The 72,089-nt window shown below is 39.4% G+C and overlaps 5 protein-coding genes across 5 annotated transcripts; 2 read left to right on the top strand and 3 right to left on the bottom strand.

The window, feature by feature from the left end:
• Nucleotides 1-16,390: 16,390 nt before the first annotated feature.
• Nucleotides 16,391-17,419, bottom strand: LOC124177641 (tigger transposable element-derived protein 6-like). Its single transcript, XM_046560228.1, has 2 exons — nt 17,017-17,419; nt 16,391-16,452 (listed from the first exon to the last, which is right to left on the bottom strand). Exons 1-2 carry the CDS (start codon nt 17,417-17,419, stop codon nt 16,391-16,393), a joined length of 465 nt encoding a protein of 154 aa, XP_046416184.1.
• Nucleotides 17,420-29,397: 11,978 nt separating this feature from the next.
• Nucleotides 29,398-33,813, bottom strand: LOC124178695 (L-threonine ammonia-lyase-like). Its single transcript, XM_046562255.1, has 6 exons — nt 33,738-33,813; nt 32,054-32,173; nt 31,590-31,948; nt 31,348-31,510; nt 30,729-31,021; nt 29,398-30,181 (listed from the first exon to the last, which is right to left on the bottom strand). The coding sequence occupies exons 1-6, from the start codon at nt 33,771-33,773 to the stop codon at nt 29,815-29,817; spliced, it is 1,338 nt and encodes a 445-aa protein (XP_046418211.1). The 5' UTR covers nt 33,774-33,813; the 3' UTR covers nt 29,398-29,814.
• A 3,521-nt stretch (nt 33,814-37,334) lies between these two features.
• LOC124177638 (L-threonine ammonia-lyase-like) lies at nt 37,335-41,005 on the top strand. The gene is made up of 6 exons (XM_046560207.1): nt 37,335-37,445; nt 38,231-38,350; nt 38,456-38,814; nt 38,894-39,056; nt 39,383-39,675; nt 40,223-41,005. Exons 1-6 carry the CDS (start codon nt 37,335-37,337, stop codon nt 40,587-40,589), a joined length of 1,413 nt encoding a protein of 470 aa, XP_046416163.1. The 3' UTR covers nt 40,590-41,005.
• An 11,979-nt stretch (nt 41,006-52,984) lies between these two features.
• Nucleotides 52,985-54,437, top strand: LOC124177637 (tigger transposable element-derived protein 6-like). Its single transcript, XM_046560206.1, has 2 exons — nt 52,985-53,387; nt 54,376-54,437. The coding sequence occupies exons 1-2, from the start codon at nt 52,985-52,987 to the stop codon at nt 54,435-54,437; spliced, it is 465 nt and encodes a 154-aa protein (XP_046416162.1).
• Nucleotides 54,438-57,622: 3,185 nt separating this feature from the next.
• On the bottom strand, nt 57,623-63,496 carry LOC124177636 (zinc finger BED domain-containing protein 4-like). The gene is made up of 6 exons (XM_046560205.1): nt 63,449-63,496; nt 60,959-61,370; nt 60,666-60,844; nt 60,077-60,269; nt 59,611-59,910; nt 57,623-57,657 (listed from the first exon to the last, which is right to left on the bottom strand). Exons 1-6 carry the CDS (start codon nt 63,494-63,496, stop codon nt 57,623-57,625), a joined length of 1,167 nt encoding a protein of 388 aa, XP_046416161.1.
• Nucleotides 63,497-72,089: the final 8,593 nt, after the last annotated feature.

Here is a 72,089-nt window from a genome sequence, read left to right as displayed (position 1 = left end):
TACGTATCAAAAATCTCCTGCCGTACAAATAATGGTGAAAATGTACTACGGTCTTAACAACAGCTAAAAGCTCTCTACGAGTGACACAATAATTCCTCTCGGTTTTACTCAAAACTCTGCTGAAATAGCTTATCACTCTCTCTTGACCTCCCTGAATTTGTGACAGAACCCCGCCTATTCCTGAAAGAGATGCATCCGTATCTAAAATAAAAGGAATTTCGACCTCTGGATAAGCTAAAATCGGCGAAGAAATAAGATTTTCTTTTAATTTCTTAAAAGCTTCTCCGCATTCCGGGGTCCAGTCAAAAGGAATCTTGATTCCGGTCAAATGATGGAGAGGTTTAGCTATACTAGCGAAACCTTTTACAAATCTTCTGTAATACGTACAAAGGCCTAAAAAGCTTTGAATTTGTTCTTTATTCTTAGGTGTCGGCCAAGAAGAAACCTTCTCTATTTTGGATGGGTCGGTCTTCACACCTTGTGCTGAAACGATATGTCCGAGGAAGCCTACTTCTTTCTGGAACAGATGACATTTTTTCGGGCTCATTTTCAGACCTGCTTGCTTCAGCCTAGCGAAAACTTGTCCGAGATTTTGAACTTCTTCAAAGTTCTTGCCAAAAACGATTATATCGTCTAAACAAACGAGGCATATTTTGCCAGTGAGCCCATGGACAACAGCCTCCATCATCCGTTCAAAGGTAGCCGGGGCATTACTCAAACCAAACGGCATAACCTTGAACTGCCATAATCCTCCTAAACCCGTAACAAAAGCTGTTTTTTCTTTATCTAGAGGATCCATTTCGACCTGCCAGTATCCGCTCTGAAGATCTATGGTGCTGAACCAAGTTGCACCAGCTATCAGGTCGAGTGTCTCGTCGATTCTGGGTAGAGGGTAAGAATCTTTCTTCGTTATATCGTTCAGCTTCCTGTAATCGATACAAAATCGTTTGGATCCGTCCTTTTTGTTGACAAGGACGATTGGTGAGGCCCAGGGACTAGACGATGGTTCAATCACATCGTTCGTTAGCATGTCTTCCACAAGCTTCTTCACCTCTTCTCGGGCGTTAAGAGCGAGTCTTCGAGGAGCTTGTTTAATTGGTGAACTCTCTCCGACGTCGATCTTGTGCTTGACAGAAGTACATCGGCCCTTATCACCACTATCTTTGGCGAAAGAATCTATAAATTCTAGCAAGAGATTCAAACGATTCTACCTGAGCTGAATTCAACGAAATCGAAGATTTCTCAACAAGGCCCTGTAAATGTGAAGGGAAATGTTGTTGCAAATCATCCTCTGAAAGTTCCATTTCCCGAATTCTAGGAGGAGTCCAATAAATTCCATTTCTATTTGTACAAAGAGTTATTTCGCGATTGTTTGAAGCTAGTGAATTTCTCTTAGTCGAGATAACACAGTTATGAGCTGTAAGAAAGTCTATTCCCAAAATACCTTCATCCTCTATATCTGCTATGAAAACCTTATGTGGAGCGTCGATACACCCAAGAAGGTTAATTTGAACAGTAACCTGTCTCAAGACTGGGATCGTCTCTCCGGTGGCTGTTCGCAGGGATGAAAAGGGAACAATCCGGTCGTCGGATTCAAAGAGATCCGATCGAACTACGGTTACTTCTGCGCCCGTGTCCATTACACATAGACAATCGACGCCATATACAGTACCGCGCGCGTAAAGACCAGACTGTCGTAGACTTCTAATTAAAAACCGTTTTCGAAGAGGGCTTTCACTCCTGACAATCTGCGATGATTTTCGCCCCGACAAATCATCTGAAATCAGTTTTTTAGGCGAGTTCCCGTTGAAGAACTCGACTGAGGATTTGCTTCCCCTATTTCTATATTCTTCTTACGCCAGTTATAAGAGTTTTGATTCGAGCCTTGCATCGGTTCTCCACTAATTCTTTCAATTATAAAACAATGATTGGTGTCATGGCCTGTTTTTTTACAAAATATACAAGTCAAGCCGGTTTGACTCGTCATGAGCGCGTTCTTAATTACACGCTTGTTTTTCTGGTTTTGAAAAGAACCTTGATTTCTTGGTTTAAAATTACTATTGTTATTTTTATTTCTATAATTTTGAGGTTTTGGCTCCTCCGAGTGTTCAAAACTTCATCTTTCTGAGGTGTTTTCGGACACCCTAATCCGACGGAGCTTGCTCAACCCAAAATATTGTCTCCTCATTGCCTCCACCTCGAGGGCTTTGGCCGTTGCCTCCCGCAGGGAAGTGAGGCCCGACGTTCCAACGGCCATTTTAATCTCTGGATCATTAATCGCATTCAAGAAAGCTTGCATTGCTAATAAATTACGAGACGGCTCGTGATCTGGCAAAGCTATACGAGAAAGCCGTTCGATATCTTGACTCAGAGACGCGTGGTCTTCGTCTCGTTCTTGTCTTCTTGTTTGTAATTGTGCCGTGTACAGTTTCGTCAAGTGGTCATTTCCATATCTCAATTTGAGTGCAGAACCAAGTTTCTCATAATCGGAAATTTCTTCCTCAGACAATGCCGTTAAAACATTCAAAGCCGGCGTTCGAAGACAAGAGGCAAGACTGTGGGCCCTCATGGCGGAGTCCCACTGGTTATGTTTAACAATCGTTTTAAACTGACGTTCATAATCTGACTATGGAATCTTTCCGTCAAAAATTGGCGGTTTTGAAGGACAAAAGGGTTTCTCGTTAGTTTGAGAAGCAACCCCAGGAAATCTTGTATTATTCAATTGACTTAAATGGGAATAACGAGGTTGAACCTGAGTCAAAGACTCGGAAAAACCAGCCTCATTATCAACTGTTGTTCTACCAATTGGGGATTCATCTATTCCCCTAATAAAAGGCACAGATCTTGAGTCTCGTACATCCTGGAACCGTCCTGAATGTTGGACCTGCCAAACAGCGGGATTGGGTACAGGAGAGGGAAGCGGAGTAACGACTCTGGAACCTCGAGGGGTGACAGTCGGTTCTCCTGAGCCGTTCACCTGATCAACAGCCTGAAGAGCTGCCACAGTCGTCCGGAACAGAAGTTGCGCGAACAGCCTGAAGAGCTGCCACAGTCGTCCGGAACAGAAGTTGCGCGAACATCATCCGGCGCGCCTTCGTCCAACAGACGAATTCTTACGCCCCCGACATTGCCCTACGCCCTTTGCCGCCATCTTCGAGGTGCAGCGGGCATAGACGAGAGATAGGCCGCCGTAGAGTGGTAGTTGCGGTTTCAATCGTGACCACCCTTACAAGGCCATCCGAACCCGGGTGGAGTTTGGTTATTCTTCCTAGAGGCTACTTCTAGTCTCGTTCAAATACACTTTTATTCGTTCTCTGATTTATGACGCTTTACAATCTGGCGCACACACTGTTGAGTGAGTGTTCTTGTACTCGAATTGGTGCCCCGGGTCAGGATCGAACTGACGGCCTTGAGATTATAAGACTCAGGGGCATACAATATCGAAGTTTGACGCGAATATCAGAGCTCAGGTTATCATAGAATGTTATAAGGCAGATCAGAAGTCTGAAGAGGATAAGGCACAAAAGCGGGAGACAAATATTGACGAAACGCTAAATAACAACAATAATAATTATTGCAAGACGAAGGAGAGGGGTAACACAGCTCGCGATTCAATAAAAAGTCTCGAATCAAAAGTTCCCGCAACTCCCGCGCCGACGCATCCGAGTATTCAAGCTCTGACTGCCGCATGCAGTGAAAAAATACTAAACAGGGATTACTTGCTACATGGAGGTGGGAAGCAGTTTGTAGCACCACCAGAAAACGCCTTGCCTGTTGAGCCATCCACATCGCAGGAACCGCTTGATCCTGAAATTGAAAGCGATTTGGAAAGTGAGAAGCCAAGAATAACTTCGTACAGTCAGAAAATGAAGGGCTTAAAAGACTTGTTACTAACCGAGAAGTTGAACACGCATGCAATATCGTTGCAACTAACCGCCCAAAGCCAGGTACAAATTGGTAAAAAAGGTCGAGGTAGCGACGAAGGTGTTAGTCAACGTCCAAAAAAGACGCGCAGGGAGTAGCATTGGCATACATGTTTTGTATGATTGAATATTAAGATACAGTATCTTATATCTTCCTAAGAAATCTCTCAATAACAATGATAATAGAAGCAATTGATCCATTCTTAACTATCAATTATTACAGTAAAATTTATTGATAAATTAGCATCAACGCGGTTGCAAATTCAAATATCACGTTGATCATACGAAACTCATTTTTTGTTCGGATCAATGATTAATTTGACTAATTTGTTCATACCAATAATGGCCGCGACCTGACTTCATTTTGGGTCGTTTGACCAGAGTTCTTCTCTAACTTCAATCGGGATGAGATGAGTTAGTGAGAGAGTGAATAAATAAATAACACGATTTTGCGGGAAAGACAAGACGCTTGCTTCGGCATGAAAACCCTCACGGTGCAGACGGAAAAGCCGAAGCAAGACAAGTGTTTATTAAGGGGTATGGCCACTGTAAATTTTTTGAAAAATCGATTTTTTTTTTTATTGGCTTAAAAAATAGTTTAAACCCTCTAGAATAAGGAAAAAAAGGTCCCGTACGAGAAAAATTTTTTTTGGCCCCCAAATCATCTTCAAGCGGAAAAATTGTCTTAGATATCGCGATGGATATCGCTGTTTGCACATTCAATGGCGGCCTTACGAACGTCTTGCAAATATTCAAGATATACATACAAGATATTCACATACAACAGCACAAGAAAACAAATTTGAACCAACTGGTGATGAGAGGAATTAACTACATCAGAGTCAGGGCGGCTAGGTGGTCTAGTGGAGTAAGGCTCCGGTATAGCATCGCTAGATACCAGGTTCGATTCCTGGCTCCGTCGTTAATTTTTCGAATTTACCAGTTTTTCAAATTTATATCTTCAAATATTCAAGATGTTGGAGGTGGAAATTGGTGTACAGTTATATAATTTCTGCATCGAAGCCGACGCCAAACGCATTACGCACGCGGAGACATCTCTGAGCGACGCGGAAAAAAGTGCGCGTGCGCCCAAAAATCCACCAGGAAAGACGAAGAAGACGAAAATTTAGCCATCGAAGGACAAATGTATGGTGCTGGGATTGCAGACTAACGGTAAAAATTTTTTTTACCTCCTTTTTTTCATTTTTTCCAATAAAAAACTATTCGCAAAACTTTAAACGCGTTTTTCTCGAAACACGGTTTTTCAAAATGGCACGCAGCATCACTCGAACAATTTTCATTTTTTTTACTTGAAATTTTGACCAGATGTGAACATTAACATTATCTTGAGAATATCGATCGGGATTTTCAATAACTTTATTTACTGATTTTTTATTAACAAAAAACTAGCCGTTTTTTCGTCAAAAATCAATTTTTTTTTTCAAACGCACGCCAAATCCACAAAAATTGATAATTTTTAAAATCCGATCGACATTCTCTAGCTATAACCTTCTCGATTGATGGTTTTTTTTTTGTTCTAGATTCAAAAGTGCACCAGTGGTGCTGCGTGCCGCGGAGCCCTGCAAGCAAAACATGCCCCGGGAAGATAGCTGTGGAACCGCCATTTTGTTTTTTTTTTGCTGTAAAAAAATTTGATAATAAAGTTTAATGTATGCCCGATAACACCCTTAAAAGTTTTTTTTCAATTACTTTCAATTTTGGAAGCAAAAAATTCGTGAAAAAACCTTTTTTTTTGGACCGTTACAGTGGCGTTACCCCTTAACTGCAAATCAGATCATCATAAAACAGGATAATACAGTCGCTGGTGCGTTCCTTGTCAACTAGATTGAATGATCATTCAATGATCTTAAGCCAACTGATCTAAGTCTCCATGAGAAACCGTGCTCCGCAACTTCCACGCACTCGTGGAAGCAGGGAATGCGGAGCGTCATTGTTAGAATGGTTGGGAAAAAACGAGACTCCAATAATTCTATTGGTATATTTATTATATAGAAATACGTTGAGTTAATATTCGAATATTCGGGACAACACCAGACATTCGTGGCGCTTTGTCTGCGATCTTGTTTTCGACTCTCTTCGACTCTGTGTACAGAAAAACGACACTCTTGCTTCTCACACACTCACTCGGTATTAGAATACATACGTGTAGGTCAGATTCGGTTTCCTCAATGTCAGTATACATTACAGAGTGTAGATATATGTGTGTACAATATAAATGTATAGTACATACATCAACAGTCATGGTGGCCCAATGCCGTTCTTTCAGCGGTCCCGACGTCTCGGGAACCAACGCTGAAGTGCAATGACACTCGCCCGGGAGACGGGCACCCCCGGCCCAACCGGAGGGTGAACCACGTCTCCCCCGACTGTGTTAAACGGATAAATCTTAAAACTACGCGAAACGAAATAATCGACGCGCGTGTCCAAGGCAAACCTAACACGTCCTACCTCTTCGAGCGCTCGAGACTAACTAACTTGCGCTGCGCCCTCACCGGCCAAGCGAACGTACGTAACTGCCGATTCGACTATCGGCCCACGAATTTCTGGCGTGGACAATAAGTACGTAATTTGAATTACTGTAACGTTGAACTACTTGTCATGTGGAATAAGAAAGTAAATCTACTGTTGTGACTCTTTAGTCACCTAATAAGTGGTAAATAAGTACAACATACGAATATAACGAAACTCAAGTATTTGCTGTGATAAATTTACAAACTAATATAATAATAATACAGTTGCGCGAACAAGTACGTCATTGGATTAGGGATGTGAAAAAATAATCGACTATGGAAATAATCGATTATGGAAATAATCGATTAAAATCGATTTTTATACTCGATTTTAATATTCCAAATAATCGATTAATAATCGATTACTAATCGATTCATTTTATAATAAAAAATCAATCATAGTCGATTTTCATCTGCCACCCCCCGACATTAGGCCTGGTCTTTTATAACCCGGAGCGCAAACTATGAAAGAATATCATCTCCACGGAGATAATATTACATTAACGCCATCTGTGCGTTTACGATGACGGCTCTTCTGTGCTTTTGAAACATTACTTCATCAATTTGGCTAATCAAACATTCACTAGATGGAGTTAGGCAACGATTGTACTAGTTATTTTACCAACATTCGGCTGATGTGTCATTCATTATTCGTTATTGAAGCACCATTTTTCAAACGACAATTGAGAAAGTTTTTCATGACAAAAAAAAAATTAGTGTTTCTAAAAATCTTGTTTTCAACAATGTCAACAACCAAAAAAGCGACATGTTGACAATAATTTTGGCAATGCTGAATGTAAATATTGCCCTAAAATTTCAAATACGTGTAGTAATACAACCAATTTGAAGCAACACATGGAAAGGAAACACTCTGGTATCATAAGTAGTATTGAAAATAAAGAGGTAAGTACCTACTATTTTCTGCTTTGAACCATCCAAATGGAAAATCAGGGCACTATTTAAGATGCCCGAGCAATATGAATACACATGTTTATGTGAATAAACAATTGGCAGGAAGAATCAATTGCAGCTTTGTCTGCTAATTGTAAGCCATCGACATCTACATATTCTGAAGACTCTCATGATTATGATGCCGACCACTTCCGCATCTCAAATTGAAGATCCTGTAGGGCCTTCATCTCCTAAACGACATAAAATGGGCATAGAATCATCATTCTCAAAAATATTAGAATTTGGATCAGGGGGTTCAAAAATCAAACGGATCCAGACGCTGTAGAACTATTGATATAACGCGAGAATTATTCCTTTCAGCGTGGTCGAAGAGGGGTTTGGAAGATTCATTAACTTGCTTGCACCATTATTCATTTAATTGGGACCGAATGATTGTATTCATACAGTGCGAAATTATATGTCGGAATCTCTTGGACGGTTAGAGTCGATTATCATTATCACACAAAATAGATACTAGGGATGGTAAAATCGATTCCGATTCTACCCGAGAATCGATTCTGTGGTCAAAAAACTCGATTCTTTAGATTCGATTCCCAGTTATCAGAATCGATCTAGAATCGATTCTTAGCGATCGATTCTATAATTTATTTTAAAACCGGAGTAATGACACTATAGCATCAATATTGAATGAAAAATGGTCCAAAGTATATATCATTATGAAAATATTTTAAATTTAGCGCTCTCTGTGCGCTCGCATCGTTTTCTGACCCTCCTAATTTTTTTTTTTTTTTTTTTTTTTTTTTTTTTTTTAACCAATCATCTTACAAATATGTATGTTTTTATGACATATATAGTTCATTTTCTTTTTATTTTCACATGGAGATAGCGCCTTCTATATTAAGATAGATATATGCAAATTAGTTGTAATATGTAAAATGGCGCCTAGTCCGGTATGGATTTATTTTACAAAAATTGATAAGGGGAATAACGTAAAGTGCAATGAATGTAATAAAAATTTAACTTATAAAAATAGTACGTCGGCTCTAATTAAACATTTAAAAAAAGTTCATAACATTGAACTACCTAATTCGTCGAATGAATCAAAAAAAATAAAAATATCTGAACAAGACAGTGACAGTGATACAAGCTCGGTTTTCCAATCTAAAAAGGTAATTCTAAATGTTTTTTATTATTTTTTGTCTTCTTTTCCATCACGAATAAAATTTTGCATCTACTTATTGATAATTTACTTTAAATTATTTATAGGTTAATTTGAGTGGTATATCAAATGAGCTAGTCCGAAGTACTTCCTCATCATCTTCAGGTTTGGATCTTAATGAAAAACCTATTTATGAAGGTCCTCTTAACCGATGCTTGAACAATGCAATTTCATTTTCAGGTAATGAATTTATTTATATACAAACTATTCTTATAAACAACTGAGTTTTGACTTAATATAAATTTTAAGTTCATGAATATGAATATGCATGTGTATGTTTGTATGTGCATTCACAGAAGGTGGGTACAGAAATAATGACGTCACAAATGCAGTAATGTACATGATTGCTGTCGATAATCTCCCTTTGTGTACACCGGAAAAACCAGGCTTCAGAATGTTCGTTCAAAAATTACAGCCACTTTATAAACCGCCCTGTGAGCCCACAATAACAAAACGAATGACAGCGAATTATGAAGAGCTTAAAATTAAAGTGAAAACTGAACTCCGAGAAGCCGATTCAGTTTGCTTAACAACTGATATTTGGACGCACAAAAATACGATGCGTAGCTATCTTGGACTAACTGTTCATTATCTAAAAGGTAAATTTAGGTGATTATGTGCTAATTGATATTGATTTTTAAAAATGATTTTGTTTGGCTTATACGTGTATAAATTAAAATATCATTTTAGTTATAATATTAATATTATTATACTAACCAATTGAAAATTAATTTTCGAATAGTAATATAGTATAACTTATAAAATAATTTTATTTATTTATTTCTATTATATTTATATTTTTTTTTTTTTTGTTCAAAAGCATACGAAATGAAATCGTATGAGCTTGGTGCCGCCTATTATCTACAGGATAGGAAAACTATTGCTATTCTTCGGATGAAGTTAAGAGACATTTGCAATGAGTGTGATATTCATGACGATAAAATAAGTACAGTCGTTTCTGATGGCGGAGCAAACATCAAAGGTGCTATCAAAGAAGAATTCGGAGAGTCTAAACATATTTCATGCTTCGGTCACGCCATAAATAATATTGTTCAAAAACTAATAGAAGTTGATACATATAAGCGCGCGTCTGAATTAAGTGATGATAATATTCATCATTTACTCGATGATGAAAGTGATACTGAGGAGTTTTTTTGTGAAGATTCCCAAAATTCGTCAGTGAGAAATCTTACAATAAAAGTTAAGAAGATCGTCAAGTTTTTCCGCTGCAGTGAAATTGCGTCTCGTGAGCTAGAAATTTTGCAAGAGCAGTCTGGGTGTAAGTCAGCGTTAAAATTAGTTCAAGAAGTCAGGACCCGGTGGAATTCATGTTATGAAATGGTAGAACGGTTTATTAATCTGGCTGAACATGTCAATTGTGCACTTTTGAAAGTTCATCGAGACAAAAGTTCAAGGTCGAAACCTCCTGAAATTTTAACAGCCGAAGAGCTTGATGCTCTGATTGAAATACGAGACATCTTTAAGCCGTTATGGCATGTAACTCACGAAGTCAGCGCTGACAAGGAAGTGACATTAAGTAAATGTATCCCATTAATTACTGGATTGAAGAGAGGAAGTAAATTTTTCTTCACCTTTTAATGCGTCGTTATTTAAAAGCCATGTTTTCAATATTAAAATTTATTTTGTATAAATTTCTGTAACTCGCTCAATATTTGTTAGTAATACCCTGTTAATTTCATAATTTGCACATTCATAACTTATGTTATTTACGGTTAGAATAGTTTAATTAGCGACATTGAAATTTAAACTGAGAATCAAATATAGCAATGTTTTATTTCATCTAAAAATGTATTATTACTTCATTATAAAAATCTAATTTTAATAGTACGTTTATCGTGAATTTTTAGATTATTCTACAAGTAAGTTGGAAAATTTTTAACCGCCATTATAACAAAGTGCTACGATTAAAATTCTCTATCAACAAGTTTTATATTTTTTTTCTTTCAGGGAACCGACAGACTTTGTCCTGTGACATCAATTGGAATACAAATGAAGAAAAACCTAGTCGCTGAAATAAAACAAAAGTTCTCAAATATAGAGTCGGTAAAAGTGTATTCGATTGCTACTCTTTTAGATCCACGATATAAAAAAATAGTTTTTCAAAGTATTCAAAATTCAGCAGGCGCTGTGACTACTGTGGGTATGTTTCCAACATAATGCGTTTCAATACTTAAATTTGCAGAAAAACAAATCAATGTGCTTTATTGGGATTCTTCAATCGGATTTCCTCCAATTTAATATTTGAAACAAATTTTGTTTTCATTTGTATATGAATTTAATATGGTATTGGAATTTTGTCTGTATAGGTGAAATTTTGAAAAAAGGAATCAAGTCATCGAAAACTCTTGCGATTACCTGCGAAAATAATCTCACAGATCATCAACTATCTTCAGGTGCTAATGATCTGTGGGATTTTTTAGACGACGCTGTGCAACACAACGTACAAGTCGCTGACAGCGATGAAGCAGGCGGTCTGCCTATCGAACTTAGGCAGTTTTTGAATCGGTCTACAGTAGACCGAAAAACTAATCCAAACCCGATTGCAACTTGGCAATCGTACGAATCTCATTAACCCCATTTATCCCCTATTGCTAGAAAATATTTAAGTATTGTTGCAACATCAACTCCGTGTGAGCGGTTATTTTCACACTCAGGTTTGATTGCTAATCAGCTGAGAAATAGATTGTCACCGAATCATTTGAATGTGTTGATTTTCTTGAGATCTATCGAAAAAAATGTATGGTTTTCTAAATAATATTTTTAATTAATTATTTGAGAAAAATACTAGTCTTATTAATGTTTTCAAATGTTACTTTTTTAGTAAAATATAATATTTTATAATTTTACATTTTATTGTACCTTTAACCTTATTTTACAAGTTTAGTTTATAAAAAAAATTTATAAAATTTAAATTATGAAAAATAAAACTCTTACTCAGAATCGATTCTCAAAAAGAATCGAAGCTTGACATTAATTAATCGATTCAAAGAATAGAAATCTCCGATAATTGAATCGGAAACGAGAATCGATTCTTCAGCTCATGTTTCTGTCCCTAATAGATAATCATCTGTCGACGAAGATGACAGTGCCAAACTTGCCCGCGGACCGGCGTGCGAAATGACCTTCCGCAGCTCGTCCGACCCGCGGTCTGGTGCAGTGGGATATATACCTGGCCGGCGTCGCTGGAGTTACGAGAGACGCGCGCCCCTAGCGCGCGCGTGCGGTACTTGGACAGTGCTCGGGGTACGGCGCGCGGCGACAAGATAGCGGCAGCGGAGGTCTGACGCTGAGACGTGAGGTGTTTCGGAGTGAGTTCCGAGTCGCTTCGATCTTTCTCTCGATAGTTCCGGGATAATCAAACACAGCTCAGGCCAGAAATATACTGAGAGAATACTCCTCTTGGATAAATATAGTGGCGCGGCTCGGTGGCAGATTCAAACAACACATGGACGTGCGAGTGCGGTCAGCTGTGCGATTTATGTATTAATTCAATTAAAACGTACTCTCCGAAATAAACAAGAAATGGGTGATACGAGGCACCATTGTGTTGTGGATTGCAAAAATATCCAATCGAAAAATCCAGAGTTAACTTTTTATTCGTTTCCGAGACGAAATTGGGAAATCAGCAAGAGAAATGAGTGGATAAAGGCTGTCAGAAGAATGTCAGTAATATTATAACAATTTGATACAAGGAATTAACGTATTGAAAATTTGCAAACGTCAGATTTCCTGTAATCTTTTATTTTTATAATACACCAGTAGTCCGGTCAAATTAGACCAAAAAATGGGGATGAGGTTACAAAAATTCACACTCGGCTGAAAATTGATAGGATTGTTCAAAACACTATTATACATGAAATATGAAAAGTCCTCATCGATCCGACGCCTGGAAAAGAATTTACTCGGGTTCAAATGTCACAAAATCGGGTTTTTCGCGATTTTCAGCAAAACGGTATGTTTCATCATAAAATTAGCCCCGACAAAAATTGTAGATCAGATAATTATCTATAAAAAATGTCTAAATACTTGCTTCCTAAGAGCCACTGTTTTTGAGATATAACGATTCAAAAAGTTGAAGGAGTTGTAACCGTTATAATATGTATAAGTACACCACGTATATACATCACTGAAACTGTAATGCAAGTAAAAATATCGTTCTATCGCTTAGTGTAACTTACACATAAAATATTATCAATATGAGAATTTCGGGCAAAAAGAAACCCTGTCCCTCATTTTATACGCCTGTGTAACCTTGAGCAACATCTGCCTCCCATTCAACTTATGAGGGATTTTTTATGGTTAACATCAGTTATAAAAATATTAGTGAGAGAACATTTTTATTTATTGGCGTTTTGACACAGAAACCGGCAAAATGGGTTTACAAGGTGACGAAAAAATAAGAAAAAAGAAACCATTCACACATCACTCACACCAAAAAACTTAAAATACGCCTACCAGCCTGTGATTTTTCGATTAGAAAGGCAAAAATAAGGTTATACTTGTGACTCTAAATACAAAAGGCAAATGATTCTGAGTTAGATGAAATATGGGTACAGGAAAAGATACTGAAAGGCTAGAAAAAGGAAAGTAGAAAATGACGTTATGTGTGACTCGATACAATGTTAAAAACTTATCTTGTTGGTGGTCTAATGGCCTGAGTAACGAACTGTGACACAAAACGACTACTAATTCGTTACTATCGACGTTGGCTCTCGCTGCGTTCCGCGTAGCGACGATCGGAGAATGATAACGAATATTATGGTGTTCTGGTCAGATGACATTCCATCAGGATTCGACGTGCTCACTGGTCAGTGTGCTAGCAGTTACATTTATACGATTTGATTCGACGAAGGAATTTGAATTAAAAAACAAAGTAAAATGAAGGCGGTCTACGAGGTATTAGGTGTGCGACTCATTGCCGTGGCGTCTTCTCGCAGAGTCTCTTTGCCGCGAACGGATATCCCGTGAGTTTGACTAGTATTGCTATATTTGTGAAGTATTAGTGACCAGGAGGTAGATTAAAGAATGAGGAAGGTTTAGTCAAAATTCGGTCAGGTAATTAGATATATTTAATTGTTGGGCAAACGAACATGTTTGCGTTTGCAACGTTTCAGCCGGGCCCTGCCGACCATCATCAGGCTATAATAATTACAAAATGTTTCAAAAGACAATTCTAATTAGAACAGAAATTCCATTTTTTAAATGTTGTGACGTCTGTCCAATATAACTTTTGCTACAGTCTCCACATAGTATTTTATACAAACAAGTGATTTCATCTAAATTAGGAGTTACAGATCGTAAGTGAAAAAAAAGAGGATATTTAGTAGTATTATTAATTCTAAACGTAATTTCGATGCCTTCAATTTTCAAATCTTTTTTAATTTGGCTAGATAGATTTTCACTATAGGGTATAGAGATGGTGTTCATAATTTTGTCATTATCATTAGGTTGATTGTTAGAGTCTATATTCAAATCAATAGAATTGTACATTTTTTCAACTCCATACTTTTTAATATCAATGATGAAATTTGAAGGATAGCCATTTGGAATAAGAGTTGTTTCCACGAGTTTTGAGTTTTTTTTATTTTTTTTTTTTGAGAAATTGAGGGTTTGAAATTTTAAGACAACGATCAAAAAAAGCTAAGGCGACAGATTTTTTATGTTTCATAGGATGATTTGAACGATAATGAATGTATATATCCATAGAAATCCACTTGAATCTTACTGTCAAATGACTTCCAAAGTAAATCAAACAAAAGAATTTTTAAAACATCATAATCACTTAGTCGTCACTGATGCTGACAAAGGCAATATAACAGTCGTCATGGACAAGATGGATTTTGAACAAAAATGCAAACATATTCTTAATGATTCCAACACACACACTCTTATCTCTCGTGATCCCACCAATAAGATACAAAAACAAGTCAATGATATGATAAACCTGTGGCACCAGAAAAAATTTGTAGATTCAAACTCGGCAAAAAATCTCAAAACCTACAACTCTCTGCCTCCTAAGACATATTTTCTACCAAAAATACACAATATCAATGTACCTCTGAGACCAATTGTATGCAACATCAATTCACCTACGTACAAAATCTCCAGATTCTGCTCTAGTGTACTCTCTAACATCACAGGTAAATCCAACTATCACATCAAGGACACTTGGTCCTTTGTAAACAAAATCAGAAATACACTAATCCCTAGAGAACACCTATTAATCTCCTTAGATGTCAAATCACTGTTTACTAATATTTAGCAATTTCTATGATCAGTAAAAATTGGCCCAAATTAAAATCACACACTAACATCAACAAAAAAGATTTTCTTGTAGCTACAAAACTTTGTTTCAACTCTTGCTACTTCGCCTACCAAGAAAAATTTTACCAACAAATTTTTGGTGTAGCCATGGGCTCACCAATTAGCCCAGTGGTAGCAAATTTAGTACTTGAACATTTTAAACAAAAAATTATCTCACAGCTCCCCTTTAGTCTCCCTTTCTACTACCGTTATGTAGACGATATTATAACTTGTGTGAGAAAAGAAAACTTACAATTCCGTCTAAATAAATTTAACAATTTTCACCCTCACATACAGTTTGCAATTGAGTTGGAAAAAGATGGTGAAATCAGTTTTCTTGACACCTTGGTGATTAATCAAAATGATACTGTAATCCAAGATTGGCATCACAAACAAACTTGGTCTGGTAGATACATTTATTATCGTTCAGATCATCCTATGGAATATAAAGAATCTGTCGCCATGGCTTTGTTCGATCGTTGTCTTAAAATTTCAAACCCTCAATTTCTCAAAAAAAAAAAAAAAAAACTTGAAACTCGTGGAAACAACTCTTATTTCAAATGGCTATGCTTCAAATTTTAATTTCGTCAATGATATTAAAAAGTATGGAGTTGAAATAATGTACAATTCTATTGATTTGAATATAGACTCTAACAATCAACCTAATGATAATGACAAATTCAAGAACACCATCTCTATACCCTATATTGAAAATCTATCTAGCCAAATTAAAAAAGTTTTGAAAATTAAAGGCATCGAAATTACGTTTAGAATTAATAATACTACTAAATATCCTCTTTTTTCTCACTTAAGATCTGTAACTCCTAATTTAGATGAAATCAATTGCGTGTATAAAATACCATGTCGAGACTGTATCAAAAGATATATTGGACAGACGTCACAACATTTAAAAAATAGAATTTCTGGCCATCGGTCAAATATTAAATGCCATGAAACTGACAGATGCGCTCTAGCAGAACACACCTTGAGTCTTGGACATCATTTTGATTTTGATAACTCCTCAACCTTAGCTACAGAACCTACTTGGTATAAACGTAATATTAAGAAAATGATCCATATCTTTAAGAACAAAAGTAACTCTGTCAACAAGCGCACAGATATCCAACATCTCAGCCATCTGTACTCTAACATTCTCTAGTTTTCAAAATTGGCGCCCTTATTACGTTGTATCAGTCTCAAATCCATTTTGCTCCTACATAGATCAATATCACACCTCATTACCATAGATTCTTAATCGATATCCGCTAATTTTCACTTCCGTCAAAAATGCTGAACTAAAAACACCCAAGCAGGCACAGGTCGTCAAATTTTGTGAGTAATCCGTCCATATCTTGTTAGATCTCTTTTTATTTCAATTCTTACACAATTATTAACCTCTTTCATCGTCAAATTTCATTCATGTAACCTATATTTTATACTATCGTTGCTAACCGCAATTTTCACACTTAATCTGAAAATTGTCAGTTAAACATGTGACAATATATACAGTGAAACCTGGTTGATTGAGATTTCAAGGGACCATACATTTTACACCATTTGAAGAGGTTTTCATTTATCAAGTTTTCCAATTAGACAGGTTTGAAATACTAGTTATCTCATTTACAGAGGCCCCCGCTCATAGAGGTCGAAATTTACCGTTATTCCAAATATAAAGGTGGAAATATTAATTGTAAATAAGTATGAGTATTTTTGATGTTTTGAGTTATATAATTAAATAGATTTTTTATATGAATAATAAATGAAACTGAGTGTAAGAATTTATTTATTCATTATAAAAAATAAATATATGTAGTACAGTACAGTAAAGTTTATGACTTCAAGTAATCGGTTATATTGGTTTGTATTTGATGGCTAGTTGCTAAAACCTGTTTCTCGATGGCATAAATTTGATCAAAAATTCTTTGATCGTCAATATGTGACATCTCAAAATACTTATGCAAAGTCTCCAAAGCTTCCATTGCCTCACGCTTTGGAATGTTTACTGAAGTTTCTTCATAAACTTCTTCTATTTCTGCTTCAGTCTCCAAAGAAGAATACGTAGAAACGATTTCGTCATCAGTAAGATCTTCTGAAATTATTACATCATCGTCCATAGAAACGAAATCCTGAAAACTCGGCTGCTGGTCATTTTCGTTGTTCCTACAGGTGAAAATTAGTTTGTTCCATTCTGGAAATCTTGCAATGGTCTCTACCTCTTCTTGTAGGTTCTCAGGTTCAGATACATTCGTCACTTTGAATCCAGCTTTTTTGTAACCATTACTTATTGTGGTTTTGCTAACTGAAAACCAAGCTTTTCTTGCAAAACCCATGGCCTGTAGTATGTTGATTTCAGGGCTTTTATCATCTTTTATAGACTTTAGAACATATTGCACAACTTTCTTTCTGTAGTACACTTTGAAGTTGTTGATAATACCCTGATCCATGGGCTGCAATTTACTTGTTGTATTAGCGGGTAAATACAATAATTTAACGTACTCCAATTTTGGCATATTGTTGTGAGCTGTGCAATTGTCGACAAACATCACTATCTTTCGTTTTTGGGCCCTCATATCGGCGTTCACTTTTTTTAACCAATCTACAAATAAATCTGAAGTCATCCAGGCCTTTTTATTATTTTGATAATTAACAGGCAACGTCTTGATATTCTTGAAGCATCTTGGGCTCTTAGATTTTCCAATTAAGAGAAGTGGCAGTTTTTCATTTCCGGACATATTTGCACACACAAGTACAGTAACCCGATCTTTACTCAATTTGCCACCATGGCAAGGCTGACCTTTGAACGTAAACGTTTTATCCGGTAGACACTTGTAGAATAAGCCTGCTTCATCGGCGTTGAATACGTCATCGGGAGCATAATGGTGTAATAAAACTGGAAGGTTTTTAATCCACTCACTACATTCATTGTTGTCCACAGAATTGCTCTCACCACAAATATTTTCAAATGCTATATCGTTTCTTTTCTTAAACCCCTCTAACCATCCATTACTGCCAGAAAAATTGATATGGAGCTTACTTGCAAATTCTTGAGCTTTTTCTTTAATCATTGGTCCGCTTATTGGAATGTTATCATTCCGTACCTGCTTCATCCACGTCGAAAGACATTTTTCGAGTTCAGGATGCTCTGCTGATCTTATTCGTTTAAGCTTCCCTTTTCCATCAATATACTGAGACCGAATATTCTCGTTGTTTTTAATAATTCTACACAAGGTCGATTTTGGTACATTATACTCCGCACACAGTTTATCGCGCGACTTTCCACAATCATAGTCTGATAGAAGCTTTAATATTTCAGATACTGTTAATGTGTTATGCTTACGTTTGGACATTTTGTACACTTTTATTCTTATGTTTGCACGTCAAAACTTGAAATAGTACTGACAAAAGAGCATGTACGTGCGAACGATGCGAAAGAAATTCAAATGTTTGTAAACAAACGTGTCTAAGTCTGTCTCAACCTGATAAAATGTCTCGCTTATACAGGGAATTAAGCTGCAGAGTCCCATTTATAGAGGTAAATATCGAAAGAATTCTAGAAATCGAATCTCATTTAACCAGGTTCGTAAAGTTCCATTAACAGAGGGAATTCGACAAAAAAGTGCCGGGACCTCTTAATTATTTAATATTATATTGTAATTATTATAGCCTGATGATGGTCGGCAGGGCCCGGCCGAAACGTCGCAAACGCAAACATGTTCGTTTGCCCAACAATTAAATATATCTATTTACCTGACCGGATTTTGACTAAACCTTCTTTATTCTTCAGTGTTGCTATATTGGAACGCTTATCTGACACTAGTTGTTATATGGTAAGACAGAGAGACCGGTGTTCGGCCGCTTCCGTAAGTGTCGCCTCGTGTATCTCGTTACAAACTTCAGCAACATCTTCATCTTCTGATATTTTATTTGATCAATCTATGACAATTTCTACCAGTCAACAGAAATTTCTTGCAAATATTGAAACAGCAATAGAGCAATTCAATTCAACAAATACAACTATTGTTATAAGTGAAGATGTAGACTTACTCCTATTACTCACTGCTCGAAGTCCAATCGATAAAACTATTTTTTCATTTAAACCTGGAAAAGCTCAACATCAATCGGTAATATATTCATCAAAATGTTTATCTGCTTTTGCAAAGTGCCAAAATCATGCACTATTTTTACATGCAATAACTGGCTGTGATACGACATCCCCATTTTTCAGGAGGGGTAAAACAACTGTTTGTAAAATGTTTGAAAAACAAGATTTAGTTCAATGTGCTGAAGTTTTTAAAAAGAGTAATTCAACGCCACAAGAAGTTATCACCAACGGAATTCGCTTTCTTCTCTGTATGTATGAAGCTCCTAAAAAAATTACGTGCTTAGATAAGTTCCGATATGCATGTTTCGTTAAAAATATTTGAAATAAAAATCAAGTGCAGTTAGCTTGTCTTTCTTCAACCTCAGCGGCTGCTGATCAACATCTTTTTCGGGTATATTACCAAGTTCAAGCGTGGCTTGGTTATCAGCTAGACCCAAAAGACTGGGGTTAGAAGTTGGTCGACAATTCATTAGAGCCGGTTCAAACTTTACTCCCACCTGCGTCAGAAAAACTGCTAAACACAATTTTTTGCATCTGTAAAAAGGGATGTAGTGCTGAATGTGGTTGCAAAAAAGTTGGACTGTTTTGTTCTGTAGCATGTACAAATTGTCAAGGCCGGTCATGCTCCAATGTTGAATCACCAACAATTGAAGTTTCATTTGATGCTAACGAAGAGACATGCGATGTATCATTATTGGGGCAATTTACTTGCACCCAGGATGAAGAATATAAACAAGGAGAAGAACAAGGAGAAGAGGTTGCAGAAGTTTCAGATAATTATGATTCCGATAGATAAATTTCCATATTTTTTTTTTTTTATTTACACCCCTTTTATCATTTTCGACCCATGCCAATATCTTTAATTATTTAATAGTTTCAAATTGAACTGAATCACAACAGATCAGTGGAATAGGCCTACCGGGGAAACCACATTAAAAAAACCGCGCATATAATGACGATCACAACTCTTTCAACTTTTTGAATCGTCATATTCCTGAAACGGTGGCTCTTAGGAAACAAGCATTCCAAGATTTTTTATAGATAATTATCTGATCTACAATTTTTGACTGGGCTAATTTTATGATAAAACTTACCGTTTTGCTGAAAATCGCGAAAAACCCGTTTTTGTGACCTTTGACCCCAAGTAAATTTTTTTCCAGGTGTTGGATCGATGAGAACTGTTCACATTTCATTGATGATGGTGCTTTGACCAATCCTACCGATTTTCAGCCGAGTGTGAATTTTTGTAACCTTGGATGTCGAAATTGACCGGACTACAAATAACAAGCCGTGGCAGCCGAATAAGAACACTCGGAGAGAACATAAGGATCGAGAAATTACACACAAAAATGTACACAAACATACATACACAAACAGAAGCTACAAATCAAAACATGCAATACTCAATATTCATTACTGCGTTAACGATGTGAGATGTTTTTAAGTAATATATACGCAGCAAAACCAGCATGAATAAAAATCGAATCAAATATGCTGAATTTTAATCGTGTTTAATTTGAAATCTCGCATCAACATTTTTAGAGAATCACGTGCAAGTCATCTTTCATTTCATTGTTTTGCATCTATAAATATTATTAGTTCAAAATTTCATGCTTATCCTTAAAGATGAAATAGTCTCCACCAATAATATATTATTAGTTTCACATTCTATACCCATTCTTAATAATGAAAGAAAATATGTCATTTCTTAATGTTGTTATAAACCGAAAGAAAAAAATGTAGTTCTCTCAATCTAATTTCAATAACCAATATAATTATTCCTTTATTATTTATATTTTTTTGATAAGGAGATACATCTCCATTTTCCATTTCTGTTTTGCACGTATAGACGCAAAGTTCCTGAAAATATATTTTTTTTTTACATTAATATTGAACTATTCATTGATCTCATAAGACTTCCGTTTCCGTTTTGAATGTGAGTGGCAGGTGTGCGAAAGAGTGTAAGTGAAATGGCGAGAATTTAGCAGGATAGCAAAGGTAAGGAGAAAAGGAAATAGGGCAGAGAAGGAGCGGGGAAAACATAGACGGGAGGTCGAGTGAAGGGAATAGGGAGGCAGGAATAGAAAGGAAGGGCAGTTGAAAAAGAAAGAAGAGGGAGAGTTTTGAGGTTAGGCAGAAAGAGCCGGCGGACGGCAACCATTCGGATAAGATAAGCATAGGCGGTGACATCTAGGGAGTAAGAAGGGGGATAGAGTAGAGACAGGTAGGCGGCGGATAGATAAGGTAGGGAGTGGTGACGGAGAGGAAGAATATGAGTAACGCGGGTGGCCAAAAAGAAGGGGCGAACAGGGAAGAGGAGGAGAATGAGAAAGGTAGGCCGGGGGCAGTAGCAGCGTTAGGGAGGGATAGGAGGCATAGCCTGGGATCGACGGCGACGGTGCTAGACTTATGGAAGAGAAAACGGAAGGAGGAAGGGGAAAAAGGGAAGGAGGATGTAGACGAGATGAAGGAAAGAGAAAGAGTATTTGGGAAAAGCAGGAAAGTGCACCGGTCGCCGGAGGGTAAGACAGTGGAGGAAGGGAAGGCAGAGAAAGGGGGTATACAGGATATGCTAAGGTTGATTTGGGAAGAGCTAAAGATAGGTCTAGAGGAGGTCAAAGGGCAGGGAAGGGAGATCAGGGAAGAAATGGAAAAGATTAAAGGCGAAATGACTAGAAGGGATGAGCAGTGGGAAGTAGAGAGGGGGGAGATGAAGGAAATGATAAGGGATCTAGGTAAAAGACTAGAAGAGGTAGAAGAGCGGAGAGGGGGGGAGATGGAAAGGGTAAAGGAGAGGCTGATAGAATTAGAAAAGAAGAGTGCAGAAGGCGAGGGGGAAAGGCAGGTACAGGGGAATGCGGAAGTGGCGCAGGTAACAATAGATAGGTTAAAAGAGATGGAGTGGGCCATAGAGAGGAAAGAAAGGGAAGAAAGAAGGGGAAATATAGTAGTGAGAGGAGCGAGACTAGAGAAGGGAAGAGAAAAGGAAGGGTTGAAAATGATTTTGCAGCTGATAGGGGTAGAGGTCGAGATAAAGGATATGTGGGAGGTAGGCGCGAAAAAGGGGGGAGAAAAGGGGATATGGATAGCGAGACTAGGAAATAGGGAGCAGAAGAGGCAGGTAATGGGAAGAAAAAGCCTCCTCAAAGGGAGGGAGGAGAGAATAGACGAGGATCTCACCTGGGCAGAGAGGAGAATGAAATGGAAGTTGAAGGAGATAGCAGCTATGGAGGAGAGAAGGGGAAACAGAGTAAGAATAGGGTATGCAAAGATCTGGATAGAAGGGAAAATGTGAAAGTGGGATGAGATAGGAGAGGTGCTTAGGGACGGTACAGGGGGAGCGCGGGAAGAGGGGTAAAGGGAGGGGAGGGGAAAAGCAGGGGAAAGCGATAGGGAAAGGTCAGCAAGAGAGGAAAGACAAGAGGGAAGTATAGAAGCACAGGGAAGGGTACGTAGGGAAAGGCAGTCGGGGAAATGGGTAGTGGAGGGGGACAGAGGCAGGTGGGGAGGGAAATAAGGAGGAGCGAGAGGGGAGTAGGCGAGACAGAAAGGGAGGTGTGGAAAGTAGCTTTCTGGAATGTGGCGGGGCTCGCGAGAAATGATGAAGATTTTTGGAGGGGGCTAGGGGAGTGGGATGTAATATTTCTAATGGAGACATGGATAGAAAAAAAGGGGTGGGAAAGGATTAGAAATAAGTTGCCAGTAGGGTATAAATGGGAGGTGCAGTATGCGGTTCGAAAAAATAGGAAGGGAAGAGCAATAGGCGGAATGCTGTCAGAGGTGAGAAGGGAGATAGTAAGTGGGGAGGGAGGGAGGGAAGAGGTAAAAGAGGGCATGATAACAAGGAAAATAAGTGTAGGGGGGGAAAAATGGGTAGTAGTAGGGATATACGTAAATGGGGATCTAAAAGAGAAGATAGGGGAATTGAAGGAGCGGGCGGAAGAGATAGAGGGAGGGGTAAAAGTGCTAGTGGGGGGTGATTTTAATGCCAGAACAGGGCAGGAGGGGGGAGGATGCTGGGGAGAAGGAGAGAAAGAGAGTAGGAGTAGGAAATCAAAGGACAGGAAAATAAACTCGGAAGGTAGGCAGCTGGTGCAATTTTTAGATGAGACAGGATGGGCAATAATGAACGGGAACACAGAGGGGGATGAGGAGGGGAAATTCACGTATGTAGGAGGGGCGGGGGTGACGGTGATAGACTACGCTATAGGAGACATCGAGGTAAGGGATAGGGTCAGAAGGATAGAGATTGGGGATAGGGTTGACTCGGATCATCACCCAGTGAAAGTGTGGTTGAGGGGGGCAGTGGCTAGGACAAGGAAGGGAAAAAGAGTAGGGGGGACTGGTAGAGGAGACTGGACGGAGGAGGGTAGGATGAGGTTTAGAACAGAGGTCAAATGGGAGGAGATAGGAGAATTGGATGTAGGTAAAGAGATAGAGATAAGAATAAGGGAGTTTAGACGAGCCTCGGATGTGGGAGGGAGGGGGAGGGAAGCGAAGAAGGGATGGTGGGATAAGGAATGTAGGCGAAAAAAAGCGCAAGTTAGGCAGAGTCTGAGGAAATGGAGAAAGGGGAAGGGGGAAGGGGACGCGTATAGAAAGGAAAGGAGGGAATATGCGAGGGAAGGAAAGAGAAAGAAAATGAGGGATTCATAAAAGAAGCAGCGGAAGCAAGGACAGAAAGCAAGGTATGGGAGATGGTTAATGGGGAAAGAAAGAAGTGGAAGAGGGTGAATGAAGAAATAGGAGATCAGGAGTGGAGGGAGTATTTCATGGGATTATTAGGCGGGGTAGAAAGCAAGGTAACAGAAGGCGGGGAGACGGTAAATAGGAAGGGGGACGGGGAAGGAAAGCTGCAGAGGGAAAGGATTAGAAAGGTGATTGGAAAGCTGAGGGATGGAAAGGCACCAGGGGGGGATGGAATAGTTAGCGAGGTATGGCGGTATGGGGGGGGGAGGAAATGGAGCAGTGGATATGGAAAACATGTAACAGAGTTTGGGTGGGGGAGGGCTGGCCAGAGGATTGGAGGGAGGGATTGATAGAGCCGATAGTTAAGAAGGGGGAGGGGAAAAGGGTAGAAGAGTATAGGGGGTTGACTTTGATGCCAACTCTATATAAGGTGTATGCGATGGCATTAGCGGATAGGCTAGAAAGAGAGTTAGAGGAAAAGGGCTTGATACCGCAAAACCAAACGGGTTTCAGAAAAGGCATGGGTACAATTGACGATATATATGTACTTAATTATTGATTCAATAGGCAGGTGGGAAAGGATAAGGGAAAGATGGTGGCGTTCTTTGTGGACTTGAAAGCGGCGTTCGATTTAGTGAACAGGAAGGTGCTGTGGGAGACTATGGAAAGGTGAGGGGTGAGGGAAGGGCTGAGGGTAAGGATAGAGGAAATTTACAAAGAAACAAAGAGTCGAGTGAGGAGCGGGGGAAAGGTAGGAGAGGCGTTCTGGACAGCGAGGGGGGTAAGGCAGGGATGTTCGCTCAGTCCGCATGTGTTCAACCTGCTGCTGGCGGACTTAGAAGAGGAAATGGGGAGAGGGAGAAGGGTTGGGGGGGTGGAGTTAGCCGGCGGCATGGTATGCACGTTAGCTTATGCGGATGATATAGTGTTACTAGCGGAAAGTGAAGAGGAAATGCAGGTAATGATTAGGAAGTTAGAAAGGTATGTGGATAGGAAAAGGCTGACGGTAAATGTAGGAAAATCAAAGATTATGAGATTTAGGAAAGGGGCGGTAGAAGGAAAAACATAGATTGGAGATGGAAAGGGAAAAAGATAGAGGAGGTGAAAGAGTTCAGCTATCTAGGGTATAGAGTCAAGTGCAATGGGGGACAGGAAGCACGGGTGAAAGAGAGAGTACGGAAAGCAGGGGTAGTAATGAGGCAGGTATGGGGAATAGGAAAAAGAAGGTTTGGGAGGGATTGGGAAAAAAGGATTTGGTTATTTGACAGGCTAGTATGGACGGTAATAGAGTATGCATCGGAGATAGGGGGGTGGAGGGAAAGGAGGGCGGTCGAGGCGGTACAGGATAGATTTTTGAGGTGGACATTAGGAGTGGATGGGAGAACACCGGGATATCTAGTAAGGGAGGAACTACAGAGGGAAAAGCTAAGGATTAGGGCAGGGAGAAGGGCATGAAATTTTGAAAGGAAGCTGGAGAGAGTGGAGGGTAGCGAGTTAGCTAGGAGATGCTGGGAAGAGATAAGGGACAAGGCAGAAGCTGGGAGGCAGGGATCGAGGTGGGAAAGAGAAAGGGAAAGTTTCTTTGCCGAAAGGGGAGCAGAGAGTAGAGAGGTAGTCGCGAGAAGGGAGAGGGGCGAAATGGAGTTTAGGGAAATAGAGGAGAGAGAGAGGGAAGAACAGAGAAAAGAGAGGCGGGAGAAAATAAGGGAATCGAGGTACAACAGATGGTACAGGCTAGTGGAAGGAGAAGGGATACCAGGATATCTGGGAAAGGGATGGGGAGAAAGCATGTGGACAAGGGTGGCAAGATTTAGATTAGGAAGCGAGATGAAGGAGGCAAGGTACTGGAAAGAAGAGGAAAAGAGAAGTTGTAGGTTGTGCGGGGGGGAGGAGGAAACATGGGAGCACGTATGGGAAAGGTGCGTAGGCTGGGATAGAAGGGAGGAAAGCTGGCAGGAAGTGGTGAGGGAGATGTTAGGTGCGGAGGGGGTGGGAGAAGTCTGGATGAGAGAATTGGAAAGGATCAGGGATGTACAAGAGAATGAAAGAGTGAGAGATGAATGGGAAATGGAAGTCGATTAGGATAAGGACGATTTAGTAAAATAGAATAAGGTAAAATAGGATAAGGTTAAGTGAAGATAAGGATAAAAAATAAGAAAAGGATGAGAGGGAAAGTAAGGGAATGGCAAGGCAATGGCACAGGGCACAGGCAATTAGAAATTAAGTAAGGATAAGGTAGGAAGTGAGAATAGGGTAAGAATAGGTTAAGAAAACATGTAAAAATATTGTAAAGGAAGAGGAAAAGGGAAGTCCTTGTAACCCCAAGGGGATCAATAAATATTACATACATACATTCATCTCATAATTAATACATACCTCTGATTTCACTTCGTACGGCGGATTATGTACTTTCGTCTGTGGTATTAGTTTCCCACGGACGATTCGTTCTCCACTAGCTTCATCATGAATTTCAACGACCTCCTGAACATGATGGCTTTGGAATAGTTTATACCCTATAAATGTTTAATTAATTGATCATCGTATTGTTAGTAATACGATAATCCTAAAAATAAATACGTAGTGAAAATTAAAATGAATTTGAAAGAATATCTCATATGTTTCGTGCATTTACTTACCTTGCGACAAATTTTCCGCGAAAGAATTCTGCATGTATGTTCTGAAATCCACATTTGATGATAGTGTGGCTCATAATATCACTTTTATTTTCGTATTGCATTAAATAACACAATAATTTGAAACGTGCCGTGATTGTACGCTTGTACGCTCTGTATTCCACCGCACGCAATACATTTCTTACCAAAAATTTTGAAATTCTTATCTCTTGAGCGATACGGCTTGCAGGTTTCACCGGATCTTCTTCGGCACACAAACATATCGCTAATTTTGTCTCATAACTCGTATTTCTGTTCGGCTGCGACACCTTCACTGTTCTTCCATCGACACTTCCTTTTTGTTCGAACCGTATTACAATTTTACGTATCGTATTATGCGATGGGATCGGGCGATTTGGGTACGATGCCGTGAAATGAGTCGATAACTCGCTGCCTCGTAACGTTGTCTCAAAATAGCCACTTTTTCTTCAACACTGAAATTACAATTCGGCATTTTTGACAGTACTAAATTGGAAAGCAGATTCAATTATTGCATACTGAAGTAAACAACGCTTCGATCGCGAATAGACGCCGTCATAATGCAAAACCACCTGTTGATTTGTGGTTGCTGTATGGTAACGACGAACAAATGAATATAGCGTTCAATCTGGACGAGTTATTGACATGTAATCGTTGCATCTTTCCGCAAATCAATCGCGAACAATACTCAATAAAAATTTTACTTCATAAAGAACAGGGTTGTACATTTTTTTATTAAAAAAGTAAATGATAAATGTATTGCGCGCGGTGGGATACAAAGCGTAGAAGCTGCAGAAACACCAAGAGCTTCTGCCTGGCGATGCAGGACGACGCCTCATATTTTGCGAACAGGTGATGAACACTTATGATCAAAATACGGGGCTTGGAGTGTGCTTCAGTGACGAGAGCACGGTGTTTTTAGTGGGAATGCCGAATAGGCAGGATACAAGAGCGTGGTCCCAACATAATCCCTATGTTTTCCTTGGAAATCGAACACAGTACCCTGTCAAGGTGAACATTTGGGTGGGTGTTGTCGACGGCCACATTATCGGGCCGTTTTTCATCGAAGGAAATCTCAATGGGGAAAGATATTTGAGTTACTCAGGGAGCAGATTATACCTGCGATCAGAGCGATTGACGGGGACGTAAGTACAATTTATTCAAGTTGTACCTAGGTAGATTATAAATAATACTATTAATGATGATGATGATAACAGTAATGAAATTATTGATAATAATGTAAGATCGTGGTCCCCCATATTGACTAAGAAGTTTATGAAAATCACGATGGCCAAAGTAATTGACAATATTTGTCGAACTGATTAAAATTATAAAATGGGCTCGATATGATTTTGCGAGGCAATTGTAGACTGCGATCTTAATTCTTTCAATTACAAATTACAATTGTAATTCGTAAATCAAATCCTATCGATTAGGCCCAACACTGGTTGCAGAGCAGTTGACAGGAAATCGAGAGGACCTGGGTTCAAATCTCAGTGCAGTTACCCGAAGCTTCGGTTTTCCAAGATTCTGACAGTAATATTAACAGTAAAATCATCATCATGATTCAATTCATCGTCAATTGAATTATTTCAACAATTACTCATTACAATTGGAAAATAAAAAGTTGAAATAATGATACGAACATCGTTCATAATAATATGAATATTATTCTTTGACTGTATTTTTCAGAGTCCAAGAGGATGGTTCCAATAGGATGGGGCGCCACCACATTTTACGCAACGAGTAAGGGAATACCTCGACCAAGAATTCCCTGATCGCTGGATCGGCAGGGGAAGTCCTACCATACAGTGGCCCGCGCGGTCCTCTGACCTCACACCACTGGATTACGGCCTACGGCCTTATTTGAGTCCTAGCTCAACCTAGAAAATAGTCGCTGCTTTTGCTCCTTGGGCCGACAGTGAGAGTTTGATGAACGCGGTGATTCGATCAATGTTCATTATTGTGAACAACCGAATTAAATTACATATTCATAGGATATTGCTAAAAAAAGTATCACTATTCGATTTGTGATTTCAAATTATTTGCACACCCTCAGCTTTTTTCTTCACACGTTTGATGTCCTAATTTATTCTTGGTCGCTCAGTTTTCAGTCTACCATAACATGTTATAAATGAAAAAAAAAAACCATTCAGAGGGATTGACCTGGGATCCTTGTTAATGTAGGAAGTAAAAAATTCAGAGCTTGACTGCCAGTTGTTCCGCCAAGCTGCGTTTCGGTATAACGACGAATTAAGCTGGCGAGATGCGCGACGAGTTTGTCGGCAGCGGTGTCGGGGCACAATCGAGCAAGCACTAATCCCAGCTTGTCACGGGCATCAGGATTTAATACATCCAATTATGATACGAAGTTCGTTCGACGTTAAATGTAGCGTGTCAGAGGATGTGCGGGTTGTTCCAAGTCGGAGCGACGAGCGCTGGCTGCGCAGCACCCAGAAGGCTCGACGTAACCAAAATCACCAAGCTTCTGGTTTCCCCGCTCCGCAGGTTGCCCCTCAGGAAATGTAACCGGTAGCTGAAACTCGTTTAATTCAATGTCCCGACCAAAAGTCGCCATGACATTTATTACGACTCAGCCAATTCTCCCCCGCCTTACTCGGGGACCCCGATCATCGTCTTCGACTTATTAAACGATCCAAGGTTGGATGGTAGCCAGCATTAATTTTCTTGCTTACCATCCACAATATCCTCTTTAAAAATCTCCCCTGAAAAAATCCCCCCTTTAAAAAATTCTCACTGCAGAATTTTATATTTTTCTCGTCAATTTAATTTAATCGGTTTTTTTATTTCTTCATTTTTTTTTTTTTTTTGTTTTTTCTGTCATAGGTGATTTTATCCTGCGGGGATTTTTATCGGAGAGATTTTCTCTAGCCACCATTTTCTTGGATCTAGGATTAAACTCAGATCCCCTGCCGAGGTTTTTTACCACAGAAAGAAACCCCCTTTTCACATTTTCAGGGAGTATAGGCTATCAATTTTTAAGTATAAAACCGCAATACTAATCAAACATTCTTTATTGACAAAACTTTTACCCAGATACCCCATGTATAATACCCAGAATCATTGATTAACAATTTTATCTTTCGTTACAGCTATGCGAACTATAGGTAGGTGTATAATATATACAGAAACGTTTGGCCCATAACCACAAGATCAGAAATAGGAATAAATAAAAGTTACACATCACAATGTTCACACAACTAAACGAGTTGCCTTCTTTTATCCACGATCAGTTAAAGTAAGCGTTGAAAATATCATCTAGAGTCAACGTCGAGAGAAATAATTCAGTTGCAACGCTAAGTCATTTTTCGATAATACACTTCCTCAATGTCGGTTCAGTCTAAGGCGATTCAAAAACTATCGATGGTTAATCTTGATTTCGGTTTGAACGCGGATTGAACGCATTTAATCTAATGCGGTAGCGTCATAACTGGTTTACAATCTAGCACCCTGTGAAGGATTGATCGTCACCGTTTGAAAATTTGGAACTGTTGCCAAAAACAACCCTCCTGTAGTTCTTGTAGAGCATTTCCTGTAGCTGTCGGGCGTGATGGGCGTCCCTGGTCTCGCATACGACCTTGACCTCGACGCTGAATATGTCCGACATGATCCAGGCCCGCTCGTGCATGATGTCTTTTATGGACACCCCGATGTCGGCGACCATCTTGCAGAGCTCGGAGATCCCTCCTGGACGGTCGGACACCGTCACTGTGAACTTGAGGAGGCGACCCTCGGCGGCAAGTCCGCGCTCCAGGCACCTACCCAGAATCGTCGTATCTATGTTGCCACCGCAGAGGGGGAGGACCACTCTAAAACAGATTTTAACCGGTGTAGGCGAGGCGGCAACGCCCTCGAAGAGGTGCGGGCTAAGGGATGGCCCGTTTAACGGTTAATTAACTTTTACGATTATACTTCGTTTCGGGTCGTTACGTAACGACGCCCGGAAACGACGACGGAATGACGCGCGAACTCTGGATGGAACGACTGACGAAGAACCACCACCCCCATGCTTCGTTGTTTCTCAAGGATCGCTACTCCTTGCCGTATACCTACCATCTTCCTGCGGAATCGCGTATCAGAAAACGGGAAAACCGGAGTCCCAGGAAAAAAGGTCTTACAGGTACTGTCAGGAACGTTATGCGTTCGAACTACAAGAAATCACATTCCAAGAGCTCGTAAAATCGTACAAAATTGTTTCATGAGTTACGAAACTACTAAGTTGGTGTGGCATTTGAAACGATGGCGATCGGAACATCGTTCAGCTCTTCGTTGGAGGAACTGAGCCGTTACTTTCCTAATGAGCTGCTTGAGAGATGTTGGAATCTTTGGTTGCGAACTCAAATGGTGTCACCTCACCTTTTTCCTTTCAGTTCGTCGAGCTGTCCTGCGAGAATGGCGGCCAATCCCGTAGCTCCGGCACCCTCGACTATGCACTTCTCATTTTCGACCAACTTCAAGATCGCTATGGCGATCCACTCCTCCTTGACGACGACTAGCTTGTCAATCAGCGGATCGGCAGTAACGAAGGCGTTGTAGCCAACCATAGGAACGGCCAGACCATCGGCTAGAGTCGATTCGATTGGTGTGTAAGTTGGACGACCGGCTGCCCGGGCTGCCGTGAAACTTGCGCACCTGTGGGACTCGACGCCCTGGGAAAAATCGGTGAAAAGTGAAAATACGGTTCTGAGAGGCCTTTTGGAGAGAAAGAATTATACAGTTTCATTAATTTTTAACTTTTTTTTCTCTTTTTAACGTGTCACTCGAAAAATTTGCCGTAAAACCCAGAGAAAGTAGAAAAATATTTAGAAGTCACAATATTTTCCTACTTCCACCGGTTTCTTTTAGTATTTATTACATATATTTCGAGTGGCTCATCATAAAAAAAAAAAAAAAAAATGTCAAATAAGGAACTGCTCTGTTATACAGTATTTTAGGATACGTTGGAATTAATGCTTCTGATTCTTCCGATTCTTACTATAACTTTCACATGCGGATGCAGGGTTTTTATCGCCAGTGCAACACCGGCGATGAGACCTCCTCCTCCGACGGGAACGACAACGGCATCGATATCTGGAACCTGCTCCACGACCTCCAATCCCAATGTTCCTTGACCGGCCATGATGTGCGGATGATCGTAGCTGGAGGAGGGAAAGACCGCATATCACACTTGTGACAGTGGACATAGACGCCAAACTGAGTCGGGAATATTGTTCCTACCCGTTGATGTAGACGAGGCCCTTTTCCTTGCCGATCTGCATGGCGTTCTGCTTGGCCTCACCCATGTCCGAACCCTGGACGACGACCGTTGCGCCGTGCTGTTTGCACGCCGCGATTTTCATGATCGGCGCCACAGCCGGCATCACGACTGTCACCGGTATTCCAAGTTTTGCCCCATGGTAGCAAAGTGCCAAGGCATGGTTGCCCAGGGAGGCCGATATCACTCCGTTACGTTTCTGCTCGTCGGAGAGCATCAGCAAAGCGTAGAGAGCGCCTCGCTCCTTGAAGCTTCCCGTGGTTTGCAGGAAGTCCTTCTTCAGGTACAGCTCCATGCCCATGGAATCCGACAGCCGGGATCTCTGTTCGACGGAGGTTTCGGGTGAGTGTCATGAAAAATGATGTTTGTGCAATTGGAAGCGAATCGAAGACTTCCGATTGCTCGATATACAGTGATATTTACATACCGCACATGGTGTGTTGATTATCCCCGACTTGATTTTGAACGCGGCTGAGGTCACGTCTTCGCAGGTAATTTTTTGCGGATTTCCTTCGACGCAGTAAGGGTCAAAGACTGACTCATCTCCCTGTAAAATCAAATCGTTGTACGTATATGCGGGCGTGAAACCATTGAGCTACTGCGATAAGGCCAAGCAATATTCAGGTACTAATTCTTCAGTTCCTTGATTTTACATAAATACTCCTGCTGTGCGATATCTCCCTATTATGATAGGATACGGAACGTCGATAGTCTTTTGTCACCGCACATATTGACTCAATGACTCAACGCTCGTTACTGATAACGCGCGTATATTGGGTCAAAGGTTCATGCTGAGTCAAAATACCGTTAATCGGTACTTACACCCGTCTCTCTTTGCTTAAAGTCTACGATTCACGTTGTCGGTCTTCAAGATCAACTCTGTGATAAATGTTGCTATGATAAATTCGCAGAATCGGTTAATGTCGTCAACCTTGGAATATGGATGTGAATCACAAAAAGTATCGAATGCCTGAACGTTAGTCATTGAAACAGTTACAGGACTGTCGTTATTATTCAATGTAATTTAATTTTTTTTTGTTTACAATACTTTGTGAAATGTGAATCTCAGTGTTATACTTTTTAACTGTGTTAAACTTTCGTGAAACCGATAAATCGAAAACCCATTATTGGTAATGTTAATTCGCGTTCGAAGATGTGACAACCGATCAAAGTGCATTGTTCAAAACGAGTGCGTGACGGATGAAATTATTTACTTCAATTTTTCCCAAGGTACGGAACTTGAACATAAAATTCAATCCTCAATTATCCCGTGTAACACCCTCGCCCTACAGTAGAGTTTCATGAAGATTATAAGGGAATTAGATAACTTACCGTAGAAATCGAGGAGACGGAAATGTTGCTAGTGCTCGAGTAACTCTTGTTAACTCCATTTGAAGCAAACAAGTTGAGAGGATGACTTGGAAGCTTATTCAAATCCCTCATCTCGCACCTTGTTTTCAATCTTCGTAGGTAAACTTTAATTACGTTATTCAACAACTAATAACCTGAACTTCAGACGAGATACTGCGCGGGATACGTGTTCTATGGAAAATTGCCTCCGACGAATATAATCGCGAACCTTGTGACCTTAAGCTCGAGTCTCCTCTTGTCGAGCAACTTTACTACTGCTGCACTTACGAATGGGGGCGGGTTACTTGCCCCACTCGGCAACAGCACGTGCTGTGTCACGTGGCGGTCACTTATCGTCGTCGGCTGTTTCTCGGACGGAACATTTTCATTATATATACACGTATACATAGCCTCGACACGCCTCACCGACGCAGCATCGACTTTGACCTTGTCAACCATTATTTCGCAACACGGTTTACTGTCAGCACTTTTTTCGAAAATCCGCCACAAAATGCTCGGGCTCAACGCGTGTTTTTTTTCAACTACAGTGAAAAGTCGCGACTTGATCGAACGGAGACGAGATTGCCAGTAATTATGATAACGATTGATCGTAAATATGTAAGCAAACACGTGGATGGAGATAAATTCGCTGAGAAGAATTATTTGTGGAATAATAAGCGAGCACGGGAAATTCCCATTACACTAAACGCTGTTTGCAAACCGTTAGAAATCGTCTGATTATAAGGGTCAAGTCCACTTACCGCATTAGCCTGGCGCCAAATTTTTCTGTGCTTCATTCTTATACAGTGGTCAGAGTAAAATTGAAACAGTCACTCTCGCCGGACCTCAGTCAGTGACTCAATGAAAAAACGCAATCCAACCAACGACTACGAATCAATGACCTCGCTCTCCGATATCTAGCCAGAAAAAACTGGAAAGAAACCACATTGCACTATTCTGTAAGTCTCGCTGTAATGATTAGTTGAAATTCGGTCATCGCACATGTATAGGTGATCCAGCTTTGACCCCATCCAAATGTGTAGATCTTAAATCTATCTTAAATATAAGCTCAAGCGGCTCTTACTTGATCATCGAATATTCACCTACTAATTGTTTCGTGCTGACATTTTACAGCGACAAATCTGTAATACCGTAAAGATTTGCTGGTTTTCAAGAGGGTGAATAAATTTCATTGCCAGAATGCACATTCTGGATCGAATTTGACTATAATCATTGCTGCATCATTGTGTGAATCATAATACTCGGTAAATTTCCGTAAGGGGGGAAACCGGTTTATGAGGTCGAAATTTTGCTGTTTTTCATGATTTTTTTTAACCAGAAAGGAATAATTTCAAAATGTTCAAACCTGGAGGATATTTTATTTATGTTTTCAAGTACACTTTGAAATTTTTTCAAATGATTTCCGCCGGAAATAGTGGAGTTACCGCGTGCAGTCCATGGGCGATTGCCATCCGAGCATTTGGCTTGCGTACATCCCTGACGTCGCAATTTTTATCTGTAATCGTCAGGATTTTTTTTTTTTCATTAAAAACATATTTTCCAAGAATATGAACCTAGTTTTGATCAAACAAATTGAAAATCGCATGTTTTTGAGGTGTTTGAACACAATGTCATGTTTTTATACTATATTTTTTCATCTTTCTTGCATAAAAACATATATTTTTAATAACAATATAATCCCCGAATTAGGTTCATATCACGTGGAATTGAATAAAGAATATCTACACCAAATTTCAGAACGATTGATCAATAACTTTTTGAGCTAGAATGTACGCAAGTCGAAAAAACGTCGTTTCGAGAAAAACGCGTTTGAAATAAAATGTAGCGAAAACGAGAAATTCAAGGCAATAATTAATTATAAAAAATGCTCACCGGTTAATCAGCTATTCCAGCATCATATAGCAATCCCTCTTCTTGCTCGTATGCGTCATTCTATCATTCAATAGTACAGCGGTATTGAGGCAGGTAACTGGAAAAGAAGGGTCTGGGCGACCGCTCCGTTGTAATTACCGTGCGCTTCTTCACAGAACCGACGGGCGGTCACTTAAGTGCTCATTGCATTCGAACTAATGGGAATTTTGCTTCGAAGTTTTGACCACATATTCTTGAATAGTTATACTAACGATTCATGCAATAAAAAAACAGACGATTTTTCGATCGGTCTAAACTGGGTTTCCCCCTTAACGAACCGTTCGCACACGGAAGGTCGCATCGCGAACCGTGTCGAACTCGAAGGAAAAATCACCGAAATCCTTGCGAACATGTTACTACAACACGTGTTAAATATTACTGGTGCATGTCATGATTGCCTAGGGTACTGCACGGTAATGATGGGTGGCCATTTTGAAGCCTATATCGATGGTTTTTCAGTATAAATTATCAATTATTACAGAAAATTAAATTATAATCAATTCTTCGTCCCGAAATTGACTGTTTTACAAAAAATTGTGAGAAAATATTCAATTCTCTTTTAACGTTGGTGTTATGCTTTAAGCAGAAGCAATGAGTTTTCGCAGAGTTGGACCTGTATGATTTTTGTGAAAAAATTTCTACAAATTCTCACCGTATAATACGTACGAACAATTCAAGCCTGTGGACAAAGTGGGGCTCCTAACTATTTCTTTTGTAATGCATTTTTTAATATTTTATTTTATCTATTGAAACAATTGTCACGTTACTAAAATATCGTTATTTTATTCATGATGACATTTGTATGAAATAATCTTAGAAACACATTAATGAAGTGAAATCTAAAAATCGGTGACTCAAAAGTGTTAGTTGTGCTGTACTAATGGATGAGATCCGTTCCCTTCAATGTTTCCTAATTCGAAAATAATTCGATTTCATTTCATCAATGTGTTTAGAATTTTATTTAAGACAAATTACGGCGTAAAAAAATGTTCAACTTGTTATGGACGTGATGATAGTTTCAATTGAAAGAGTAAAACAGTGAAAACTTGATGGGATTCCCCAATTTTAAATCAATTTCAGTTCATAACCAATGATCTTTGATGTTTATTATTGTTATTTTAAATTTGTCATCTTCATTAGCAATAATAATAACACTTAGAGAAAGTTTTAGTTTCGGTTACCGCTCAGTCCTTAACTACTTTCATTTTTTACCACAATCGAAAAATATAGTTCTAGGTAAAGAATAAAAAGTAGTTTTCTAGCTGTTGCCAGAAAGTCTAGTATCCGTTACTATTCTTTCTCGTTATGATCACTGTGACTATATTTTCTTGTAAATGTTGCACAAATTCAATGCTTGTGCAATAACAAATTGACGTTAAAGCCTTATTCAACGGAAAAAGTACAGTAAAGGGAACAAACTGATTTTACGTTAGTAGCGTATATATGAAAGTTCTGGACCACCCACCCCCCCCCCCCCCCCCCCCCGGCGAATCCGAGGCGGGACCCCCCCCCAGCCGCGGAGGTACCCGCCCCTCCGAATCCGCGGCGGTACCCGCCCCGTTGATCATTTTCGGGTTTTGCCGCAAGATGGCTGTTTTTATAGGATTTAACGCGCGCACACACACACAATAATTCCTGTCGAGACTTGTTTTTCGCCGAACGTCATAAGCGTAGGTATTCGGGGCAAGGGCTGTGGGCCCCGATTGTTTATACCCACACCGCCCACTACCTGCTTTTTGTTGACCGATTTCCATTACATGCTTGGAAAACTATACATTGCTACTTTACTCGCAGCATTTGCGCGGATTTTTATACTTAGGTGGGCATCCATCGTAGGCGGCGGAGGGTTCGCGGAGAGGGGGAGGGGGTGAAAACCTGTTCCAACACGCTTTTAGGCAAGATGCAGCTGCGGAAGCGGGTCACTTCAAACGAGCAATAAAACCCAAAAATTTGGAGATGGGGGGATGGGTAAAGGCTGGGCCCAGTCGTCTCTGACGCCATTTTTCCTTCCGAGATGCGCAGAACGCAGTGCGCACCGCATCTCTGACGTCATTTTTCCCTCCGATATGCGCAGAATGCAGTGCGCACCGTTCCCCAATCTTGCGATCTATCGGCCTATATGTATATATAATGAAAATGTTCCGTCCGAGAAACAGCCGACGACGATAAGTGACCGCCACGTGACACAGCACGTGCTGTTGCCGAGTGGGGCAAGTAACCCGCCCCCATTCGTAAGTGCAGCAGTAGTAAAGTTGCTCGACAAGAGGAGACTCGAGCTTAAGGTCACAAGGTTCGCGATTATATTCGTCGGAGGCAATTTTCCATAGAACACGTATCCCGCGCAGTATCTCGTCTGAAGTTCAGGTTATTAGTTGTTGAATAACGTAATTAAAGTTTACCTACGAAGATTGAAAACAAGGTGCGAGATGAGGGATTTGAATAAGCTTCCAAGTCATCCTCTCAACTTGTTTGCTTCAAATGGAGTTAACAAGAGTTACTCGAGCACTAGCAACATTTCCGTCTCCTCGATTTCTACGGTAAGTTATCTAATTCCCTTATAATCTTCATGAAACTCTACTGTAGGGCGAGGGTGTTACACGGGATAATTGAGGATTGAATTTTATGTTCAAGTTCCGTACCTTGGGAAAAATTGAAGTAAATAATTTCATCCGTCACGCACTCGTTTTGAACAATGCACTTTGATCGGTTGTCACATCTTCGAACGCGAATTAACATTACCAATAATGGGTTTTCGATTTATCGGTTTCACGAAAGTTTAACACAGTTAAAAAGTATAACACTGAGATTCACATTTCACAAAGTATTGTAAACAAAAAAAAATTAAATTACATTGAATAATAACGACAGTCCTGTAACTGTTTCAATGACTAACGTTCAGGCATTCGATACTTTTTGTGATTCACATCCATATTCCAAGGTTGACGACATTAACCGATTCTGCGAATTTATCATAGCAACATTTATCACAGAGTTGATCTTGAAGACCGACAACGTGAATCGTAGACTTTAAGCAAAGAGAGACGGGTGTAAGTACCGATTAACGGTATTTTGACTCAGCATGAACCTTTGACCCAATATACGCGCGTTATCAGTAACGAGCGTTGAGTCATTGAGTCAATATGTGCGGTGACAAAAGACTATCGACGTTCCGTATCCTATCATAATAGGGAGATATCGCACAGCAGGAGTATTTATGTAAAATCAAGGAACTGAAGAATTAGTACCTGAATATTGCTTGGCCTTATCGCAGTAGCTCAATGGTTTCACGCCCGCATATACGTACAACGATTTGATTTTACAGGGAGATGAGTCAGTCTTTGACCCTTACTGCGTCGAAGGAAATCCGCAAAAAATTACCTGCGAAGACGTGACCTCAGCCGCGTTCAAAATCAAGTCGGGGATAATCAACACACCATGTGCGGTATGTAAATATCACTGTATATCGAGCAATCGGAAGTCTTCGATTCGCTTCCAATTGCACAAACATCATTTTTCATGACACTCACCCGAAACCTCCGTCGAACAGAGATCCCGGCTGTCGGATTCCATGGGCATGGAGCTGTACCTGAAGAAGGACTTCCTGCAAACCACGGGAAGCTTCAAGGAGCGAGGCGCTCTCTACGCTTTGCTGATGCTCTCCGACGAGCAGAAACGTAACGGAGTGATATCGGCCTCCCTGGGCAACCATGCCTTGGCACTTTGCTACCATGGGGCAAAACTTGGAATACCGGTGACAGTCGTGATGCCGGCTGTGGCGCCGATCATGAAAATCGCGGCGTGCAAACAGCACGGCGCAACGGTCGTCGTCCAGGGTTCGGACATGGGTGAGGCCAAGCAGAACGCCATGCAGATCGGCAAGGAAAAGGGCCTCGTCTACATCAACGGGTAGGAACAATATTCCCGACTCAGTTTGGCGTCTATGTCCACTGTCACAAGTGTGATATGCGGTCTTTCCCTCCTCCAGCTACGATCATCCGCACATCATGGCCGGTCAAGGAACATTGGGATTGGAGGTCGTGGAGCAGGTTCCAGATATCGATGCCGTTGTCGTTCCCGTCGGAGGAGGAGGTCTCATCGCCGGTGTTGCACTGGCGATAAAAACCCTGCATCCGCATGTGAAAGTTATAGTAAGAATCGGAAGAATCAGAAGCATTAATTCCAACGTATCCTAAAATACTGTATAACAGAGCAGTTCCTTATTTGACATTTTTTTTTTTTTTTTTTATGATGAGCCACTCGAAATATATGTAATAAATACTAAAAGAAACCGGTGGAAGTAGGAAAATATTGTGACTTCTAAATATTTTTCTACTTTCTCTGGGTTTTACGGCAAATTTTTCGAGTGACACGTTAAAAAGAGAAAAAAAAGTTAAAAATTAATGAAACTGTATAATTCTTTCTCTCCAAAAGGCCTCTCAGAACCGTATTTTCACTTTTCACCGATTTTTCCCAGGGCGTCGAGTCCCACAGGTGCGCAAGTTTCACGGCAGCCCGGGCAGCCGGTCGTCCAACTTACACACCAATCGAATCGACTCTAGCCGATGGTCTGGCCGTTCCTATGGTTGGCTACAACGCCTTCGTTACTGCCGATCCGCTGATTGACAAGCTAGTCGTCGTCAAGGAGGAGTGGATCGCCATAGCGATCTTGAAGTTGGTCGAAAATGAGAAGTGCATAGTCGAGGGTGCCGGAGCTACGGGATTGGCCGCCATTCTCGCAGGACAGCTCGACGAACTGAAAGGAAAAAGGTGAGGTGACACCATTTGAGTTCGCAACCAAAGATTCCAACATCTCTCAAGCAGCTCATTAGGAAAGTAACGGCTCAGTTCCTCCAACGAAGAGCTGAACGATGTTCCGATCGCCATCGTTTCAAATGCCACACCAACTTAGTAGTTTCGTAACTCATGAAACAATTTTGTACGATTTTACGAGCTCTTGGAATGTGATTTCTTGTAGTTCGAACGCATAACGTTCCTGACAGTACCTGTAAGACCTTTTTTCCTGGGACTCCGGTTTTCCCGTTTTCTGATACGCGATTCCGCAGGAAGATGGTAGGTATACGGCAAGGAGTAGCGATCCTTGAGAAACAACGAAGCATGGGGGTGGTGGTTCTTCGTCAGTCGTTCCATCCAGAGTTCGCGCGTCATTCCGTCGTCGTTTCCGGGCGTCGTTACGTAACGACCCGAAACGAAGTATAATCGTAAAAGTTAATTAACCGTTAAACGGGCCATCCCTTAGCCCGCACCTCTTCGAGGGCGTTGCCGCCTCGCCTACACCGGTTAAAATCTGTTTTAGAGTGGTCCTCCCCCTCTGCGGTGGCAACATAGATACGACGATTCTGGGTAGGTGCCTGGAGCGCGGACTTGCCGCCGAGGGTCGCCTCCTCAAGTTCACAGTGACGGTGTCCGACCGTCCAGGAGGGATCTCCGAGCTCTGCAAGATGGTCGCCGACATCGGGGTGTCCATAAAAGACATCATGCACGAGCGGGCCTGGATCATGTCGGACATATTCAGCGTCGAGGTCAAGGTCGTATGCGAGACCAGGGACGCCCATCACGCCCGACAGCTACAGGAAATGCTCTACAAGAACTACAGGAGGGTTGTTTTTGGCAACAGTTCCAAATTTTCAAACGGTGACGATCAATCCTTCACAGGGTGCTAGATTGTAAACCAGTTATGACGCTACCGCATTAGATTAAATGCGTTCAATCCGCGTTCAAACCGAAATCAAGATTAACCATCGATAGTTTTTGAATCGCCTTAGACTGAACCGACATTGAGGAAGTGTATTATCGAAAAATGACTTAGCGTTGCAACTGAATTATTTCTCTCGACGTTGACTCTAGATGATATTTTCAACGCTTACTTTAACTGATCGTGGATAAAAGAAGGCAACTCGTTTAGTTGTGTGAACATTGTGATGTGTAACTTTTATTTATTCCTATTTCTGATCTTGTGGTTATGGGCCAAACGTTTCTGTATATATTATACACCTACCTATAGTTCGCATAGCTGTAACGAAAGATAAAATTGTTAATCAATGATTCTGGGTATTATACATGGGGTATCTGGGTAAAAGTTTTGTCAATAAAGAATGTTTGATTAGTATTGCGGTTTTATACTTAAAAATTGATAGCCTATACTCCCTGAAAATGTGAAAAGGGGGTTTCTTTCTGTGGTAAAAAACCTCGGCAGGGGATCTGAGTTTAATCCTAGATCCAAGAAAATGGTGGCTAGAGAAAATCTCTCCGATAAAAATCCCCGCAGGATAAAATCACCTATGACAGAAAAAACAAAAAAAAAAAAAAAATGAAGAAATAAAAAAACCGATTAAATTAAATTGACGAGAAAAATATAAAATTCTGCAGTGAGAATTTTTTAAAGGGGGGATTTTTTCAGGGGAGATTTTTAAAGAGGATATTGTGGATGGTAAGCAAGAAAATTAATGCTGGCTACCATCCAACCTTGGATCGTTTAATAAGTCGAAGACGATGATCGGGGTCCCCGAGTAAGGCGGGGGAGAATTGGCTGAGTCGTAATAAATGTCATGGCGACTTTTGGTCGGGACATTGAATTAAACGAGTTTCAGCTACCGGTTACATTTCCTGAGGGGCAACCTGCGGAGCGGGGAAACCAGAAGCTTGGTGATTTTGGTTACGTCGAGCCTTCTGGGTGCTGCGCAGCCAGCGCTCGTCGCTCCGACTTGGAACAACCCGCACATCCTCTGACACGCTACATTTAACGTCGAACGAACTTCGTATCATAATTGGATGTATTAAATCCTGATGCCCGTGACAAGCTGGGATTAGTGCTTGCTCGATTGTGCCCCGACACCGCTGCCGACAAACTCGTCGCGCATCTCGCCAGCTTAATTCGTCGTTATACCGAAACGCAGCTTGGCGGAACAACTGGCAGTCAAGCTCTGAATTTTTTACTTCCTACATTAACAAGGATCCCAGGTCAATCCCTCTGAATGGTTTTTTTTTTTCATTTATAACATGTTATGGTAGACTGAAAACTGAGCGACCAAGAATAAATTAGGACATCAAACGTGTGAAGAAAAAAGCTGAGGGTGTGCAAATAATTTGAAATCACAAATCGAATAGTGATACTTTTTTTAGCAATATCCTATGAATATGTAATTTAATTCGGTTGTTCACAATAATGAACATTGATCGAATCACCGCGTTCATCAAACTCTCACTGTCGGCCCAAGGAGCAAAAGCAGCGACTATTTTCTAGGTTGAGCTAGGACTCAAATAAGGCCGTAGGCCGTAATCCAGTGGTGTGAGGTCAGAGGACCGCGCGGGCCACTGTATGGTAGGACTTCCCCTGCCGATCCAGCGATCAGGGAATTCTTGGTCGAGGTATTCCCTTACTCGTTGCGTAAAATGTGGTGGCGCCCCATCCTATTGGAACCATCCTCTTGGACTCTGAAAAATACAGTCAAAGAATAATATTCATATTATTATGAACGATGTTCGTATCATTATTTCAACTTTTTATTTTCCAATTGTAATGAGTAATTGTTGAAATAATTCAATTGACGATGAATTGAATCATGATGATGATTTTACTGTTAATATTACTGTCAGAATCTTGGAAAACCGAAGCTTCGGGTAACTGCACTGAGATTTGAACCCAGGTCCTCTCGATTTCCTGTCAACTGCTCTGCAACCAGTGTTGGGCCTAATCGATAGGATTTGATTTACGAATTACAATTGTAATTTGTAATTGAAAGAATTAAGATCGCAGTCTACAATTGCCTCGCAAAATCATATCGAGCCCATTTTATAATTTTAATCAGTTCGACAAATATTGTCAATTACTTTGGCCATCGTGATTTTCATAAACTTCTTAGTCAATATGGGGGACCACGATCTTACATTATTATCAATAATTTCATTACTGTTATCATCATCATCATTAATAGTATTATTTATAATCTACCTAGGTACAACTTGAATAAATTGTACTTACGTCCCCGTCAATCGCTCTGATCGCAGGTATAATCTGCTCCCTGAGTAACTCAAATATCTTTCCCCATTGAGATTTCCTTCGATGAAAAACGGCCCGATAATGTGGCCGTCGACAACACCCACCCAAATGTTCACCTTGACAGGGTACTGTGTTCGATTTCCAAGGAAAACATAGGGATTATGTTGGGACCACGCTCTTGTATCCTGCCTATTCGGCATTCCCACTAAAAACACCGTGCTCTCGTCACTGAAGCACACTCCAAGCCCCGTATTTTGATCATAAGTGTTCATCACCTGTTCGCAAAATATGAGGCGTCGTCCTGCATCGCCAGGCAGAAGCTCTTGGTGTTTCTGCAGCTTCTACGCTTTGTATCCCACCGCGCGCAATACATTTATCATTTACTTTTTTAATAAAAAAATGTACAACCCTGTTCTTTATGAAGTAAAATTTTTATTGAGTATTGTTCGCGATTGATTTGCGGAAAGATGCAACGATTACATGTCAATAACTCGTCCAGATTGAACGCTATATTCATTTGTTCGTCGTTACCATACAGCAACCACAAATCAACAGGTGGTTTTGCATTATGACGGCGTCTATTCGCGATCGAAGCGTTGTTTACTTCAGTATGCAATAATTGAATCTGCTTTCCAATTTAGTACTGTCAAAAATGCCGAATTGTAATTTCAGTGTTGAAGAAAAAGTGGCTATTTTGAGACAACGTTACGAGGCAGCGAGTTATCGACTCATTTCACGGCATCGTACCCAAATCGCCCGATCCCATCGCATAATACGATACGTAAAATTGTAATACGGTTCGAACAAAAAGGAAGTGTCGATGGAAGAACAGTGAAGGTGTCGCAGCCGAACAGAAATACGAGTTATGAGACAAAATTAGCGATATGTTTGTGTGCCGAAGAAGATCCGGTGAAACCTGCAAGCCGTATCGCTCAAGAGATAAGAATTTCAAAATTTTTGGTAAGAAATGTATTGCGTGCGGTGGAATACAGAGCGTACAAGCGTACAATCACGGCACGTTTCAAATTATTGTGTTATTTAATGCAATACGAAAATAAAAGTGATATTATGAGCCACACTATCATCAAATGTGGATTTCAGAACATACATGCAGAATTCTTTCGCGGAAAATTTGTCGCAAGGTAAGTAAATGCACGAAACATATGAGATATTCTTTCAAATTCATTTTAATTTTCACTACGTATTTATTTTTAGGATTATCGTATTACTAACAATACGATGATCAATTAATTAAACATTTATAGGGTATAAACTATTCCAAAGCCATCATGTTCAGGAGGTCGTTGAAATTCATGATGAAGCTAGTGGAGAACGAATCGTCCGTGGGAAACTAATACCACAGACGAAAGTACATAATCCGCCGTACGAAGTGAAATCAGAGGTATGTATTAATTATGAGATGAATGTATGTATGTAATATTTATTGATCCCCTTGGGGTTACAAGGACTTCCCTTTTCCTCTTCCTTTACAATATTTTTACATGTTTTCTTAACCTATTCTTACCCTATTCTCACTTCCTACCTTATCCTTACTTAATTTCTAATTGCCTGTGCCCTGTGCCATTGCCTTGCCATTCCCTTACTTTCCCTCTCATCCTTTTCTTATTTTTTATCCTTATCTTCACTTAACCTTATCCTATTTTACCTTATTCTATTTTACTAAATCGTCCTTATCCTAATCGACTTCCATTTCCCATTCATCTCTCACTCTTTCATTCTCTTGTACATCCCTGATCCTTTCCAATTCTCTCATCCAGACTTCTCCCACCCCCTCCGCACCTAACATCTCCCTCACCACTTCCTGCCAGCTTTCCTCCCTTCTATCCCAGCCTACGCACCTTTCCCATACGTGCTCCCATGTTTCCTCCTCCCCCCCGCACAACCTACAACTTCTCTTTTCCTCTTCTTTCCAGTACCTTGCCTCCTTCATCTCGCTTCCTAATCTAAATCTTGCCACCCTTGTCCACATGCTTTCTCCCCATCCCTTTCCCAGATATCCTGGTATCCCTTCTCCTTCCACTAGCCTGTACCATCTGTTGTACCTCGATTCCCTTATTTTCTCCCGCCTCTCTTTTCTCTGTTCTTCCCTCTCTCTCTCCTCTATTTCCCTAAACTCCATTTCGCCCCTCTCCCTTCTCGCGACTACCTCTCTACTCTCTGCTCCCCTTTCGGCAAAGAAACTTTCCCTTTCTCTTTCCCACCTCGATCCCTGCCTCCCAGCTTCTGCCTTGTCCCTTATCTCTTCCCAGCATCTCCTAGCTAACTCGCTACCCTCCACTCTCTCCAGCTTCCTTTCAAAATTTCATGCCCTTCTCCCTGCCCTAATCCTTAGCTTTTCCCTCTGTAGTTCCTCCCTTACTAGATATCCCGGTGTTCTCCCATCCACTCCTAATGTCCACCTCAAAAATCTATCCTGTACCGCCTCGACCGCCCTCCTTTCCCTCCACCCCCCTATCTCCGATGCATACTCTATTACCGTCCATACTAGCCTGTCAAATAACCAAATCCTTTTTTCCCAATCCCTCCCAAACCTTCTTTTTCCTATTCCCCATACCTGCCTCATTACTACCCCTGCTTTCCGTACTCTCTCTTTCACCCGTGCTTCCTGTCCCCCATTGCACTTGACTCTATACCCTAGATAGCTGAACTCTTTCACCTCCTCTATCTTTTTCCCTTTCCATCTCCAATCTATGTTTTTCCTTCTACCGCCCCTTTCCTAAATCTCATAATCTTTGATTTTCCTACATTTACCGTCAGCCTTTTCCTATCCACATACCTTTCTAACTTCCTAATCATTACCTGCATTTCCTCTTCACTTTCCGCTAGTAACACTATATCATCCGCATAAGCTAACGTGCATACCATGCCGCCGGCTAACTCCACCCCCCCAACCCTTCTCCCTCTCCCCATTTCCTCTTCTAAGTCCGCCAGCAGCAGGTTGAACACATGCGGACTGAGCGAACATCCCTGCCTTACCCCCCTCGCTGTCCAGAACGCCTCTCCTACCTTTCCCCCGCTCCTCACTCGACTCTTTGTTTCTTTGTAAATTTCCTCTATCCTTACCCTCAGCCCTTCCCTCACCCCTCACCTTTCCATAGTCTCCCACAGCACCTTCCTGTTCACTAAATCGAACGCCGCTTTCAAGTCCACAAAGAACGCCACCATCTTTCCCTTATCCTTTCCCACCTGCCTATTGAATCAATAATTAAGTACATATATATCGTCAATTGTACCCATGCCTTTTCTGAAACCCGTTTGGTTTTGCGGTATCAAGCCCTTTTCCTCTAACTCTCTTTCTAGCCTATCCGCTAATGCCATCGCATACACCTTATATAGAGTTGGCATCAAAGTCAACCCCCTATACTCTTCTACCCTTTTCCCCTCCCCCTTCTTAACTATCGGCTCTATCAATCCCTCCCTCCAATCCTCTGGCCAGCCCTCCCCCACCCAAACTCTGTTACATGTTTTCCATATCCACTGCTCCATTTCCTCCCCCCCCCATACCGCCATACCTCGCTAACTATTCCATCCCCCCCTGGTGCCTTTCCATCCCTCAGCTTTCCAATCACCTTTCTAATCCTTTCCCTCTGCAGCTTTCCTTCCCCGTCCCCCTTCCTATTTACCGTCTCCCCGCCTTCTGTTACCTTGCTTTCTACCCCGCCTAATAATCCCATGAAATACTCCCTCCACTCCTGATCTCCTATTTCTTCATTCACCCTCTTCCACTTCTTTCTTTCCCCATTAACCATCTCCCATACCTTGCTTTCTGTCCTTGCTTCCGCTGCTTCTTTTATGAATCCCTCATTTTCTTTCTCTTTCCTTCCCTCGCATATTCCCTCCTTTCCTTTCTATACGCGTCCCCTTCCCCCTTCCCCTTTCTCCATTTCCTCAGACTCTGCCTAACTTGCGCTTTTTTTCGCCTACATTCCTTATCCCACCATCCCTTCTTCGCTTCCCTCCCCCTCCCTCCCACATCCGAGGCTCGTCTAAACTCCCTTATTCTTATCTCTATCTCTTTACCTACATCCAATTCTCCTATCTCCTCCCATTTGACCTCTGTTCTAAACCTCATCCTACCCTCCTCCGTCCAGTCTCCTCTACCAGTCCCCCCTACTCTTTTTCCCTTCCTTGTCCTAGCCACTGCCCCCCTCAACCACACTTTCACTGGGTGATGATCCGAGTCAACCCTATCCCCAATCTCTATCCTTCTGACCCTATCCCTTACCTCGATGTCTCCTATAGCGTAGTCTATCACCGTCACCCCCGCCCCTCCTACATACGTGAATTTCCCCTCCTCATCCCCCTCTGTGTTCCCGTTCATTATTGCCCATCCTGTCTCATCTAAAAATTGCACCAGCTGCCTACCTTCCGAGTTTATTTTCCTGTCCTTTGATTTCCTACTCCTACTCTCTTTCTCTCCTTCTCCCCAGCATCCTCCCCCCTCCTGCCCTGTTCTGGCATTAAAATCACCCCCCACTAGCACTTTTACCCCTCCCTCTATCTCTTCCGCCCGCTCCTTCAATTCCCCTATCTTCTCTTTTAGATCCCCATTTACGTATATCCCTACTACTACCCATTTTTCCCCCCCTACACTTATTTTCCTTGTTATCATGCCCTCTTTTACCTCTTCCCTCCCTCCCTCCCCACTTACTATCTCCCTTCTCACCTCTGACAGCATTCCGCCTATTGCTCTTCCCTTCCTATTTTTTCGAACCGCATACTGCACCTCCCATTTATACCCTACTGGCAACTTATTTCTAATCCTTTCCCACCCCTTTTTTTCTATCCATGTCTCCATTAGAAATATTACATCCCACTCCCCTAGCCCCCTCCAAAAATCTTCATCATTTCTCGCGAGCCCCGCCACATTCCAGAAAGCTACTTTCCACACCTCCCTTTCTGTCTCGCCTACTCCCCTCTCTCTCCTCCTTATTTCCCTCCCCACCTGCCTCTGTCCCCCTCCACTACCCATTTCCCCGACTGCCTTTCCCTACGTACCCTTCCCTGTGCTTCTATACTTCCCTCTTGTCTTTCCTCTCTTGCTGACCTTTCCCTATCGCTTTCCCCTGCTTTTCCCCTCCCCTCCCTTTACCCCTCTTCCCGCGCTCCCCCTGTACCGTCCCTAAGCACCTCTCCTATCTCATCCCACTTTCACATTTTCCCTTCTATCCAGATCTTTGCATACCCTATTCTTACTCTGTTTCCCCTTCTCTCCTCCATAGCTGCTATCTCCTTCAACTTCCATTTCATTCTCCTCTCTGCCCAGGTGAGATCCTCGTCTATTCTCTCCTCCCTCCCTTTGAGGAGGCTTTTTCTTCCCATTACCTGCCTCTTCTGCTCCCTATTTCCTAGTCTCGCTATCCATATCCCCTTTTCTCCCCCCTTTTTCGCGCCTACCTCCCACATATCCTTTATCTCGACCTCTACCCCTATCAGCTGCAAAATCATTTTCAACCCTTCCTTTTCTCTTCCCTTCTCTAGTCTCGCTCCTCTCACTACTATATTTCCCCTTCTTTCTTCCCTTTCTTTCCTCTCTATGGCCCACTCCATCTCTTTTAACCTATCTATTGTTACCTGCGCCACTTCCGCATTCCCCTGTACCTGCCTTTCCCCCTCGCCTTCTGCACTCTTCTTTTCTAATTCTATCAGCCTCTCCTTTACCCTTTCCATCTCCCCCCCTCTCCGCTCTTCTACCTCTTCTAGTCTTTTACCTAGATCCCTTATCATTTCCTTCATCTCCCCCCTCTCTACTTCCCACTGCTCATCCCTTCTAGTCATTTCGCCTTTAATCTTTTCCATTTCTTCCCTGATCTCCCTTCCCTGCCCTTTGACCTCCTCTAGACCTATCTTTAGCTCTTCCCAAATCAACCTTAGCATATCCTGTATACCCCCTTTCTCTGCCTTCCCTTCCTCCACTGTCTTACCCTCCGGCGACCGGTGCACTTTCCTGCTTTTCCCAAATACTCTTTCTCTTTCCTTCATCTCGTCTACATCCTCCTTCCCTTTTTCCCCTTCCTCCTTCCGTTTTCTCTTCCATAAGTCTAGCACCGTCGCCGTCGATCCCAGGCTATGCCTCCTATCCCTCCCTAACGCTGCTACTGCCCCCGGCCTACCTTTCTCATTCTCCTCCTCTTCCCTGTTCGCCCCTTCTTTTTGGCCACCCGCGTTACTCATATTCTTCCTCTCCGTCACCACTCCCTACCTTATCTATCCGCCGCCTACCTGTCTCTACTCTATCCCCCTTCTTACTCCCTAGATGTCACCGCCTATGCTTATCTTATCCGAATGGTTGCCGTCCGCCGGCTCTTTCTGCCTAACCTCAAAACTCTCCCTCTTCTTTCTTTTTCAACTGCCCTTCCTTTCTATTCCTGCCTCCCTATTCCCTTCACTCGACCTCCCGTCTATGTTTTCCCCGCTCCTTCTCTGCCCTATTTCCTTTTCTCCTTACCTTTGCTATCCTGCTAAATTCTCGCCATTTCACTTACACTCTTTCGCACACCTGCCACTCACATTCAAAACGGAAACGGAAGTCTTATGAGATCAATGAATAGTTCAATATTAATGTAAAAAAAAAATATATTTTCAGGAACTTTGCGTCTATACGTGCAAAACAGAAATGGAAAATGGAGATGTATCTCCTTATCAAAAAAATATAAATAATAAAGGAATAATTATATTGGTTATTGAAATTAGATTGAGAGAACTACATTTTTTTCTTTCGGTTTATAACAACATTAAGAAATGACATATTTTCTTTCATTATTAAGAATGGGTATAGAATGTGAAACTAATAATATATTATTGGTGGAGACTATTTCATCTTTAAGGATAAGCATGAAATTTTGAACTAATAATATTTATAGATGCAAAACAATGAAATGAAAGATGACTTGCACGTGATTCTCTAAAAATGTTGATGCGAGATTTCAAATTAAACACGATTAAAATTCAGCATATTTGATTCGATTTTTATTCATGCTGGTTTTGCTGCGTATATATTACTTAAAAACATCTCACATCGTTAACGCAGTAATGAATATTGAGTATTGCATGTTTTGATTTGTAGCTTCTGTTTGTGTATGTATGTTTGTGTACATTTTTGTGTGTAATTTCTCGATCCTTATGTTCTCTCCGAGTGTTCTTATTCGGCTGCCACGGCTTGTTATTTGTAGTCCGGTCAATTTCGACATCCAAGGTTACAAAAATTCACACTCGGCTGAAAATCGGTAGGATTGGTCAAAGCACCATCATCAATGAAATGTGAACAGTTCTCATCGATCCAACACCTGGAAAAAAATTTACTTGGGGTCAAAGGTCACAAAAACGGGTTTTTCGCGATTTTCAGCAAAACGGTAAGTTTTATCATAAAATTAGCCCAGTCAAAAATTGTAGATCAGATAATTATCTATAAAAAATCTTGGAATGCTTGTTTCCTAAGAGCCACCGTTTCAGGAATATGACGATTCAAAAAGTTGAAAGAGTTGTGATCGTCATTATATGCGCGGTTTTTTTAATGTGGTTTCCCCGGTAGGCCTATTCCACTGATCTGTTGTGATTCAGTTCAATTTGAAACTATTAAATAATTAAAGATATTGGCATGGGTCGAAAATGATAAAAGGGGTGTAAATAAAAAAAAAAAAATATGGAAATTTATCTATCGGAATCATAATTATCTGAAACTTCTGCAACCTCTTCTCCTTGTTCTTCTCCTTGTTTATATTCTTCATCCTGGGTGCAAGTAAATTGCCCCAATAATGATACATCGCATGTCTCTTCGTTAGCATCAAATGAAACTTCAATTGTTGGTGATTCAACATTGGAGCATGACCGGCCTTGACAATTTGTACATGCTACAGAACAAAACAGTCCAACTTTTTTGCAACCACATTCAGCACTACATCCCTTTTTACAGATGCAAAAAATTGTGTTTAGCAGTTTTTCTGACGCAGGTGGGAGTAAAGTTTGAACCGGCTCTAATGAATTGTCGACCAACTTCTAACCCCAGTCTTTTGGGTCTAGCTGATAACCAAGCCACGCTTGAACTTGGTAATATACCCGAAAAAGATGTTGATCAGCAGCCGCTGAGGTTGAAGAAAGACAAGCTAACTGCACTTGATTTTTATTTCAAATATTTTTAACGAAACATGCATATCGGAACTTATCTAAGCACGTAATTTTTTTAGGAGCTTCATACATACAGAGAAGAAAGCGAATTCCGTTGGTGATAACTTCTTGTGGCGTTGAATTACTCTTTTTAAAAACTTCAGCACATTGAACTAAATCTTGTTTTTCAAACATTTTACAAACAGTTGTTTTACCCCTCCTGAAAAATGGGGATGTCGTATCACAGCCAGTTATTGCATGTAAAAATAGTGCATGATTTTGGCACTTTGCAAAAGCAGATAAACATTTTGATGAATATATTACCGATTGATGTTGAGCTTTTCCAGGTTTAAATGAAAAAATAGTTTTATCGATTGGACTTCGAGCAGTGAGTAATAGGAGTAAGTCTACATCTTCACTTATAACAATAGTTGTATTTGTTGAATTGAATTGCTCTATTGCTGTTTCAATATTTGCAAGAAATTTCTGTTGACTGGTAGAAATTGTCATAGATTGATCAAATAAAATATCAGAAGATGAAGATGTTGCTGAAGTTTGTAACGAGATACACGAGGCGACACTTACGGAAGCGGCCGAACACCGGTCTCTCTGTCTTACCATATAACAACTAGTGTCAGATAAGCGTTCCAATATAGCAACACTGAAGAATAAAGAAGGTTTAGTCAAAATCCGGTCAGGTAAATAGATATATTTAATTGTTGGGCAAACGAACATGTTTGCGTTTGCGACGTTTCGGCCGGGCCCTGCCGACCATCATCAGGCTATAATAATTACAATATAATATTAAATAATTAAGAGGTCCCGGCACTTTTTTGTCGAATTCCCTCTGTTAATGGAACTTTACGAACCTGGTTAAATGAGATTCGATTTCTAGAATTCTTTCGATATTTACCTCTATAAATGGGACTCTGCAGCTTAATTCCCTGTATAAGCGAGACATTTTATCAGGTTGAGACAGACTTAGACACGTTTGTTTACAAACATTTGAATTTCTTTCGCATCGTTCGCACGTACATGCTCTTTTGTCAGTACTATTTCAAGTTTTGACGTGCAAACATAAGAATAAAAGTGTACAAAATGTCCAAACGTAAGCATAACACATTAACAGTATCTGAAATATTAAAGCTTCTATCAGACTATGATTGTGGAAAGTCGCGCGATAAACTGTGTGCGGAGTATAATGTACCAAAATCGACCTTGTGTAGAATTATTAAAAACAACGAGAATATTCGGTCTCAGTATATTGATGGAAAAGGGAAGCTTAAACGAATAAGATCAGCAGAGCATCCTGAACTCGAAAAATGTCTTTCGACGTGGATGAAGCAGGTACGGAATGATAACATTCCAATAAGCGGACCAATGATTAAAGAAAAAGCTCAAGAATTTGCAAGTAAGCTCCATATCAATTTTTCTGGCAGTAATGGATGGTTAGAGGGGTTTAAGAAAAGAAACGATATAGCATTTGAAAATATTTGTGGTGAGAGCAATTCTGTGGACAACAATGAATGTAGTGAGTGGATTAAAAACCTTCCAGTTTTATTACACCATTATGCTCCCGATGACGTATTCAACGCCGATGAAGCAGGCTTATTCTACAAGTGTCTACCGGATAAAACGTTTACGTTCAAAGGTCAGCCTTGCCATGGTGGCAAATTGAGTAAAGATCGGGTTACTGTACTTGTGTGTGCAAATATGTCCGGAAATGAAAAACTGCCACTTCTCTTAATTGGAAAATCTAAGAGCCCAAGATGCTTCAAGAATATCAAGACGTTGCCTGTTAATTATCAAAATAATAAAAAGGCCTGGATGACTTCAGATTTATTTGTAGATTGGTTAAAAAAAGTGAACGCCGATATGAGGGCCCAAAAACGAAAGATAGTGATGTTTGTCGACAATTGCACAGCTCACAACAATATGCCAAAATTGGAGTACGTTAAATTATTGTATTTACCCGCTAATACAACAAGTAAATTGCAGCCCATGGATCAGGGTATTATCAACAACTTCAAAGTGTACTACAGAAAGGAAGTTGTGCAATATGTTCTAAAGTCTATAAAAGATGATCAAAGCCCTGAAATCAACATACTACAGGCCATGGGTTTTGCAGGAAAAGCTTGGTTTTCAGTTAGCAAAACCACAATAAGTAATGGTTACAAAAAAGCTGGATTCAAAGTGACGAATGTATCTGAACCTGAGAACCTACAAGAAGAGGTAGAGACCATTGCAAGATTTCCAGAATGGAACAAACTAATTTTCACCTGTAGGAACAACGAAAATGACCAGCAGCCGAGTTTTCAGGATTTCGTTTCTATGGACGATGATGTAATAATTTCAGAAGATCTTACTGATGACGAAATCGTTTCTACGTATTCTTCTTTGGAGACTGAAGCAGAAATAGAAGAAGTTTATGAAGAAACTTCAGTAAACATTTCAAAGCGTGAGGCAATGGAAGCTTTGGAGACTTTGCATAAGTATTTTAAGATGTCAAATATAGACGATCAAAGAATTTTTGATCAAATTTATGCCATCGAGAAACAGGTTTTAGCAACTAGCCATCAAATACAAACCAATATAACCGATTACTTGAAGTCATAAACTTTACTGTACTGTACTACATATATTTATTTTTTATAATGAATAAATAAATTCTCACACTTAGTTTCATTTATTATTCATATAAAGAAAATGACATCTCTCATTTACTTCAATTTGAATCTGCCGCCATTACCACCAGTGTTATAGAGGGAGTTGCCTATCGTCATCATACATTATAACATACTCTGTGATTACTGATTCTATGGGCTCTGTGATATTGAAAATTCTAACCTAATAAGTACGTGAATTTACGACTACAATAAATGTGCATTTTATTAAGGATATTATTAAAACTTGAATAAACTACTGTACATTACCTGGAGTAAAAACTTTTAATGTTGTTTTCTGTTTTTATTTCAGGTAAGTAACATTGTATTGATATCTTAGCTGACTGTAGAAGTTGTGATTGTAATACTAAAATAAACTGTTTTTATTTCAGAATCCAACTTGAGTTTTTATTTTAAAAGTGGAGTAGAAGTACAATTATTGAGATTATTACATTCATATAAAAAATCTATTTAATTATATAACTCAAAACATTAAAAATACTCATACTTATTTACAATTAATATTTCCACCTTTATATTTGGAATAACGGTAAATTTCGACCTCTATAAGCGGGGGCCTCTGTAAATGAGATAACTAGTATTTTAAACCTGTCTAATTGGAAAACTTGATAAATGAAAACCTCTTCAAATGGTGTAAAATGTATGGTCCCTTGAAATCTCAATTAACCAGGTTTCACTGTATATATTGTCACGTGTTCAACTGACAATTTTTAGATTAAGTGTGAAAATTGCGGTTAGCAACGATAGTATAAAATATAGGTTACATGAATGAAATTTGACGATGAAAGAGGTTAATAATTGTGTAAGAATTGAAATAAAAAGAGATCTAACAAGATATGGACGGATTACTCACAAAATTTGACGACCTGTGCCTGCTTGGGTGTTTTTAGTTCAGCATTTTTGACGAAAGTGAAAATTAGCGGATACCGATTAAAAATCTATGGTAATGAGGTGTGATATTGATCTATGTAGGAGCAAAATGGATTTGAGACTGATACAACGTAATAAGGGCGCCAATTTTGAAAACTAGAGAATGTTAGAGTATAGATGGCTGAGATGTTGGATATCTGTGCGCTTGTTGACAGAGTTACTTTTGTTCTTCAAGATATGGATCATTTTCTTAATATTACGTTTATACCAAGTAGGTTCTGTAGCTAAGGTTACGGAGTTATCAAAATCAAAATGATGTCCAAGACTCAAGGTGTGTTCTGCTAGAGCGCATCTGTCAGTTTCATGGCATTTAATATTTGACCGATGGCCAGAAATTCTATTTTTTAAATGTTGTGACGTCTGTCCAATATAACTTTTGCTACAGTCTCGACATGATATTTTATACACGCAATTGATGTCATCTAAATTAGGAGTTACAGATCTTAAGTGAGAAAAAAGAGGATATTTAGTAGTATTATTAATTCTAAACGTAATTTCGATGCCTTTAATTTTCAAAACTTTTTTAATTTGGCTAGATAGATTTTCAATATAGGGTATAGAGATGGTGTTCTTGAATTTGTCATTATCATTAGGTTGATTGTTAGAGCCTATATTCAAATCAATAGAATTGTACATTTTTTCAACTCCATACTTTTTAATATCATTGATGAAATTTGAAGGATAGCCATTTGAAATAAGAGTTGTTTCCACGAGTTTTAAGTTTTTTGTTTTTTTTTTTGAGAAATTGAGGGTTTGAAATTTTAAGACAACGATCGAACAAAGCTATGGCGACAGATTCTTTATATTCCATAGGATGATCTGAACGATAATAAATGTATCTACCAGACCAAGTTTGTTTGTGATGCCAATATTGGATTACAGTATCATTTTGATTAATCACCAAGGTGTCAAGAAAACTGATTTCACCATCTTTTTCCAACTCAATTGCAAACTGTATGTGAGGGTGAAAATTGTTAAATTTATTTAGACGGAATTGTAAGTTTTCTTTTTTCACACAAGTTATAATATCGTCTACATAACGGTAGTAGAAAGGGAGACTAAAGGGGAGCTGTGAGATAATTTTTTGTTCAAAATGTTCAAGTACTAAATTTGCTACCACTGGGCTAATTGGTGAGCCCATGGCTACACCAAAAATTTGTTGGTAAAATTTTTCTTGGTAGGCGAAGTAGCAAGAGTTGAAACAAAGTTTTGTAGCTACAAGAAAATCTTTTTTGTTGATGTTAGTGTGTGATTTTAATTTGGGCCAATTTTTACTGATCATAGAAATTGCTATATATTAGTAAACAGTGATTTGACATCTAAGGAGATTAATAGGTGTTCTCTAGGGATTAGTGTATTTCTGATTTTGTTTACAAAGGACCAAGTGTCCTTGATGTGATAGTTGGATTTACCTGTGATGTTAGAGAGTACACTAGAGCAGAATCTGGAGATTTTGTACGTAGGTGAATTGATGTTGCATACAATTGGTCTCAGAGGTACATTGATATTGTGTATTTTTGGTAGAAAATATGTCTTAGGAGGCAGAGAGTTGTAGGTTTTGAGATTTTTTGCCGAGTTTGAATCTACAAATTTTTTCTGGTGCCACAGGTTTATCATATCATTGACTTGTTTTTGTATCTTATTGGTGGGATCACGAGAGATAAGAGTGTGTGTGTTGGAATCATTAAGAATATGTTTGCATTTTTGTTCAAAATCCATCTTGTCCATGGCGACTGTTATATTGCCTTTGTCAGCATCAGTGACGACTAAGTGATTATGATGTTTTAAAAATTCTTTTGTTTGATTTACTTTGGAAGTTATTCGACAGTAAGATTCAAGTGGATTTCTATGGATATATACATTCATTACCGTTCAAATCATCCTATGAAACATGAAAAATCTGTCGCCTTAGCTTTGTTCGATCGTTGTCTTAAAATTTCAAACCCTCAATTTCTCAAAAAAAAAAAAAAAAAAACTTAAAACTCGTGGAAACAACTCTTATTTGAAATGGCTATCCTTCAAATTTCATCAATGATATTAAAAAGTATGGAGTTGAAATATTGTACAATTCTATTGATTTGAATATAGACTCTAACAATCAACCTAATGATAATGACAAATTTAATAACACCATCTCTATACCCTATATTGAAAATCTGTCTAGCCAAATTAAAAAAGATTTCAAAATTGAAGGCATCGAAATTACGTTTAGAATTAATAATACTACTAAATATCCTCTTTTTTTTCACTCACGATCTGTATCTCCTAATTTAGATGAAATCAATTGTGTTTATAAAATACTATGTGGAGACTGTAGCAAAAGTTATATTGGACAGACGTCACAACATCTAAAAAATGGAATTTCTGTTCTAATTAGAATTCACTTCTGAAACATTTTGTAATTATTATAGCCTGATGATGGTCGGCAGGGCCCGGCCGAAACGTCGCAAACGCAAACATGTTCGTTTGCCCAACAATTAAATATATCTATTTACCTGACCGGATTTTGACTAAACCTTCCTCATTCTTTAATCTACCTCCTGGTCACTAATACTTCACAAATATAGCAATACTAGTCAAACTCACGGGATATCCGTTCGCGGCAAAGAGACTCTGCGAGAAGACGCCACGGCAATGAGTCGCACACCTAATACCTCGTAGACCGCCTTCATTTTACTTTGTTTTTTAATTTAAATTCCTTCGTCGAATCAAATCGTATAAATGTAACTGCTAGCACACTGACCAGTGAGCACGTCGAATCCTGATGGAATGTCATCTGACCAGAACACCATAATATTCGTTATCATTCTCCGATCGTCGCTACGCGGAACGCAGCGAGAGCCAACGTCGATAGTAACGAATTAGTAGTCGTTTTGTGTCACAGTTCGTTACTCAGGCCATTAGACCACCAACAAGATAAGTTTTTAACATTGTATCGAGTCACACGTAACGTCATTTTCTACTTTCCTTTTTCTAGCCTCTCAGTATCTTTTCCTGTACCCATATTTCATTTAACTTAGAATCATTTGCCTTTTGTATTTAGAGTCACAAGTATAACCTTATTTTTGCCTTTCTAATCGAAAAATCACAGGCCGGTAGGCGTATTTTAAGTTTTTTGGTGTGAGTGATGTGTGAATGGTTTCTTTTTTCTTATTTTTTCGTCACCTTGTAAACCCATTTTGCCGGTTTCTGTGTCAAAACGCCAATAAATAAAAATGTTCTCTCACTAATATTTTCATAACTGATGTTAACCATAAAAAATCCCTCATAAGTTGAATGGGAGGCAGATGTTGCTCAAGGTTACACTGGCGTATAAAATGAGGGACAGGGTTTCTTTTTGCCCGAAATTCTCATATTGATAATATTTTATGTGTAAGTTACACTGAGCGATAGAACGATATTTTTACTTGCATTACAGTTTCAGTGATGTATATACGTGGTGTACTTATACATATTATAACGATTACAACTTCTTCAACTTTTTGACTCGTTATATCTCTAAAACAGTGGCTCTTAGGAAGCAAGTATTCCGACATTTTTTATAGATAATTATCTGATCTACAATTTTTGTCGGGGCTAATTTTATGATGAAACATACCGTTTTGCTGAAAATCGCGAAAAACCCGATTTTGTGACATTCGAACCCGAGTAAATTCTTTTCCAGGCGTCGGATCGATGAGGACTTTTCATATTTCATGTATAATAGTGTTTTGAACAATCCTATCAATTTTCAGCCGAGTGTGAATTTTTGTAACCTCATCCCCATTTTTTGGTCTAATTTGACCGGACTACTGGTGTATTATAAAAATAAAAGATTACAGGAAATCTGACGTTTGCATATTTTCAATACGTTAATTCCTTGTATCAAATTGTTATAATATTACTGACATTCTTCTGACAGCCTTTATCCACTCATTTCTCTTGCTGATTTCCCAATTTCGTCTCGGAAACGAATAAAAAGTTAACTCTGGATTTTTCGATTGGATATTTTTGCAATCCACAACACAATGGTGCCTCGTATCACCCATTTCTTGTTTATTTCGGAGAGTACGTTTTAATTGAATCAATACATAAATCGCACAGCTGACCGCACTCGCACGTCCATGTGTTGTTTGAATCTGCCACCGAGCCGCGCCACTATATTTATCCAAGAGGAGTATTCTCTCAGTATATTTCTGGCCTGAGCTGTGTTTGATTATCCCGGAACTATCGAGAGAAAGATCGGAGCGACTCGGAACTCACTCCGAAACACCTCACGTCTCAGGGTCAGACCTCCGCTGCCGCTATCTTGTCGCCGCGCGCCGTACCCCGAGCACTGTCCAAGTACCGCACGCGCGCGCTAGGGGCGCGCGTCTCTCGTAACTCCAGCGACGCCGGCCAGGTATATATCCCACTGCACCGGACCGCGAGTCGGCCGAGCTGCGGAAGGTCATTCCGCACGCCGGTCCGCGGGCAAGTTTGGCACCGTCATCTTCGTTGACAGATGAGTATCTATTAGGGATGGAAACATGAGCTGAAGAATCGATTCCCGTTTCCGATTCAATTATCGGAGATTTCTATTCTTCGAATCGATTAATCAATGTCAAGATTCGATTCTACTTGAGAATTGATTCTGAGTAAGAGTTTTATTTTTCATAATTTGAATTTTATAAATTTTTTTTTATATAAATTAAACTTGTAAAATAAGGTTAAAGGTACAATAAAATGTAAAATTATAAAATATTATATATTATTAAAAAAGTAACATTTGAAAACATTAATAAGACTAGTATTTTTCTCAAATAATTAATTAAAAATATTATTTTGAAAACCATACATTTTTTTCGATAGATCTCAAGAAAATCAACACATTTAAATGATTCGGTGACAATTTATTTCTCAGCTGATTAGCAATCAAACCTGAGTGTGAAAATATCCGCTCACACGGAGTTGATGTTGTAACAATACTTAAATATTTTCTAGCAATAGGGGATAAATGGGGGTAATCAGATTCGTACGATTGCCAAGTTGCAATCGGGTTTGGATTAGTTTTTCGGTCTACTGTAGACCGATTCAAAAACTGCCTAAGTTCGATAGGCAGACCGCCTGCTTCATCGCTGTCAGCGACTTGTACGTTGTGTTGCACAGCGTCGTCTAAAAAATCCCACAGATCATTAGCACCTGAAGATTGTTGATGATCTGTGAGATCATTTTCGCAGGTAATCGCAAGAGTTTTCGATGACTTGATTCCTTTTTTCAAAATTTCACCTATACAGACAAAATTCCAATACCATATTAAAATCATATACAAATGAAAACAAAATTCTTCTCAAATATTAAATTGGAGGAAATCCGATTGAAGAATCCCAATAAAGCACATTGATTTGTTTTTCTGCAAATTTAAGTATTGAAACGCATTATGTTGGAAACATACCCACAGTAGTTACAGCGCCTGCTGAATTTTGAATACTTTGAAAAACTATTTTCTTATATCGTGGATCTAAAAGAGTAGCAATCGAATACACTTTTACCGACTCTATATTTGAGAACTTTTGTTTTATTTCAGCGACTAGGTTTTTCTTCATTTGTATTTCAATTGATGTCACAGGACAAAGTCTGTCGGTTCCCTGAAAGAAAAAAAATATAAAACTTATTAATAGAGAATTTTAATCGTAGAACTTTGTTATAATGGCGGTTAAAAATTTTCCAATTTACTTGTAGAATAATCTAAATATTCACGATAAACGTACTATTAAAATTATATTTTTATAATGAAGTAATAATACATTTTTGGATGAAATAAAACATTGCTCTATTTGATTCTCGGTTTGAATTTCAATGTCGCTAATTAAACTATTCTAACCGTAAATAACATTAGTTATGAATGTGCAAATTATAAAATTAACAGGGTATTACTAACAGATATTGAGCGAGTTACAGAAATTTATATAAAATAAATTTTAATATTAAAAACATGGCTTTTAAATAACGACGCATTAAAAGGTGAAGAAAAATTTACTTACTCTCTTCAATCCAGTAATTAATGGGATACATTTACTTAATGTCACTTCCTTGTCAGCGCTGACTTCGTGAGTTACATGCCATAACGGCTTCAAGATGTCTCGTATTTCAATCAGAGCATCAAGCTCTTCGGCTGTTAAAATTTCAGGAGGTTTCGACCTTGAACTTTTGTCTCGATGAACTTTCAAAAGTGCACAATTGACATGTTCAGCCAGATTAATAAACCGTTCTACCATTTCATAACATGAATTCCACCGGGTCCTGACTTCTTGAACTAATTTTCACGCCGACTTACACCCAGACTGCTCTTGCAAAATTTCTAGCTCACGAGACGCAATTTCACTGCAGCGGAAAAACTTGACGATCTTCTCAACTTTCATTATAAGATTTCTCACCGACGAATTTTGGGAATCTTCACAAAAAAACTCCTCAGTATCACTTTCATCATCGAGTAAATGATGAATATTATCATCACTTGATTCAGACGCGGGCTTAGATGTATCAACTTCTATTAGTTTTTGACCAATATTATTTATGGCGTGACCGAAGCATGAAATATGTTTAGACTCTCCGAATTCTTCTTTGATAGCACCTTTGATGTTTGCTACGCCATCAGAAACGACTGTACTTATTTTATCGTCATGAATATCCCACTCATTGCAAATGTCTCTTAACTTCATCCGAAGAATAGCAATAGTTTTCCTATCCTGTAGATAATAGGCACCAAGCTCATACGATTTCATTTCGTATCCTTTTGAACAAAAAAAAAAAAAATATAATTATAATAGAAATAAATAAATAAAATGATTTTATAAGTTATACTATATTACTATTTGAAAATTAATTTTCAATTGGTTAGTATAATAATATTAATATTATAACTAAAATTGATATTTTAATTTATACACGTATAAGCCAAACAAAATCACTTTTAAAAATCAATATCAATTAGCACATAATCACCTAAATTTACCTATTAGATAATGAACAGTTAGTCCAAGATAGCTACGCATCGTATTTTTGTGCGTCCAAATATCAGTTGTTAATCAAACTGAATCGGCTTCTCGGAGTTCAGTTTTCACTTTAATTTTAAGCTCTTCATACTTCGCTGTCATTCGTTTTGCTATTGTGGGCTCACAGGGCGGTTTATAAAGTGGCTGTAATTTTTGAACGAACATTCTGAAGCCTGGTTTTTCCGGTGTACACAAAGAGAGATTATCGACAGCAATCATGTACATTAATGTATTTGTGACGTCATTATTTCTGTACCCACCTTCTGTGAATGCACATACAAACATACACATGCATATTTATATTCATGAACTTAAATTTTATATTAAGTCAAAACTCAGTTGTTTATAAGAATAGTTTGTATATAAATAAATTCATTACCTCAAAATGAAATTGCATTGTTCAAGCATCGGTTAAGAGGACCTTCATAAATAGGTTTTTCATTAAGATCCAAACCTGAAGATGATGAGGAAGTACTTCGGACTGACTCATTTGATGTACCACTCAAATTAACCTATAAATAATTTAAAGTAAATTATCAACAAGTAGATGCAAAATTTTATTCGTGATGGAAAAGAAGACAGAAAATAATAAAAAACATTTAGAATTACCTTTTTAGATTGGAAAACCGAGCTTGTGTCACTGTCACTGTCTTGTTCAGATATTTTTATTTTTTTTGATTCATTCGACGAATTAGGTAGTTTAATGTTATGAACTTTTTTAAAATGTTTAATTAGAGCCGACGTACTATTTTTATAAGTTAAATTTTTATTACATTCATTGCACTTTACGTTATTCCCCTTATCAATTTTTGTAAAATAAATCCATACCGGACTAGGCGCCATTTTACATATTACAACTAATTTGCATATATCTATCTTAATATAGAAGGCGCTATCTCCATGTGAAAATAAAAAGAAAATGAACTATATATGTCATAAAAACATACATAATTGTAAGATGATTGGTTAAAAAAAAAAAAAAAAAAAAAAAATGAGGGTCAGAAAACGATGCGAGCGCACAGAGAGCGCTAAATTTAAAATATTTTCATAATGATATATACTTTGGACCATTTTCCATTCAATATTGATGCTATAGTGTCATTACTCCGGTTTTAAAATAAATTATAGAATCGATCGCTAAGAATCGATTCTAGATCGATTCTGATAACTGGGAATCGAATCTAAAGAATCGAGTTTTTTGACCACAGAATCGATTCTCGGGTAGAATCGGAATCGATTTTACCATCCCTAGTATCTTTTTGTGTGATAATGATAATCGACTCTAACCGTCCAAGAGATTCCGACATATAATTTCGCACTGTATGAATACAATCATTCGGTCCCAATTAAATGAATAATGGTGCAAGCAAGTTAATTAATCTTCCAAACCCCTCTTCGACCACGCTGAAAGGAATAATTCTCGCGTTATATCAATAGTTCTATAGCGTCTGGATCCGTTTGATTTTTGAACCCCCTGATCCAAATTCTAATATTTTTGAGAATGATGGTTCTATGCCGATTTTCTGTCGTTCAGGAGATGAAGGCCCTACAGGATCTTCAATTTGAGATGCGGAAGTGGTCGGCAACGTAATCATACAGTCTTCATAATATGTAGATGTCGATGGCTTACAATTAGCAGACAAAGCTGCAATTGATTCTTCCTGCCAACTGTTTATTCACGTAAACATGTGTATTCATATTGCCCGGGCATTTTAAATAGTGCCCTGATTTATCATTTGGATGGTTCAAAGCAGAAAATAGTAGGTACTTACCTTTTTATTTTCAATACTACTTATGATACCAGAGTGTTGCCTTTCCATGTGTCGCTTGAAAATGGTTGTATTACCACACGTATTTAAAATTTTAGGGCAATATTTACATTTAGCATTGCCAGATTTATTGTCAACATGAAAATATTGACGCCAATCACTTGTCGCTCTTTTGGTTGTTGACTTTGTTAAAAACAAGATTCTTACAAACACTATTTTTTTTTTGTCACGAAAAACTTTCAAAATTGTCATTAGAACAATGGAGCTTCAATAACGAATAATTAATGACATATCAGCCGAAAATTGGTAAAATAAACAGTACAACCGTTGCCTAATTCCATCTAGTGAATGTTTGATTAGACAAACTAATGAAGTAATGTTTCAAAAGTACAGAAGGGCTGTCATCGTGGACGCACAGATGGCGTTAATGTAATATTTTCTCCATGGAGATGGTATTCTGTCATGGTTCGCGCTCCGGGTTATAAAAGACCAGGCCTAATGTCGGGTGGTGGAAGATAAAAAATCGATTATAATTGATTTTTTAGTACAAAAAAAATCGATTATTAATCAATTATTTGAAATATTGAAATCAAGTATGAAAAATTGATTTTAACTTTTAAAAAAAATCAATTTAATCCGATTATTTCCATAGACGATTAATTTTTCACGTCCCTAATCCAATGGCGTGCTAGATCGCTCTATTAGTTCATTCGTTTCTCTTTGAAAACGATTTAGTAAAAACAATTGAATAGAAAAAAATATATTTATGATTATATCAAGTTCTGTTTATTTTTGTTTTTAAGAACAAGGTATATCATGAAGAGTTCAAACGTCTATCTATGTAACATAAAATTTTTTGGAATCAATAATGAAAAATGAAACAATCTATATTAATAAGTAGTCAACAACTAGTCTCGTTCCTAGTATAATACGTAAACATATTACAATACTAGAAAAGTATGAATTATCGCAATTAAAGCGGACATTTTTCCTCATGACATGAAATCTTTTACTTAATTGTAACTGAAACTGATAGAGTGATTTATATTAATGATTAGTCGACAACTAGTCTCGTTCCCAGTATAATACGTAATCATATAGCCTTTTTAATAATTAAAAATTGTTGTGCGCATGCCCCAACTTCCGCCATGTTTTTCGGGCACTTCACAAATAAATAAGCAGTACATACCACCTTTTCAATGTAACGTGCTGTAATGCTAAATTCTGCTGCCCTCGGATGGGGACTTACCGTTGACACTTTGGCGCGATTCTCCACTTATTAAAATATCAAACTATAACAAAATCAATTATGTTGGGCGCCAGAACCGTTAGCGTCGATTCTCAAACAATAATACAAATCAATAAAAATAACACGAAACCGTACAAAGAATGAATAGAAAACCCGTTGTATGGCTGGCTTGGCTCAGGTACGCACACGTACAACCCGGTAGAGTGGCGGTATTCAAGGCAGCTAACAGTAATTACAGAATTAAAGAAGATAACGAAATAAAGAATAAACTTGAGTCAAAAAGAAAAATGAACAGGTTAATCGATCATTCACTGTCGAGAGGTCACATGGTTGAGACAGGCAAATAATATGGTATCGGGTAGTACCGTGACATGTAAAGGACACCAATAGTCAATGGGTATTGTTTTCTTTTTCACTCACTAGTCCTGTCTGTCTTTACCGACTATCGCTCACTTACTTCCACTCACGTGAATCATCGCAAGTCACCAAATTTAAAAGTTATTTACAAAAAAATGAATACCGCTTGTATATGTTTTTTTTGAAAAAAATTACTTGTTATATCCTGAATCAATAATTCTCAGTTTTTGAAAACAATCCTAAGAAAAATATGGCTGTTATTAAATAAAATGCTCACTCTAACTACGGTCGGGATAGGGAATACATGTTGAATGTACGACTTTCCATTGCTAATATTTCAAAATTTAGTACCGCAAGGACTATTAAAAAAAATTCCTACGTATAAAGGACACTTCAAATTATGTGTATTCAAAAATTGAAAGATATTGTAAGAAAAGTGATTTATCACGGTACTACCTTAAGAGAGAAAAATGAACGTAGGTCGGGAGATGCGATATAATGCAAGAATTTACTTGAAACTACACGTCACTGGGCGACGCGATCTTACCCAAGTTGCAAATGACGCTACGAAAATTATTATTCTGTCAATTAGAAACGAAAGAACTTTACTGAAATCGGTAGAAAACAACGTAACGATAGTTCGGTAGATAATACGACGAATTTACCATAAATTATAACCACTACGAGCGATTGACATTCATTAACAATTCACAAAGTCGGCAAACGATCGACCAGATAGCTTTCGGTAGAATTATTCATAAACAGTAAAGTCAATTATTTATAATTATCACAGACCTGAGGAATTAAACAATGAATTCCTAAACAAAACTTTTGAGAGAATACAAAATACAAAATTATGAGAGAGTGAGAATTTCGAAGAGTTTACAAAATAAAGAAATACACTGAATACACCGCAGTACAAAAGAATAATTTGCAGAACTTAATTTAACAAGATACAGAGAAAAGACTAACAGACAAAAATAATATAAAATTGTCAATAGCATTAGAAAAGGTGCGGTAATATTAAAAGGCTGATTCTACGCTCGGATGTACTCCAAGGAACTCGATATACGATACAATAAGCACAAAAATGAGTAAAAATATAATAATCAGTAACAGAAATGAAATTTAAAGCGTACTACTATTGCAAAAGAGTACGAAATGAAACGTAAAGCCAATAGGGCTCCAAATACGACAGAAAGTACAGAAGCAGTCTAATAGTAATTCACAAATAATCAGAAGAATCATAAATACAGATGAATCACAAATACAGAAGAAATAATTATTCGGAAGTTATGAGGTCGCTCAGACAATAAAATGATAAATTACTGAAATCATGCAGTCACACGGCGGCTTACTGCAACTCTAAGCCGTGGACCATGATTCACACAATGTCAATGAATACCATAAGAAATAATAGAAATTATGACCAACTCCGTAACGATACAATACAGAGGCAGAAGCCTTACCTTGGTTGGTGACTTCAGGCACACAACACTGAATTTATTTTAAATCAAACTTGGAATAATCAAACGGAAGTAGAAAGGAAGGAAAGGACTTGAATTTACATGCAGAAGTTAACGATAGTGCAACGATAAAGGGTATGGAAAAACGATAGATAAAATAACGGTATGGAAAAACGATAGATAAAATAACGGTATGATGAGAGGAAGAAGGATCGGTAGCTTAAAGCGAGAGAATAATCGGGAGGATACGGAAAACACAGCTGTCGCTCAGCAGGGCAAGCGTAGAATAGAAGGAATGCGCAGTTCGGCTCGCCGATCTCGCGGTTGTCGTGAGGTGATTCTTCTTCTTTGATTGGTCGTATTGCATGATCACGAGCGCTGGCAACCTCAGCACAGAATTTGTTGTCAATCAGCAGATTCCAACGAGAGAAGTAAGATTTTCTGTTTTCTTCTGGCACCATTTGCGACTGGAACGACGCAAGATGAAATTGCTACCTACATGTGTTGTAACGATGTTCTCTTTACATACATATATATTATATATTGTTCCATGGATTTTTCCCGCTCTTCAGTCACTCGGAGAAAATGACCGAGAAGTTACCTCGCGCACAATAAATTGGCGTCCACGATGTACCCTGGACCTAAAACAATATCGCGAAATTTGTTGGGCGCCTGGCGTGGTCAACACGCCTCGAAATCGGTAATGCGAAATACCACGACCATATACTCGATAGCTCAGTACCGCGGCGAGGGGAGGGGTAATTTTTGGGTAGAGAGATACAACACACGTAAGCCAACGCGTGGTTTGGCCAAATTACTATAAAATTACAATGGTATATTTCTCGTCAGCGATATTACAAAAAAAAAATATAAAAATAAAAACAATAATAATACGACTACGCTAGTCGTCCTTCGCGATTCCAAATACAACTTTAAATTTAATCTAAAAGAAATAAAAAAAAGGAGAAACAAACCAAAGAAAAAAAAAAAAAAAAAAAAAGTGAATAAATCTAGGAGACCTCTATGGCCTACATGCGCTAATCGCCGTCTTAACCTTTGAAGTGCATCGTTGTTTCGCGGATCATTAAGTGCATCGTGGGTGTCCGACACCCGCGAGACTTTGAACGTTAATTACTCAGCCGCTATCGAATATTTTGTTACAAAAATTTAATCCGATATAGTTTAACTTATATATTTTATTATATAGTAGGTATTTTAATTATTTATTTATTTTAATAACACAAAAAAAATTGCTGAAAGGAAAAAAATGGAAAAAATGGATTTTTTTACTTAAAAAATTGTATCTCGCGTAATTTTAAATATTTTTAGCTAAAAATTTAGGATGGTACTCTTCAAATACTATACTTTTAGAAAAAAAATACTATAATACGGATGTTTTCAAAAAAGATATTTATTTGCACATTTGAAGTGCCAATTTTTCGGGTAAAATAACACATCAATTCTTAGCTATTTTCATGTTTTTATTTAATAAAAAAAGGATCGAAATAATGAAATAATACAAAATATTGAAGGATCACATAAAAAAGGATCGTATAAAAAAGTATTATTTATAAAAAAATAAAGTAATTTTCTTCTGCGTCACTTTCTTGGCCGCCAAAATTCTCTTCATCGTCTGCCGTTTCTAATAACGTTTCACGCAACAAGCGTGGTCGTAGGCTATAAGCCATCTACAAAGCAAAAATGTGTTAAATAATGAAAATAAAAATTTTTTTTCACTTTCGATAGTGTACTTACGTTAAATTATTGTTAATTACGTATACTAAAACAGAGAAAAAATTTGCTCCAAAAACACTTTTTCACCCACTACGTGCACAGTGGGTGTCGGACACCCGCGGATTTTAGAACGTCTACTTTGCGCAGCATCTGTTCGTATACTGACGCTTACCAAAATATACTAACCTACTTTACTTACAGTTAGTGATCTCAATTGCAGGTAGATGACGACATATACCCACTTTTTTTAAATTAAGTAATGTTTTTGGGACCTTAAACATTTCTGCGGGTGTCAAACACCCGTGATGCACTTTAAAGGTTAATAATACCCTAATTCGCAAGAACCAAAAACAAAATCGGACTCGATGCGCTGTTCGCGAACGGCCTTTACATAATGGCGCTGATCGCCAACTTAATATTAACTGATGATGCAAAAAAAATACTAAACTGAGGTGAGGCTCGTCGCGACACCCGCGATCCTCCTCTAAGAACGCATATTTTTATCAGCGCGCACCCGAACTTCACTTTCTCTGCGACGGCGGGACGCGGTCGCGAATTCGAATGCTCCCCGTGAGACGGTCGCGACCTACACGAGAATGGAGGGTGTACCGGACGAAGTAAAATGACCCCGTGTAACGGACTTCGGTTACACTCAAACTCGAGGCAATAATGTCTCGGCTCAACCCGTGACTCGACTCGATTTCCTGGATTCCCCGAAATTAACGCTACTCCCTCGCGCGCAACTCAGGCTACGGTCACCAAGCAAAAGAATCGGCAAACGAATTTCGAGTATTTTTCGACACGCAAATTCCAAAACGGCTATCCTTTATCTGATAAGCCTTTACTCAATTACTCTGGAAATTCGATCGCAAGAATATCAGCAGCGCTTACCGCTCCACATCCAATGTACGAATGCACCCACACCCTCGTGACGGGTCCTTGACATCGTCCTCGCAACGAAACAGTTCCTTTCACTGACGCCCAATAAACTCTAACTCGACCTCGAAATCACTCAACCACTTTACGCAATCGCCAGAACTAGAGTGATCTCGGATGGTCGCAACGCCAATTTTTCGTGACGTCATCACCCTAAGAATGCGCAACAATCGATCGGTCATCGATTTTGGGGATTGCGCAACTTGCCGCGCACCTGTCGTCTCTACGCGGCGCAGAACTCGGGGCTAGATCGCGATGTCGTCTCCTGCGCAGCTCTACATAGTCCTGGGGTTGGGCGGGGTGGTGCTCCCTCGTCGCTAGCTGGTACCTCGCGGGTGCCTTGGTTTGCCGTAAGCGGGGTGAGCGGGGAGGCTGCGGCGCGCCGGCCGCCAGCGGGAATCGCGTCCGCCTTGGATTCCCGCGCTGCAGGGATCTGCGTTGCCTCCCCCTCCGCAGCCTCGGTGTCCTTCCCGCGAGATCTTTGTGGTTTCGCCTTGCCTCGAAAGATGTTCGGCGTCGGAGTTGGTCGCTGGAGGGTAGCCGGTAAACTCGAAAAAAAAATAAAAAAAACAAAAGCCTGAAATATCTTGGTCGCAATGCGCTATTTCGTCCCTGTCGAAGCTCGGGTGCGTGACTCCAGTTCTGGCGCTCTCTAGGATCATTTCGCGACTCGATTTTCTAAACCCTGATTCCGGGATCTCGCCCAGGGTTCAGGGAGTTTCTTGTCACGGGCATGCCTAACCGAACTGCCACGTTACAACAGATAACAAATAACAGTATAAATAACAGTGCTTCGTTTTAGGCGGGTACTCAAATTATTCTTCCCACAACAGAATGTCATTTGCGAAATAATAATAATTAACGAAGGGTCGATCGGTGGAGTTTAATCTTATTTGGATAACCGAAAGCTATTCTAACCAGGAAAAACTCCTTAAATCCACTACACAGATGCGTTGAATGAAACTTTTTTCTGCTGTTCAATCAAGCTGCCCGTGTTCCTTTACGTCACCCAGCGTGAAAAATACGCCTTGTTAGTACGCAGCTAGTTGATTCGGGCATATGACGTTGTTATTGCTTTTGGACGTCTGAGGTAAAATTTAGTTAAAACAGCTTCCAGGAGATACTTGAGTACGGATATTACTACGGGGGTGTTGATATTATCATAAAAACCCGAGACGCTTTACAATTTTTGCTTATGGAGTCTACACGCGGTATTATGACATGTTTTTTAGACCTTGATAAATTTAATTTCACCAATCAATGACTCCATTTTTCTCACCGCACACGTCAACAGAAATTATTATACATTTAGTGAGCAAACTTCGTATCGTATCAGATGGCGAACGAAATTTAGTAGAAATCGCTGCAAAAATTTGTCCACATATGAATTAATTGTCAAACGGACCAAGTACTGCAGGAAACAAAATTCTATTCGCATATAAACTAGAATAGAGAATTTATCTGCGATGCGTAAATTTTTAAAGGAATCAATTAGGCCGTTCTAAAATATTTCCATGACCTAATTAGCTTTTATTTGCTGGCAATGAAAAGTTTTTCACATTCAGTTTCCAACAGTGCGATGATATCGTTCCCGTTCGGTATTGAAGCGGTGCCTCGATGACGGAGCCTTGTGAAATGGTGCGAATTGAGTAGACTGCGCTGCACGCTTGTACATTTTCAAAGTTCGGAATCCGATAATGGTTTACCGGATGCTGAAACAAAAGGGCAATAAGGGTTCGCGCACAGTGTGAAAAATTTCATTCAACGCCTCGATAAGAAACCGCTTGTTCGACAACGAAGAATGTCGTTACAAAAATACCTGCGTCTTTCATCTTGATAACTTTCTACAAACGATAAGTTTATAATGGAAATAAGAAATCATCAGCACTCGTCACATCCGCGTTCTTCAGTCCACGCGAGATGCTAGCCGTACGCATACTTGGCTTACGTGATAAATTCTGGGTTTAAATTCTGACATCCGCCCACGGAATATTATATGACACGCAATAACGACGAGTCTGCAGTTCGCAGTTTCTGCAGCAGGGTCGGAGAAGGGTAATCTGTAATTAATCGCCTGCGCAAAACTGTCCGGTCCGTTTATACAGTCGGAAATTTTCTCGATCCCAGAGCGACTTTACAAAAATATCAGATCCTGGAATGCTGGAGTTGAAAGACATTTTTCCTCCGCTGATCATTGAGGCGTGAATTTCAGTGCTAGGGGTCGCTAATCAGGGAATAATGATCGTTAAATGAACAATCCGCCCGGCAGAGCGTCGGCTGCAGGTTGAAATTTGACTATTTCGCAAAAATGGCGATGGAATCGGAAGTTGATTAGTTCTGGGGTTGAATTTTATCGATCGTAAAATTTATCACCCCCCAGTAAGGATACGGGGTGGGCTGGATTAACGTTGTGACTTGGTATATTCCCGTAATTTAAGCAAGTCGGGGAACCCTTTAAGTTAAAGGCTTTAACCAAGCGTGAGCACTTCGTGATTAAACTTGTATACCCACAGCGATGTCTAAACATTCCGTATGAATTATAAACGGGATTCCGGTAAGCTCGCGGAGCTGATTCGGAAGCTTGCGACCTTTGCGGACGAAGCAGGCGTTTCATCAATCATGGGCGCTGAATTACGACAAAACGATGGAGTAATTGAAAAATATCGGTAAATATTAATTTCTCATTTCATTGCGTTCCGTTTCAGTTATCATTTTGTACTCATGATTTCTCTCTCGAGACTTCTATAACGATCCATTTTTGCCGTGATAACACACTTTGTTGCACAGTTGATATTCTTTCGTTTGAGAATACCAGGAACCGAAAATTGAAAAATTACGTTCATTCATAATCACATTTGAACTGACTTGCATAAATAAAGTAACGCACTTTTGCGCGAGAAAA

This window comes from Neodiprion fabricii, chromosome 3 (genome assembly GCF_021155785.1).
Source record: "Neodiprion fabricii isolate iyNeoFabr1 chromosome 3, iyNeoFabr1.1, whole genome shotgun sequence".
In the NCBI taxonomy this organism is placed as follows: Eukaryota; Metazoa; Arthropoda; class Insecta; order Hymenoptera; family Diprionidae; genus Neodiprion; species Neodiprion fabricii.
Note: the sequence above shows the minus strand (reverse complement) of the source record. Positions and strands in the feature narration are given on the sequence as shown.

Excerpts from the sequence above, each read along its gene's own strand:
- LOC124177641 (XM_046560228.1), bottom strand. The coding sequence starts at position 17,419 with ATGCCAAAATTGGAGTACGTTAAATTATTGTATTTACCCGCTAATACA. Across the intron at positions 16,453-17,016 it reads GGATTTCGTTTCTATGGACG|ATGGTCCCTTGAAATCTCAA; the intron begins ATGATGTAATAA and ends GGTGTAAAATGT.
- LOC124178695 (XM_046562255.1), bottom strand. The coding sequence starts at position 33,773 with ATGAAGCACAGAAAAATTTGGCGCCAGGCTAATGCG. Across the intron at positions 31,949-32,053 it reads TAATCAACACACCATGTGCG|AGATCCCGGCTGTCGGATTC; the intron begins GTATGTAAATAT and ends TCCGTCGAACAG. Across the intron at positions 31,022-31,347 it reads ATCCGCATGTGAAAGTTATA|GGCGTCGAGTCCCACAGGTG; the intron begins GTAAGAATCGGA and ends GATTTTTCCCAG.
- LOC124177638 (XM_046560207.1), top strand. The coding sequence starts at position 37,335 with ATGAGGGATTTGAATAAGCTTCCAAGTCATCCTCTCAACTTGTTTGCT. Across the intron at positions 37,446-38,230 it reads CCGTCTCCTCGATTTCTACG|GGAGATGAGTCAGTCTTTGA; the intron begins GTAAGTTATCTA and ends TTGATTTTACAG. Across the intron at positions 39,676-40,222 it reads GACGAACTGAAAGGAAAAAG|AGTGGTCCTCCCCCTCTGCG; the intron begins GTGAGGTGACAC and ends AATCTGTTTTAG.
- LOC124177637 (XM_046560206.1), top strand. The coding sequence starts at position 52,985 with ATGCCAAAATTGGAGTACGTTAAATTATTGTATTTACCCGCTAATACA. Across the intron at positions 53,388-54,375 it reads GGATTTCGTTTCTATGGACG|ATGGTCCCTTGAAATCTCAA; the intron begins ATGATGTAATAA and ends GGTGTAAAATGT.
- LOC124177636 (XM_046560205.1), bottom strand. The coding sequence starts at position 63,496 with ATGGAAAGGCAACACTCTGGTATCATAAGTAGTATTGAAAATAAAAAG. Across the intron at positions 60,845-60,958 it reads TTTGCAAGAGCAGTCTGGGT|TTCATCGAGACAAAAGTTCA; the intron begins GTAAGTCGGCGT and ends CACTTTTGAAAG. Across the intron at positions 57,658-59,610 it reads TATTGCTAGAAAATATTTAA|GAAAAGATACTGAGAGGCTA; the intron begins GTATTGTTACAA and ends ATATGGGTACAG.